The 51,997-nt window shown below is 35.9% G+C and overlaps 5 protein-coding genes and 1 long non-coding RNA gene across 7 annotated transcripts in view; 3 read left to right on the plus strand and 3 right to left on the minus strand.

Annotated features, from left to right (window-relative positions):
• Nucleotides 1–1,900, minus strand: part of LOC130466146 (uncharacterized) — an 18,339-nt gene extending 16,439 nt beyond the window's left edge. The window contains exon 1 of the long non-coding RNA XR_008926166.1: nucleotides 1,012–1,900. This is a non-coding gene — a long non-coding RNA (uncharacterized lncRNA). The remainder of the gene's footprint in view (nucleotides 1–1,011) is intronic.
• Nucleotides 1,901–5,772: 3,872 nt separating this feature from the next.
• Nucleotides 5,773–7,849, plus strand: LOC110801611 (protein ABA DEFICIENT 4, chloroplastic). 2 transcript variants are annotated; one of them, XM_022006976.2, is made up of 6 exons: nucleotides 5,773–6,192; nucleotides 6,618–6,846; nucleotides 6,949–7,049; nucleotides 7,161–7,289; nucleotides 7,383–7,471; nucleotides 7,575–7,849. In XM_022006976.2, the coding sequence occupies exons 1-6, from the start codon at nucleotides 6,145–6,147 to the stop codon at nucleotides 7,729–7,731; spliced, it is 753 nt and encodes a 250-aa protein (XP_021862668.1). In that variant the 5' UTR covers nucleotides 5,773–6,144; the 3' UTR covers nucleotides 7,732–7,849. The 2 variants fall into 2 exon arrangements, with proteins under 2 accessions (XP_021862668.1, XP_021862670.1); XM_022006978.2 differs by having other exon boundaries at nucleotides 5,863–6,192; nucleotides 7,383–7,448.
• Nucleotides 7,850–7,856: 7 nt separating this feature from the next.
• On the minus strand, nucleotides 7,857–14,491 carry LOC110801610 (uncharacterized). Its single transcript, XM_022006975.2, has 11 exons — nucleotides 14,231–14,491; nucleotides 12,330–12,522; nucleotides 12,165–12,250; nucleotides 11,862–11,946; nucleotides 11,458–11,536; nucleotides 11,203–11,333; nucleotides 11,016–11,102; nucleotides 10,756–10,868; nucleotides 9,807–9,937; nucleotides 9,005–9,118; nucleotides 7,857–8,305 (listed from the first exon to the last, which is right to left on the minus strand). The coding sequence occupies exons 1-10, from the start codon at nucleotides 14,278–14,280 to the stop codon at nucleotides 9,006–9,008; spliced, it is 1,068 nt and encodes a 355-aa protein (XP_021862667.1). The 5' UTR covers nucleotides 14,281–14,491; the 3' UTR covers nucleotides 7,857–8,305; nucleotide 9,005.
• Nucleotides 14,492–22,320: 7,829 nt separating this feature from the next.
• Nucleotides 22,321–26,195, plus strand: LOC110801642 (uncharacterized). Its single transcript, XM_022007015.2, has 8 exons — nucleotides 22,321–22,848; nucleotides 23,887–23,931; nucleotides 24,078–24,207; nucleotides 24,501–24,570; nucleotides 24,697–24,745; nucleotides 25,314–25,411; nucleotides 25,536–25,674; nucleotides 25,817–26,195. Exons 1-8 carry the CDS (start codon nucleotides 22,375–22,377, stop codon nucleotides 25,964–25,966), a joined length of 1,155 nt encoding a protein of 384 aa, XP_021862707.1. The 5' UTR covers nucleotides 22,321–22,374; the 3' UTR covers nucleotides 25,967–26,195.
• A 3,077-nt stretch (nucleotides 26,196–29,272) lies between these two features.
• Nucleotides 29,273–31,468, plus strand: LOC110801623 (40S ribosomal protein S7). The gene is made up of 6 exons (XM_022006992.2): nucleotides 29,273–29,415; nucleotides 30,061–30,145; nucleotides 30,226–30,299; nucleotides 30,386–30,509; nucleotides 30,864–31,046; nucleotides 31,135–31,468. Exons 2-6 carry the CDS (start codon nucleotides 30,071–30,073, stop codon nucleotides 31,252–31,254), a joined length of 576 nt encoding a protein of 191 aa, XP_021862684.1. The 5' UTR covers nucleotides 29,273–29,415; nucleotides 30,061–30,070; the 3' UTR covers nucleotides 31,255–31,468.
• A 1,249-nt stretch (nucleotides 31,469–32,717) lies between these two features.
• Nucleotides 32,718–37,041, minus strand: LOC110801609 (mannose-6-phosphate isomerase 2). The gene is made up of 5 exons (XM_022006974.2): nucleotides 36,033–37,041; nucleotides 35,612–35,779; nucleotides 34,901–35,113; nucleotides 33,542–33,799; nucleotides 32,718–33,234 (listed from the first exon to the last, which is right to left on the minus strand). Exons 1-5 carry the CDS (start codon nucleotides 36,486–36,488, stop codon nucleotides 32,917–32,919), a joined length of 1,413 nt encoding a protein of 470 aa, XP_021862666.2. The 5' UTR covers nucleotides 36,489–37,041; the 3' UTR covers nucleotides 32,718–32,916.
• Between the last annotated feature and the right edge of the window lie 14,956 nt (nucleotides 37,042–51,997).

Here is a 51,997-nt window from a genome sequence, read left to right on the forward strand (position 1 = left end):
CCCCCCCCCCCAAATTCAACAATTAAAACTAAATTAATCAAATTATCAGCAACATATACATAAATCTCTAAACCTTAATTTAAAACTGGAACGTTTTAGAAGAGAGAAATGAAGTAGTAACCAACAACAATGAACAGAAAAAAAATGAAACTTTTTTATGAACAGAAAAAATACATTATATAGAATCCGGTTCTGTTCAAAATAGTTGCATGGAGACTTCAGAACAACTAATTACCATAACATTTTGCAGAACTCATATAACCTAATCACATAATATCAATACACAAAGTTTATAAAAAAACCAGTATTTTATTTAGCAATACACAGAAAATAGCATAACATTTTGCAAAACATTCCTAACCAAATCACATAATATCAATACACAATTTATATAAAAAAAAAACCAGAATTTTATTTAGAAAAACATCGAAAAGTTGAATAAGATTGGCAGAAAATTAAGAAGTTGAGAAATTTAGAGGAAAACCTTACATCAGATAGGCTGAAACGAGATGAAGTAGTAACCAATTACAAGCACAACCCAAGATCCAAATACAAACTTAAAGCACTCAAAATTGTATTAAAAAGCCCCATTATTAATCTTAGTCTTTTTTTTTAATCAAATCAAGCAAAATCGGATGTAAAAAGGTGAAAATTCTAAACAATGAAGCAAAACCCCCCTCAAATTTTACATATTCAACACTCGAATTTCATGGTTTAAGCAAAATCCTCAAGAAATAAGGCCCACAAAATAGTTAGTTGTACCAACTCTAACAAGTATAATATCCATTCATATCAACCTATGAATTATTGTCCTCAAATAACCCAACCTACTATTAGCAAGATTAGTCGAACCTAAACTACACTATCCCATCGGAAAGCCAAAAGATAAAAGCACCATTCTCAGTAGGAAATTAAATTAAAACATTAAAACAAGCAATGTGGTAAGCTCAGAGAAGGCAAGTGAAAGAAGAAGCATTAAAACTGAAATACAGGAAAATTATGATCTCTTACCCTTCATACTGCGATATTGCCAATATTAGCAAATTTGCTATCCTCATAAATAAGGGATCCACCCATTGCTGTCTCAACCCACAAATCTTCTGCCAATTTCACACAATTGTACCAATCTGTCACGAAATTCAGTAAAAGAAAACAAAAACTAGATCAAATCGTCCTACAAAAATTAGATTAAATCAACAACTCTCAAACGAACTGGACAGAACAAATATTACACAGAACACATTTCCACAAATCACGATCGTGCATCTATGATTAAAACCCCAAAAAAATCATTTGGAAGTATCTTATACTTAACAAACCCAAAAAAAACCCAATCATTCGAACAGACCCTAAAAAAACTCAATAATTCGAACAAACCCTAAAAAAAACCAATCATTTCCCCCAAACAATTAACGAAATGGACCAAAAATAATAGGTATACACCAACATACAAAAAATTGCTAAATCAACTCCAGATCTGGCGATTTGAACCATACACAAACCCCAACACCACAGACATGTTAATTGACGAATAGATTAGAAATATACCTGTGCAATCGACGACGTTTCTTACGAATTGAGATAGCAAAGACAAACGAACTATAGGAGGAGATAGAGTCTGGATATAGCTTAGTTTTCTGAGCAGGGAATGACTTCGCCGGTTGTTTTTTCGAGTAGGGAACCACCGGTGAGAGGCGAGGAAATTAAATAGACTCTTGCTGGAGTACCACCGGCGACGGGCGAGACCCAGCGGCGACGACCACTGGTGAGAACCACCGGCGAGAAGCAGGGTAAGCCGAGAGAAGAAGAAGGGAGTACTGAGAGTGGGATATTCGCTGCGAAATTGGTATGAGGTTTGAGATAGAAATGTTTGGTCTGAGTTAAAGTTGCAGCGAAAAAAATTTACAAATATGTTATTGCAGGGGGCTTTTACCATGTACGCTGCAAAATAAAAGGCCTATTGCAGGGGGCTTTTATTATGTACGCTGCAAAAATCTCTTTTGCAGGGGGCAATTAATTTGTACGCTGCAACAACCCTTTAAAGGGTTTGACCCGCGTTGACCGACTGGTTGTTGAAGCGTATTAATACTTGTACGCTGCAACAAGGGGGTTGCAACAAGGGTTTTTTCTACTAGTGTCACCAAAAAACTCTTACGAACGATCTTTGCTACATGTTGTTGTGTGCTTTTTTGAAGATAATTTTGATTAGCATCGATAGCATACTGAACAACACATACAAGTTCAACAAATTTGAACGGCAATAGTTCCAAACTTCCAATCAGAAGAGATAATTTCTTCAAGTCCATCATTCGAAACGCACCCACCCCCAACCCAAACCGTGAAGCAAACTCATATCACGCAGACAAAAATCCCAACAAACAAAAAGTGGAGAGAAGTTTCAGGCATAAAAAAAAACCTTGCGAACAATCTTCAACGGCGTGTTGCCGTTTATTTTCTTGAACATAATATTGATTAGCATGGACAACAATAGAAGAAGTACTCGTACTAGCATTATTATCAAGATGGTTTTGTTCAATTCAATTTGTAGTACTAAGTCCATTTTTCTTTTTGACTTTCTCTTTGGCACGATAAAGATTCATACATTAACCACTTTGCACATGTGTTTAGCGGTTGCCCAAAAAATAAACTTTGCACCCTCTCCTTGAATTCGAATGGCGGGAATGCTTCATTCAATTGATTCTATGAAATTCAACGACTTTCGAAGCCCGGTAATCACATCATCCCCGTTATTATCGATCTTAACCTACTAACTTTCCCTGAGTATTTGATTCTTAGCAGCCAAGGTACCCTTGTTCTTCAATGTAGTAAAAAATTATCTCTCAATATCTTCTTCCTCGCGATATGAATTTTCGAAACTTTCGAAAATTTCATAAGGGTGTTTCTCGTATATGTTAGCATCATGACATGTGTTGACTATTTCCAAGTCCTTTGCATGGTTCCTATTAGCGTCGCAGTTCCGTCAGATAACTGGTATGCAAGTAAGAAAATAGTGTTTGAAATTATTTTTGTATGCTTAAGAAAGATTGAGATGTGTTGGCGAGAATGTAAGAATGAAGAATGAACGAGGATGCCTATTTATAGTCCCCTAAGTGTAGAACATTCTTCCTCTCGAATATTCTACACTACTTTATACAAGATCTAATTAACTAGTTTAATTTTGATTTCGGAAGATGATCTGGGTCATTACATGGATAAATATAACCCTTATGTAAAATAAAATATAAAATTGATTGGATTCCACGATTAATTTGATTGTCTTTATTGTTCCAATATTTTATTTGGAAAAGAATATATGATATAAGTGTATTATTTATTGTTAAAAAATTAAGCTCAAGAAGATTTCATAAACCGCTCAATCAATGGACTGCCCAAAACAAGAAAATGAGCGTAAAGTTAAAAGGGGAGAAACAGGGGTGCTGGGGCCATGCCACCGGGGCGACCACACAGGGCCCCTCAAAATAAAGGGCCCCCAAATTTTAGATATGAATTTAAGTTATCCTACTGAGATAAAGAGTACAGCACGATGGTTAAGTGATAAGCTATATGACCTAAAAGTCCCACATTCGAATCAAAAGTAGTAGTTTTTTTTGTTTTTTTAAGAAAAATATGTTGTTGTACAGTTGTACTCCATGATTATTACTCCTAGCTTCCTAGGTTATAACGCTTTTACTCGTTTATCTCTCCTCTTCGGCTCTTCCAAGCGAATATTAAAAAAAATGATAGTTCTCAATTTTTGTGTTGTTTTGATTATCAGGGGTTATGTAACTTTTCATAGATTTAAAGAATGTTTAAGGCTTTAATCCTTTTCAAGTTTTCGCTTTGCAGTAATTCGCCAATCCGGTGTTGTCTTATCTTCCTCGTCTTAATTTATTAACTAGATTATGTTTTAATACTTACTTTTTACGTTTGAATTGTTATTTGACACTTTAGATATATTCAAGTAGTCAATACAAAAAGCCCTAATTTTTTTTAAAATTGCACAGGACCCCCATTTACTTTGCCCCGCCCCTGGGGAGAAAATCTAAATTTTGAAACCATTTTCCAAAAATTTCAAATTGGCTTAATTACTCTTAAATTGATGCACTAAATAACTAAGAGTATTTATGAATGCCAAAATTTTAATCCTAAATACAATAAGGGTTACTGGTTAAGATTAAGGGCTTGTATGCAATAGGTCGTTACAGATTTGTACCCCTCCATCCTATTTTGTAATACTTCAGTTGTTTTCTACTCCCTCCGTTTCAAAATGTTTGTTACGTATTCCTTTAATAGTGTTTCAAAATGTTTGTTACATAAAGAATCTTTCTATTTATAAACTTGTTACTATTATTATTTTTTGAGCCAACTTTTATTTCTAATTGGTCCAAATTTTCAACTCAATAAATCTCATGCAACCAAAAGTCACATTATGACAAGTTAGCAATCCATGTGATTTTTAATTATTGGTTCATTTTGATAATAAAACAATCTAATTCAAGTGAGTAATTTTCGTAATTTTTTGTATGTTGAACCATTCGTAATTTTGAGTAATAAGCATGGGTCTTGCTGTTTTCTTGTAAAATGTAGGATTACCATGCTAAATATCAAATATGGCTTTGTTTTAGTAACATTAAGAAGTTTGTGCTTTTTGTAAGTTGGATTTGTACTAGATTTGGTCTTTGTAGGAAACTTCAATATGAAATTAGTAGTTCATGGTAGTTTACCGGTTAATTTTTATATATGTGAGCTAGTGGAATGTTGATTTTATTATGTTACTGATTTATTGCCAATTTAAATTGAAGTGCAGTACATTGTTGAAGGTGGAAGATCAAGTTGATGTGCTTTGTGACTGTGGATACTCAACCCTCACCCTGCTTCACCAGGAACTCCAACAAGTTTGATGCTTAGATAGGGCTAGCGTATTATAAACTAGCATTGAACAATTACATATATGAGTTTGTATTTGAATTTTAGTTTTATGTCAAGAATTTCGGATTTGGTAATGTAGTAAGCCTTAATTTCGGATTTGGTGACTTATTAAGACTTAATGACTTGTAACAATGCATTCACTAATTGCAAATATTGCCAATTCGATTCACATTTTTTATTTAACAGATTACAGTGCATGTTGTTTACAAAGAAAAATAAATAAATGGGTCAACGGGTTGAAATCAGGTTGACCCGTTTAATTTCAGGTTGGGTTGGGTTGAAATTTTCAACCCGTTTAACTAAACAGGTTGGGTTCAGGTCGAGGAATTTTCAACCCGTTTATAAATAGGTCGACCTGATTTCGACCCAACCCGACCCATTGCCAGCTCTAGTTTCAATGCTTAGTGGATTGAGGTATATTTTTTTTAATAAAAGATGAAAGCAGATTTGCACTATATTCAAAGAGAGTAATAAATGTCAGAATTTGGAAAGATGGAATCAGATTTTATGATGGAATCTAGAACATTTAAAATTATAAAAAAAATCTTAATTGTACGTTAATAAACGTGCCAAAATCCAAACGTAACAAACATTTTGAAACGGAGGGAGTAATTGTAACAACACTTTCCTAAAACTTCAATTTCCTTTTAGTTGTGAGTACTATTTTTGGTCACTTTTTAGTATTAAAATTACAATGTTACCCTTATTCCTTTACTTTTGCTCAATTCACTATCTGAGTGGGAACCAAAAAGTCCAAAGCCCACTATTTTCTTAATCCACAAGCCCACACTTACATTACAACTACTCTATAATCTATATTAGAGAACGAAAAAAAGTGTGTACACGAGTATTGCACTTTGTAGCTCATTCACTGGAGAAAAAAAAAAACGGAGATGACCAAACAAAAATGAACCCACATGGGGTTAGCTTAGAATAAGAGTTGCTAGTCACTCATGACTCATGAGTCATGAGTTAAGAATGGGGCATGAAAACGAAGTGATGACAAAAAGAGACAGTGGCGCACTGTCATCCCTCCCATCTTTTCTTCCTTCAATGGGGAACAAAGTTATCTTCCTTCTTTAGTAGTGATGATGATGTCAAATCAATTTACATCTAAACCTAATCATCAACATAAATTCAGTAATTAAGCATTGTTCATTCATTATACTTTCTGGGTCTTTTGGAATTTCTGGGTGTTTTTTGAGCTCTTCTGGTATGGCTTTATCTTCATGCTTTGCCTATCATCCCCAGATCTCTTCCAAGGTACCCACTCTTTTTTTCTCTTCAATTCTTTTTTCCAATAACAATTTGTCCAAATTTTGTGAGTATCAAATTGTTTCTGGTTTATATTGAGCTCAAAATTTTGATTTGATTGCCTTTATATTATAAACGTGTGCATAGTTCTGCTGGATTTCATCTGGGTATTGTTCAAATTAATTGATTTTAGTATATCTTTGTCGTTGTTTTCTTCATTCATGTGTATTTGTCTGCTGGTTAAAAAAAACAGAACAAACACCCATAAGTCTGTAATTTACCAGCTTATACGAATCTGGAAATGTTAAAAAATGCATGTTTTGATGTTCTGCAATCTGCAGTCAATCAAGTTCATCATGATGACACTGGTTAATGGATTCTGCGCGAATGATTTGATCTTGTCCATTTTTATGAATTAAGGTTGTTTGCTGTAGATTGATTGCAGCGTTCTAGTAGATAAAAACCATCATCAGGTGGGTTTAAGTCCGAGTTTAGTTCTATCTGTTCAAGGTGTGAGAAATGGAATATTTAGCCAGAAAGTGCCTAAGCTCAGAGCGGAGATAATGCACGGTTGTTGTTTCCTTGGAGGTCTTAGAATTGATATTAGACCGACAGTAAACGAATCCAATTTTTCGCGTAGGAATTCTGGAGTATGTTATTCTTGTAAGCCTTCTCGTCTTTAGCCTGAAAATCTTAGGTTTGAAGGTTCTTCCTTTTAAGTTATAACCCATTACATCATACTTTGTACTGCTTATGTTATTTCAGGGTTGTCGAATACTCAAGTTGCTAGCAGTGCATTTACATTAGGAACAGCTGCTGTCCTCCCATTTTACACTCTCATGATCGTTGCTCCGAAAGCTGAACTTGTAATCTTCTCAGAACTTACTCAGCAATAATAATGATACATCAAGTTTGTTGATGTAACAGTCGTCGTTATTTCTTGTATGTATGAATGAATGTAAACTGGATTACTGCAGACTAAAAAGACTATGAAAAGTAGCATACCATATGTTGTGCTAGGGCTTCTGTACGCATATCTTTTGTACCTTTCTTGGACGCCTGAAACCATACGCTTGATGTTTGCGAGTAAATACTGGTTACCTGAGGTTAGTTTGTTTAGCATCAACTGACATATTCAATTATGAAATATGAAACTAATTTCATATTCAGTAATCTGCATTTTTATGGATGATATGCAGCTTCAAGGTATAGCGAAAATGTTTTCCAGTGAGATGACTTTAGCATCTGCATGGATTCATCTGCTGGTAGTGGACCTCTTTGCTGCTAGGTCACTTCCTACTCAAGTCAAGAATTATGGTATTCTGTTAGAATGAGACACTGAATTCAGAAGAAAAAAAAAACTCACAAAATCCTATATATTTTCTGAACAGGAATGTTTATCAAGATGGTCTGGAGAAGGAAGTCGAGACCCGGCATTCAGTCTCAATGTGCTTGCTATTCTGTCCTGTAGGAATTCTAAGTCATCTCATCACCACGGCGCTGACCAGACCTTCTGACAAAACTCGACATAGCGATACTATTATCTAATTTTTCTGAACTAGAGTTTTAATCTGTTTTTTGTGAACTGATGTTTTGGTTGGATGTGCCAAGGAAGTTGCTGTCAAATTTAAATGAAACAATGCATATAGACAATAATTAGCCATAAGAGACACTTAGAGAAAAACATTAGCACTGAATAGTTTTCTTGTCATGAATTGATAGTATCACTAAGCTAAACACAGCTGCAAATTGGTAATACATAAAACAGGAAAAAGATACAAAAATAAAATCACTTTTCCTTTCCTTTTCGTCTTGTAAAAAAATTGAGCTACGATAACGTTTTTCAGTTGAGTATATGTTGATCTACAGTCCGGCTAGGCGGCTATCATTCTTCATATGCTGCAGATTCCTGAAATGCTAAAATGTCTTTTTCCGAACATTGACTGATCAGCATTAGAATTTACCTTGTTTGATTTACATGTCAATATTTGAGGCTTCCAAGCTTTACAAGGCTATTAGATGAACAAACGCTGACATTTCCATGAAATTCACCAGCAGAATTCCAACTTCAAGCTCCCAGCTACATTCTTCTGGTATATAAATAAGGTAACAACAAGCTCGGCTGCAAAAATAATAATAAAAATAAAATAAAAACGTACTCGTTAGCAAATGCAACCACCGTTTCACCAAAAAAAAGAAGGTAGCCACCTAAGATAAGCATAAATAACATAGCTCCAGCCAACTGACTTCAAGATATTTACATTAGACTACCTTTCATTTTATTCTTTACTAGGGATACTAGTTCAAATTTTGTCCAGTAGGTTGCTGTAATTTTATTCAAGTAGTACACCAATAGCTAGATACATTTTCCTTGATGGTTATAGAGTATTGAAACAGGCACTTCAAATATTAGTTGACTTCAGTACAGATACAATGCGCTTGTACAAGCCTTACATGATCCCATTTTCGGTTTCAATACCCAATAATCACGAACTATGCAAAAGAAATTTCAAACAGCTGGTGCACACCAATCACAAAAATAGAACTGTGAGCAGATTTTGAACTAGTGCACCAGAAAATAGAATGACCCATCATTCTCTCTTTTTTTGGGGAAGGATACTCCTTGGGCAATCCTCTCTCGGGGCCCATAAGGCTATCCCCAAGGCCGGTCAACAATTCACCCCCCAACCCCAACCTCAATTTACACTATCCAATTCTCCATCCTCCAATTTGATCAAGCCGAGAGTAATTCACCAAAACAAACAAATTTTAAAATATATAACACAGTTTAGCTGATTAGAGAATTCGAACATGAACATACTTCAAGTTGGCAGTGATGACATCTGAATCTCGTCCTCGAATAAATTCTCTGAAGGTTCTAAAGTATGATTAGAATCTCGCCTCGGACGTTCCAAAGAAGTTGCTTCGTATATACCTGTAAGAAGTGTAGAGTGTAGACATTAAATAACAGTTTAAAGATAAAGAGACAACAAAAGCATGACACCCTTTTCTTTCAAAATCAAGAAAAATGATCGATCACTATTTCGCAGATAAGCATCTATTCATATTTGTATATTCCCCCAAAAACTGCGATGGCAGTTACAAAGGTCCTCACCTTGACTCGAAGGCTTCTTTCCATTAGAAAAATAACAACACCCACACACATAGAAGGGGAGAAAAGGGGAAATTTGACATCAATAGTCCCAAATGTCCCCTTCTTTCTAAAACAGCCCCAACTATTGATTAACTCAGGATAGTCCCAAAATTCAGGAGTGTTAGAAGAAGAAGATCTTGAATACAAGCTAAGCTAAGATTCGCCCGGTAATTTCATCCTCCAAACAAGTAAGACATCAACTCAGTTAATATTTGATTTTAGTAAAGTATTGGAGAGAGAGTCAAAACAGCTTACTACTAAAAGTATAAGCTTATTAGTATTGGAGCAATAGCAAGACAATCGAATTGAGAAATGCTTGTTACTGAGTCCCAGAGGAACTGAGAAAGTATAAACATCCTATGCTCAACAAAATTCAAAGTTGACTTTAAGATATCATTAGTGGAGTTCCTGCATTATCATGTAATACCATAAGTTGGCCGTTTAAAAATATAAGAGTTGTAACACATACCAAAACCCAAAACTGCACAGCAAATAATGAATCCTGCTAGAGAGAAGTCCATTTTGTACAAAATCTCCAATAAAATTATACATCCTCCAGCTGCCATAAGGTGTTTAGGAGATGAGAACACCATGTGCAACCTAAACAAACACAAGGATTCATTGGTCATTCTTCTAGCTCCATCGGCACATCAAAGATATACAAGCAAGGATTTTAAAAAAAGACACAAGTTAGGAAGAAAAAACTTCTAAGAAACATACCAAATAATTCATGAGATGAAATATCATTTCTTTGGAAGTTAGATATATTATAGGAGAAGCAAAAGAAAACAAAGAGGAGAGCTTCAAAGTGCAACGTGTTTCACTTTTCAGCAATCAAGTTGTGGTATTCAGGAGAATTTTAATATTCGTTAAAGGTCTGGCATCCTACCTTGCTTCTATATCAGGTCAAATTCAATTCCATTGGTGAAATGTCGGCTAAAAGGAAGGGCAACCAAAAATGTCATGAACACAACACGCCCAGTTGTCATGTCAAGATCATGGCATGATACAAAAAACTACTCGAACTCCTTTCACTCTTCTATAAGAGTGGATCTACTTTCAACCATCACCTCATAGGAAGCTCCTAAAATCTTGGGCATTTTATCGGTATGCAAAGAAGTACATTAATTAGGAGCTTTAACACGACATTATAGCCAATACAACAATAAGAAAAGAATGAAAATTATTTATTTTAGTTCCGCTCTCTGAATCGTTGCGACTAGAGAACAGTTTAAATATGGAGACGATGAGAGACCAAACCCTAAATATTTTCAAGGGAGTAACCACTACACCCTCAAAAATGTGATAGGTTCAATTACAAACTACCCTAAAAACGTGATAGATTTAATTACAAATTATGCAAGATAAACACCGGCGCCAAACACTCATGGATAATAACAATTTAACTGGTAAGGTACCTCTCTTCTGCAATATTCTCAATATAGGATATCAATATAACTCCAAAAAGGATGGTGCTCATGTAAGGCCACGCGGAAAAAGGAAAATCCTTGTTGCTATCAGGAGTTGTCCCCTGAAGTTCAAAAAAACATGATTCAAAACGCCAATTGAGCATATAAATTGGTTATACCCGAAAGAAGATTTGCATACAGTCCCATCTTCCCACTTCCAAGTAAGCTAAGAAAAAAGAAGATGACGAAAATCAACGAGTTCAGATTACCAATATTGCATCCCACATGGCTACTGGAAACATGAAGCATGTAGCAGAAGCAATTGTAATGGCATGAAGACGCCTCTTAAGCTGATTCTGAGATTCATAAAAAGAAGTTTAAGACATGTTTTTTTATTGAAGACAATAACCTGTTGTACAAATAAATACTTCATATAAGTATTGAGTTGATAGATACCTTTATTGAAATACGCCGTGAAATCACTCTTCTGAAAGCAGATAATATTCCTGCCAGCATAGGAACTGCCATTTCTCTCATTCCTAATACCTTTTCCTTTTGAGCATCAGAATCCGTGATCTCTCTGAATGGTAATCTATGGTTAAGTTCAAACTCAAAATTTCCAATTATCAGAGAAGAAGCAAGTAGCAATATGGTAATACTTTCTCCCCACCCCATGGGAGAAATAGGAGCCTATTAGGAACCAAAGGATATAAAAAGGAGAATAAGTAGCCATGGCCCATCCCTGAGATAAGAAGTAGAGGGAAGCTAGCATTGCTACTAGTCCACCAACCTGAAAAAAGTATACAGGAGTTATTTTACCCATGGCAGTCACTCAGATTATAGTAAATTTCATCACTGAAATGCAAACTCAAACAAAATTACACAATATCCTTAAAAATCAGCACCCTGCATCTAGTTCGTTTTTTATGCAATAGCTTTGGAAAGAAACAATGTGCAACAAAAAATGCATTTTTTACGATCAAGCTCCAAAGTGAGAAACTTTTAACAATGTCAACAGATGGGTCAAAGAAGAGGATGTTATCAATTGAGACTTACTTAAAGCAAAAACATATGTTCATAAAGATGACAAAGTGCGGTTAGAAGCTTGGAACTACCTTTTTCCAGATATGACCCCTACGCCCATACAGAACTGCAGATAACACTCCAAGTACAGCGCCTGAATACTCTGCAAGAATTGCTCTGAATTGAACAACTGTAGAAGTTAATTAACTTCTCTCACATTAACATCATATGCAGAACAAGGATGCAAGCAGCATGAGTAGAGACAATATTGAAGAAGAAACGGGACAATGCTAAGCACATGAGACTGAGAATATTAAGTTCGTAAAGAATGCTATCAAGTATCAACCAAAATTTCAATCACTAGGAAATACAAAGCAGACAATAAGGGAACATACCGAAGAGGGCCACATGCTTTGACCCCTTTCACCCAAAGGATGAAATACAAAGCTGTTATAGCTCCATTTATCAACGAAGGAACAATCTGGAAGAAATAGGAGAATCCTGGCGTTAAATTAGATGACAATAGGAAGCAAAGGTTATAATTCGTATATTTTCCAAACCTGAGCATTGGAAAGTGCCCTTCCTCTCCAAGGTTTTTGCAAAGCTAAAAAGATGATGGATGACGGAACCAGACAACTGAATATATACAGCACTACTGAAGATTCTGATTGAGATAAGTAATGGTACATGGAATAGATTGACCATATTCGCATAAAGTTGCCAGTGAAATGTATGATTCTAAGAGGTGTTTGCCTGTGAAGAAGTGATACGTCAGTATTGGTTTATGCAAATGAAAGTGACAGCAAAAGGAACCATGTATTGGTCAAAATAGTTAATAAAATAATTAAAAATTACACAAAAACTTGTTTGTGCTAAATTATGCTGAATAAATTATGGAAGTACAACAGTCATCTAATCTTGGGTGTAATGTTATGGTCCATTGCAAGGTATGGGACTTAAGTCCCACCTCGGTCGTATGGGAGGCTGGAGTGTATAAAAAGGCGCACCTGAGGCGCAAAGAGTTTGGAGCCAGCGCCTTTTGTGGTCTGGGCGAGGCGATTTCAATTAGGCGTAACTAAGGCGCACCCCGTGAGGCACAAACCATTTTTCACAATTATTTTGAACTGTTAATTAGGTGCGCTAAGGCGCATGGAACTCCAAATCGCCTAGGTGCACCTTGAGCCTTTTTATACATTGAGGTTGATCACTGATGTGGGGTTTATATAGGATCATAGGATCTCCTCCCCTTGAGCTAGCTTTTGGGGATGGTTCTCCTATGGTCCTGTATCAATCAATCCTGTTTCTTTAACTTAAGCAACAATACCAGCCGACTTCACAACACATATCGCATAACTACAATTGACAATAACATCCTCGTGGACAACAAGAATTATTGATGCAGATTGCAGAGCTCCGTGTCTATAAATAAAGAGGATCCCCATGCTTCCCAGATCCCATATTCCCACTGGAGTCAACTACATAGAGTCTTGATCAATAAACCGAAGACTAATCTCATGGGAAACTCAAGCAAAATTTCATTCCATCCTTCCTATCCCTAAGCTACGTTTAACACACGGCTAATTAGTGATCACCCATCCAGCTTCATGTTCCCTCGGTTCTCATATGCTACCACTGAGAGATTAGACAACACCAGCTAGTAGTATATGTCACCACACCCCCTACCCAATGTGATAAAGAGTATACATCACCGTCAATTCAAGTTTAAAGACTAACCAACCCTATTACATCAGAGCCTAAAATTTTAACCAGACATCTTCATGATCTGTACTCTTTTCTTTAACTTGTGGTATCAAATTGTAGATTAGCCTTGTTTCGGTTCTGTGGTACACCCCAAGGAACTTCTCTAAATACACTTTATCGACCCAAGCAACCCAACTGCTAAAGAAATACAAAATTGTCAGAAAACTACCAGGGATGTTCATCTAGCATTCTAGCCAACAAAACCCAATTAAGCAATCCGCACCTCAGTAATTGTACATGGAAACAATCATAATTTACGTGGTGCAGCTCAAGCGGAGAGCACCAGTTCCACCACTAAACTCAAATTCATCCCATCTTAACACAAGTTCCAATCAATTCATATTCTAACCTAAACCAAACTCAATGCTCAAAAACAAGAGATTCCCACATAAATACAAGCTCGTGGCATCATTTCCCCTAGAGAAACCTTCATCCCCCTGAAATTTTCTGTGCCACAAAATACTACACTCTTCGTTTATTCAATTTTAAATTTTTGGATCACTAAAATACAGTTTATCAATTCTGATCTAGGTATTGAAGTTCAAACATACCCTAGTAATGTAATCAGTCCAATAACATAAATTGCACAATAATTCAGTAAAATCACAAGAACCCATATGCTAAAATCAATTAACGCGTCGGAAATTAGGGTTCTTGAGTCAATTCAAAACGAAACAAAGGGACTGGAATTTGTTAATACCTTGAATAAACTGGGTGACGATCCTCAGAAGTTGGTTTAGGAGACATCATCTTGTTGAACCCCAGCAAATTCAGAATTTGAGTTGTAAAACAGAATGTTAATTGATAAATGTTATTTTACCAATTTTTGTGTGAAATAAAATCAACAATTTCCATCGCCATGGTTACTTGGCTCAGGCAACCGGGAAATAGTTATCGCAGTAATTGAGCATGGGGTACGAATGTACGATACGATGGGGAGTTGGGTATTGTCGGACCATTCCATATTATGCCATTTTGACTTGGTTTCGTGGTTAGGTTGGCGTTGGGCTTTTGGCCTCAATTTTAAATGCACTCTTCGGTCAAATTGATAAAATACAGATTGTAACTAGTGTGTGTCCCGAACGAATGAAATTAAGAACTTTTTTATCTTTGATTGTTCGGTTGGGTGTGTTGGATTAGATTGACTTGTTATTCGGTATGTTTTGTAATCAAATGAACATGTGAGTGCATTGAGGGGATTTGAAAATTAACGGAATGAAACTAGGTCTGGACTGTAAACTTTTAATTTGATCTAGTACCAACCAAACTAATTCATGGTTTGGGGTCGAAATATGCACCCTTGCATGAAAGCATGTGGGTGGGATGAAATGTGTATAATATTTGTTACTTCGTATTTTGTTATATTCTTCTTATGGAGTACGGAGTACTCCGTACTACTTCCTGCATTTTCCTGTATTGAATTTTGGTAAGTTGTCTTACACTACGACATTGGGCAAATTACATATCCGATGAGATATTAGCATGTCTATGCTAATAAATTAAAAGGCGTCTCCAATAATGTATGCATGTCACGTAAAACTCTATAATCACTGAAACATGTCACGTCATCTACTTAACAAGGAATATATACAACATTTAACAATAACACAAATCAAAATTTTCATCTGTCACATAAAAAGTTGATGTCTTGCCATCTTAGTCAACCATTAGATATGATCTTTATTGCACATAAATACATATAACTTGGAACATCCAAGTATATGATATACACGAACTTTTACATAATGCATACTACATATATGATGTTCAAAGTAGTATCATGGGGCATCTCCCGTGCCAAACACTAGTTTCATGTCAAAACTAGCTAGTTATTGGCATGTGTGATGTCCTGGTTCATTCATCATTGCGGGCAATATGATATTACCCATTCATTTTTTAACCAGACGTTATTGTTGAAATATTAGATGAATTGGAGATATAATAGTTTTTCTTTTTATTAATTGGTGTGTATATATTTTACCCATTATTTAGATTTACTTTAGTCTTTGTTTTGTAGCATTGAAATGCAATACATTAAAGGTTTGTTTGATATAACTAACATAAAAGTTATGTAATTCTTTCGCATTAATGGAGGTCTTGTGTTTAAATCTTCTTAGAGACACTTTTATTAAACGTTGAATGAATAATTGAAATTTAGCTAAAAACACAATGTCACATATTCGTTTATATGGTGCTATGTCATGATGAAAAAAGGGCGGCATATGGCGGTGTGGCATGTCTTGCCTCCTTTCACCCCCACGCTTGCGCACCACATAACAAATACTAAAGATAGATATATTTCCTACAATGGACAAAGTTAAATGCGGGAATGAAGGTTATTTAGTTCACTTCGGTCGATTAAATTAAACGATTCATTCATTTTTGGTTGTTGTGGTGTTGGTTTTGTTTTGTTATTTTCTGCTTTCGTTTAGGAATTTTTCATATTTAACACCTTTTAAGTTTCACGTTTGATATTTACCACATCATAAAATGTACTCCCTCCGTCCCTTAATACTCGACATGTTTTGACTTTTTGCACTATTCACATAATTCACTTTGACCCTATTTTATTTCTAATATATGAAAACAAATGTTAGTATATAATATATTGTTGACTTCATCTTAATATATATTTTCAAAATATTAATATTTTTATAAGTTTTTATAATATGTAGTTAAACAAATTGATAGTCAAAGTTGTGCATTGGCAAGCGTATCCGGTCAAAACAGGTCGAGTATTAAGGGACAGAGGGAGTAATTTCATATTTACCATCTTAATTTTATGAATTTTTTTGTATTTATCCATATGAACCTCACTTAACCAATTTCTTTAATTCCCCTCCTCTTTCATTAGCTTTCCAATTAAAGAAATTAGTTAAATAGGGTTCACATGAACCAAAGTTGAATGAAAACCGTTAAAAAGTGGTGAATTAAAAAAAATTCGTAAAATTAAAGTGGTAAATATGAGATTAAATTTTATAAACTGATATATACCAAAAAGCTTAAAACTTTTTTTTGACGGGAAAAAAATTTGTATTCATTCAAGTTAAATCTTTGTCCTCAAGGACAAGATGAGCAAAGTCAGGGGGGCATTCATCCAACCACACCAAGACATCCTCAAACAGAAGGGATGACTTAGCCATGGCGTGTGCCACCTTATTACATTGTCTCTTTGCAAAATTAAACGAGCAAGCTTCAAATAAATTAGCTAACTCAAGAATATCCTTAACCACCATTTGAGTTACTGATCTTTCCTTCTTTCTGCCATTGAGGAGTTCCACCAAGTTGCTGCAATCTGTTTCAACTTCCACTTTCCTATACCCTGCATCGAAGGCGTACTGCAAACCAAATAATGCAGCCCGTGCCTCTGCTTGTATTGCTGTTTGCGATCCCTCCCTAGCCCTCCCTCCTATCATCACCACATCCCCCACTTGGTCCCTCACAACCATACCCATCCCAATCCTTCCTTCGCCTACCGCCGCATCCGTGTTTAACTTCCATCGCCCCACTGCTGGTGGTTTCCACCTTATGCATTCCTCATTACCACCTACTATACTCGGTACATCTCTTGTCATAGCTGCCTCATACTCCCCCATGAGTCTCACAGCTCTGTCACATTGTATACGGGGGTCAATTTTCTTTCTTTCGAACACCCAACTGTTTCGGCTATTCCATAGTTGCCACATGACCATCATTGCCATCTCCCAAGCGCCTTCCCTGCTACTCTTCTTTGCATATTGTTCGCACCACATCCGGAGGTCCGTCACCTGCTCCTCGGGTTCGAGGCGAAGAGGGGACAATCGCCAGACCACCCTTGCTTCTACACATCGCAGGAACATATGTGTGGTCGATTCTTGTCCTTCCCCGCATCGAGGACAAGTGCTGTCCACTTCCATGCCACGACTTGCTAGCCTGTGCATCGTTGGGAGACCTTCTCTAATTGCTCTCCATACTACATTTTTCACTTTGGGTGGTACCTTAGCCTTCCATATCTTCCTCCATAGCCATTGTTGCTCACTCGATGATGAGGAGCCAATTCCACTACCTCTCTTTTGAAGCTCTCTATGGTATGCACTTCGAACCGAAAATTCTCCGCTCTTTGTGTGGTTCCAAGAAAGGATATCGCATTGTGGGTTGTCTGTAATTGAGATATCCTTGATGGCTGCTATTTCCATCTCTGTCAGGTGTGCTTTCAGCGGGTCAGTGTTCCATTCCCCACTTTCGTTTATCCACTCTGAAACCATACCTTTAGCTAGCTCCCCTTCCGGTGGGGTTGACATTAGGCGCCCTCCAGGCAGTCCCATGACCCACGAATCTTTCCATGCCTTGGTGCATCTACCATCTCCTACAATCCATGATGAGCCCTCGGTTACAATGTCTCTTGCCCACATGATCGATCTCCACGTGTAGCTAGAGTTTGGTGCTACTTTTGCCTCCCACACCGAGGTTCGCGGGTAGTACTTCCCTTTTAGGAACTTCCCCATGAAAGAGTCGGGATTTGTAGCTAACCTCCATACCTGTTTTGCTAGTAATGCCTTATTGAAGGCTCCAAAGTCCCTCATACCTACCCCACCTTCGTCCTTCGACTTGCAGAGCTTCTCCCAGCTTATGAGAGCAAGTTTTCGTTCTTCACCTCGTTGGCCCCACCAAAAGTTCCGGCACAAAGAGTTCATATTTTTAATTACACACTCCGGTAATTTGAAGCACTGCATTGCGTATGTAGGGATGGCTTGTGCAACCGATTTCAAAAGAACTTCCCTTCCGGCTCTTGATAAGCTTCTCTCCTTCCACCCTTTTATCTTTTTCCACACCCGGTCCTGGATTACTTGGAAAATTACTTTCTTGGATCTTCCAATATAAGTTGGAAGCCCTAGATATTTTTCGTGGTCGTTCACCGCCGTGAAATTCAACTTCGACTGAAGGGTATTCTGCATATCAGTGCTAACATTCCGGCTAAACGACACCTCCGATTTTTCCAAATTAATCTTCTGTCCCGAGGCAATTTCATAAGAAGTAAGGATTTCCAGTATTACCTCCGCCTCCCTTTCACTCGCCCTTGTAAACAATAAGCTATCATCGGCAAAGAAAAGGTGTGATATGGGTGGCACATTCCTGCCAATCTTGACCCCATGGATCGTGTGTCTCTCTTCCGCGTTCCTTAATAGGGCTGACATGCCTTCTGCACATATGAGGAATAAAAAGGGTGAAATCGGATCCCCTTGCCGAAGTCCCCTAGTAGGAGTGAACTTCAGTGAGGGAAATCCATTAAAAAGTAAAGAATACGAGACTGAGGTCAGACACCTCATAATCAATTCCACAAAATTCTGGTCGTACCCCATCCTCAACATCATTCCTTTTATAAAGGCCCATTCTACTCGATCATAGGCTTTACTCATGTCGAGTTTAAGAGCCATATACCCTTTCACCCCCTTCTTCTTTTTCCGCAAAAAGTGGAACATCTCGTGAGCCACAAGCACATTGTCTGTTATCAGTCGTCCGGGAACAAAAGCGCTTTGCGAATCACTGATCACATAAGGTAAGGTGGCTTTTAATCTGTTCGAGATTACCTTTGAGACCAGTTTATATAAAACGTTACACAAACTAATCGGACGATAATCCTTGGTAGATTGGCAAACCTTCTTCTTTGGGATCAAAACAATATGTGTGTGATTAATGCTTTCTATAGGTGCATTATTATTTAGGATATCAAGGACATATTTCACCACCTCCTCGCCCACAACTCCCCAATATTTCTTGTAAAATAGCGCCGGCATACCGTCCGGGTCCGGAGCTTTTGTAGGGTGCATTTGTTTGAGGGCTATTTTCACTTCTTCCCCTGTGTATCTCGCCCGTAGACCTTCATTCATCTCCTCGGTTACATTACAACGGACCATGTCCAAAACTTGCTGCATTTCTTCATTTCCTCCTGTGGTGAATAGCTCTTTGAAATATGACACAAATACTGCCTCAACTTCCGTCTCGTTCTCCCTCCATGTTCCACCCGCATCTAACACCCCTTTAATCGTGTTTCTCCTCCGACGTTGCTCCGCCTTTTTATGGAAAAAATTTGTATTTTTTTCCCCATCTCGGAGCCAACACTGCCTGCTCCGTTGGGCCCAATGGGCTTCTTCTCTAAGCTCTAGCTCATCCATATCAGGTTCCATCTTTTTTATTTCACTAAGTATTGCTTCTGTTGGTAGCTCACACATCAGTCCCCTTATTCTCTCCCTTTTCCTCGCTATTTCTTTAGCAAAGTCAACCCTGCGCGTTCCACTCCAGCTCATAAGGTTACTTGCACACGCTGCCACCCTTTCTCGTGCGTCACTGCCTCCGTTCGAGGTCCATGAGTCTGAAATTATTTGCCCACACTCCTCCACCCGTAGCCATTCTTTTTCGAACTTGAATCCACGTCTCCTCTTCCTTCTTTTACCTACCCGCAGCTGACCCTGGATGCAAATTTTAATCGGGAGATGGTCCGATTTTATTCGCGGGAGATGGACTACATTCGTGCATGGGTATGAACTCAGCCATGTTTCCGACCCAAAAGCTCTATCCAACCTCTCCTGTATGTTCTCCTGCCCCTCCCTGTTGTTTGTCCATGTAAATGGATATCCCTCAAAATGAATGTCTTGTAGCATGCAAGCTGCTATTGTGCTTCTGAAGGCATTAATTTCAGCTTGGTTTTTCGGGTTCCCCCCCTGCTTTTCATTATGGTTCAGAATTCCATTGAAATCTCCAAAGCAGAGCCATGGCAAAGAGCATTCCCTTCCCAACTCCTCAATCATACTCCATGTATCCACTTTCCTTTCCTCCTCGGGATGGCCATATATCCCTGTAAGCCTCCAGTTCGTACCCTCTCCGACTGTTACTGAGAAATCCATATGGTTTTGAGATGACGACCTGAGAGTTAAGTCCATGGTCTCGTCCCAAAACATCGCCAACCCGCCACTTCTTCGTTTTCCATCCCCATCACAATCCACGCTTACAAAATTACAGAAATTCAGTTTCCTCTTCACACTCTCCCACTCCTTACCTTTTAATTTTGTCTCCGAGAGGAAGACAAAATTGGGGTGTTCTATACGTACAATGCCCTTAAGAGCATTCTCCGCCCGAGGACTCCCCAATCCCCGGCTATTCCACGCTAGGCCTATCATTGTTGTTCACGGGGTTGCACCGCAACCTCCGCTACTGATTTTACTACACTCATAACATTCTCCCCAAAGTGCAGTTTTATTCGCCTACCAGCCTCTTCTCCATCCTCCATCACTATGTCAGCTCCATCAAACACGCTCTTCCGTTTCTCCCCTACCCAATCCTCTCTTCCCTCCCTTTCATCTCCAACACCTTCACGCCCCTTTGCACGCGGGATCGTTTTTACCTTCATGAGTTTTATTCTTTCTTTTGAGACTAGTCCCACCGAGAAAGAAAGGGGTTGCTGTTTGGATGTGTTGCTCTCCTTAGTTGCCTGTACTTGATCGTTGCTCATTTCATTGACTTTCGCCCCCTCCTCAATCCCTCTACAGACCTCCTCGATTGCATCCAACTCTGTTGCCCCTTCCACTCGACCCGTGGTGGTGTGTTTAGTTTCATCCCTCAACATTTTGTTGCTTGTCACTTCCTTCTTCCCATTCACTCCCCAACTCTCCTCCTTCTCTTGTGGCTCGGCCTGGCCAGTATTCACACGTCTTTCCATCAGGTGCAGTGTTTGGGGTTCACTTGGTTTTGATGTTGCTCTCCGGGGGACAAACATCAGCTTCCTTGCAGCAGAGAGTTCTCTTATTTCATCCCTATTGTTCATACGCCCCTTCCTAGGGGATGCTTTCAAATCCATACCCCATAATGGCCCTTTTCTCTGTTGTTCCTCTGACACCGATGTACAATCTTTTTCACTGTGACCCATGATCCCACACATAAAGCAAAAGAACGGAAGCCGTTCATATTTTAGCTTCACCTCCACGATTTTCCCTTCCCTATTTGCTATTTTCTGGGTTTTTTTGAGTGGTTTCCTCACATCCAGCACCACTCTCATTCTCCTATCCTTTTCAAGGCCAAGGACGTCCTCCTCTATTTCCACCAATTCTCCTAGCTTCGCTGCAATGGCTTTGACATGAGCGTTTGTGCGACAATTGAAGGGTAAGTTTTCCACCCGTACCCAGAAGGGGGAAAAATTCAGTTCCACCTCGTCCGGTTGTTCATCCCCAGTGATGTCGTTTAGGATAAGCAAATTTTGCTCGAAACACCAAGGTCTGCCCGCCATGACCTTCTCCTTGTCCCGCCAGTGAAAGAATTGGAATACAAACAGGTTTGATCCCATAGGCCGGATGACCACCTTCTCCGTCAGCGACCATGCTTGGCACATGGTTCGTTTAAAGGCGTCCACATTGAAAGCCCTAATCGTCATTAGCCTTCCCACCACCATAAGCGAGACTCTATCCTCCGCTTCCGATATGTCTACACCCCCTAGGTCCACCACATCGTCATCCTCATTCCCTAGATTCAGGTTTAGGTATTCGTCTGCCAGTAGATCAGCCATGATAGCCGGAGATTCAACCACGAGAAGTAGTAGGGTTACCTTTTTTCGAGGTAGTCGTCGCCCTTTTTTTTTCGAGGGAGAGTTTTTACAAGCACTAAGTTTGATATCAAAAAAAAATACTTTCGTTCATTTAACTTGTAATCTAGGGCTTGCCATTACAAAAAAAAAAAGTTTAAAAAAACATAAAAAATAAATAAACACATTCCTCTACTTTACGATGTTCCCTTAAAAATTGTGTTTTTTATTTATTAATGGGAAACCATTTTCGTTAACATTTTCCAATTTCCATTGAAATAAACTGAGACTTCTTGATGAACCAGACGCCCAGACTTCTTGATAATTCCAAGTTTCCAACTCCAGTTTCTCACACTCCAGAAGGCTTCGCCTTCGCTTACGCCTTTTTCAACTCCTCTTACTTTCGCATAAAAATGGCGGCTATAGTCTACCTCCCTTCACTTTCTCTCTCCAAAACCATTCCACCCTCCACTAGAATAACAGTAAAACCACTAGCAATTCTCAACTCAACTAGGAACAAAATGGGAGTGCAATACGAGCTAAAGGAAGGTCAGAATCGTCAGTTTCACGAGCTCTCGTCTGGGTTAAAAATGGAGGTAATTTCCCAGAAAAGGAAGAAAAGAAAAGGGGGTGAAGAGGAGGAGAGAGAAAGTCCGCCACTAGTTTTTATCCATGGCAGCTTCCATGGTGCTTGGTGTTGGGCTGAACATTGGTTGCCTTTCTTTTCTCATCAGGGGTTTGACTGTTTTTCCCTCAGCTTGTTAGCTCAGGTGAATTTCCCACCCAATTTTATTGGCAAATTAAATTTGAGATGATTTTGGCTTTAATATTGGTTTCCTATCATAAGGATTGATTAGGGTGTTGGACTGTTGGTTGTATAATTTATATAATTTTTATTGATAATTTGTCACACATTATATTATTGATGTTGCTCATGATATGACATGATTGAATTGTTTGGGTGTTGCTATTTTCTCCAGATTTCACATAAACATAGTTGATTATGTAATTAATTCCAGCAATATATAGCTGGTTTGTCGGTTCACCCATTGAATATAACTAGGGTGTATCTGTTTGGGTTTGAGATTGTTGCATTTGGTGCATTTGCACTTATTCAAGTCAGTGATTTATCAAATTTCATGAATTTCTTTATGATCCAGTAAATCCATGATATGAACGTAAAGTAATGAAGTTGATCATTGGGAAAATGTTAAAAGCTAAACCTGTTGGATGCTGCTGCTTCAGTTCCATTAATGACCAGTGATAGATCAAAAGGGATAGTATAAAATTGGATATTATATATGTTGTGTTAGGTGATAACAGTCAAGTCGAGCTGAATATGTTGTGTTAGGTGATAACAGTCAAGTCAAACTGAACTCGGGTAGCTCGGCTTGGGACACTTACATGAGTTACATCTGCCTAGATGAAGCTTTTTTGATGCCATTCTATTCGTTTTGATGCTCAAGTTCTAGAATTGCAACCAAAAAAATCTATTATGGCTATAATATTTATGTTTTCAAGTTTTTGCTGATATTTTAAGATCCTCATAACTACTCTGTATCGCGTAAAGGCAAGTCAAAATGTATAATATCTAAAAGAAAAAACAATAATAAAATTGAGCCTGTTGAAGATCCTTGCAAGTCAAGCTGAGCTGGCTCATACATTTTTGGACCCAAGCTCGATTAACTTGCGATTCCCAGTAAGCTCATTATTGTCCCTTGGCGTAGGATAAGAAATATAGGAGATCTTCTCTCCCATCACTAAGTTTGATCTGTTACGTTGCTGATATGATATCTGCATTTGGCCAGGGTGAAAGTGATGCTCCTGCTGATAAGGTTGCTGGTACGCTCCAGGTAATGCATCTCCGATTCTCAAGTCTCTTCTCAACAACTTCAGTTTCCCAAATGCAGCTGTCTAATATAGGAAACCTTGTTTTGTATGTCTTTATGGAGGTCATCTTATTATTCTGGAATCTGTATTGCTTTTACTGGTGCAGTAGACACATGCAGCTGATATTGCACATTTTATCAAGAAAGAACTTACATCTCCTGCTGTTTTGGTCGGACATTCTTTTGGAGGTCTTATCGTTCAATATTACATATCAAGCATAGGAAACAAGGAAATGTTAGGTTATTTCACATCCTTTCCTTTTAGTACCATGCTCTGTTTCCCATAGTATCCCACTTCTTGAATAATGTTCTACTAGTGTGTTATGTTTATTCAAATTCGAAAGATGAAATCTAGCTGTCTCGTGTCCGAGATGAATTTGCCTTGATAATTAAGTTAATAAAATTTGAAAGCATACTGGTAACTGCTTGAATGAAGAGTTGCATCTTTACTTCCTTCCGGAGCTACAACTGTATCTTCTTTTGAGAAGAATATGATCATTTACCATTCTAATACCAACATTCTTTGTTACTAGATATGAGAAATCCGCACCCAGATCTTGCAGGAGCCGTACTTGTTTGCTCTGTGCCACCATCGGGTAACAGGTGATGATATTATTATTTTTAACCTCTTCCCCTTCTCTCAGTACTAGTGTACTACTAAGTCATTTTTTGAATGTTACCTTTTCTAGTTATTCTCATAGTGTGCATCTTGTTACTTCTATTGTGTAGTGGCTTAGTGTGGAGATATCTCTTCTCCAAACCAATTGCTGCTTTCAAGGTATTGCCTCTTCTGTTATACTGGTTTTTGCCTCTTTGGAGTTTATCTGTTGGCTTTAATAATTTTACGATGTTAAATGAGATTTACGCAAACCAGGGACAAAAAGCAATTGAACCGCAGAAATCAAGCTCATGCATGCTTGAGTAGGATGTTTTTGATGCTATACATTGTGTTAAATTGTCCAAAACTCCCTCCCTAATTTGATTTCAGCACATTTGCATAATGGTGTTTCATTATCTATTTAGTTGAATATTTCTAATATCTGATGCACCTGTATAAAGTCCACACTACTCTTATCAGGTGCATCTGTATCACCGAAACTTACTGATACATTTTCCTGAATGGTGGGAACATTTTTAAATTGGATGTCTTGGAAATTTCAGTTCAACAATTTGAAACCCTTGCAAGAGTTGCTACGAGTTCTTTTATCACAAAAATACAAAGCATTGGTCAAGTCAACTGTTTTCAGTGCAATATTGAGTTAGGACTTACCCAATTGTATTCACATCAAGCTAAAAGCTTAAGCTTGCACAGTGAAAATTTATTATTCACATTCAACATTTGACAGGTAACTCGCAGCTTAGCAGCAAAAGCTTTTCAGACTGATTTGCCGCTTTGCAGGGAAACATTCTTCTCCGAGCAGATGGATGACAGCCTAGTCCTAAGGTTTGCCGGATTTCCATACTGTACATAATTGATATGCACAATCTAATTCTCTAACAAACACGTACCCAAACTTAGCTTCTTGCATTGTGTGTGTTTCTAAGATGAACTTTGACTGTTACTCCAGGTATCAAAAGCTGATGAAAGAGAGTTCAAGACTGCCATTGTTTGACCTGAAGAAGCTAAATGCTTCCCTTCCTGTACCTTCAGTGCCTGAGTCTTCTGTTAGAGTTCTCGTTGTGGGTGCTAAAGATGACTTCATAGTGGTATACTTTTTTCGCCCATTAATTATTACAACTTGCTTTCTGTTAAGCTCCTAACTTAATCTACATTCTACACTAAATGATATGCACATTAGGTCCTTCAGTAATGGTAGTTGTGTTTCTTGTTTTATGATTTTGTTTGTAGGATGCAAAAGGACTTGATGAAACGGGCAAGTTCTATGGTGTCTCTCCAGTTTGTGTTGAGGGAGTTGCCCATGACATGATGCTGGACTGTTCGTGGGACAAAGGTGCCGATGTTATTCTTTCCTGGTTAAGGAGTCTCAGCCCTTTGTGATTGTTTTAATCAGTCAAACATTAGTCAACTTTTAATTGTATAACACACCATAGTAGACCATAGTGAATTAGTTACTATTATACTTTGATATATATAGTGAATTAGTGTTCAAAACTCAAAACCAAGCAACCATTTTGGTGACTTGTATTATCTGTTGAGTAGTTCCAACTTCCCTTGCAAACTTTCCTGTATAGTTTAACATGATTATACGCATGAATTGGCCTATGAATCTATGATTGAGTAGATTACTACTTGTAGAGTTGTAGTAATTGTAATGGATGTATGAGATAAGTAATTGGCTGTGTGTTTCAGTTGGCAAATGACGACAGTGAAGCATAGTACGGGGGTATCCAATAATAGAATAATACACTTGGGCTCTGTTTGGTAGAGTGTAAAACGTTTTCATTGTAAAATGATTTTTCATGGAAAATATTTTTCAAGGAAAAACAATTTCAAACTAGTTTTCCTTTGTTTGGTAGCTTAAACGAAAATGAGAGAAGATGGTGAAGATTGAGGGGAAGAAAGGAGAAGGAGCTAAGGAGAAAAGAAGTAAAAGTGGCTTCCCTCATTTTCAAATGGAAAAGAGTTTTCCACCTTTGAGTGAGTCATGGAAAATGATTTTCCATCCCTTATCCAACCAAACAACGTAAAATGATTGAAAAGGGAAAAATCGTTTTCCATGAAAACATTTTACGCCCTATCAAACGGAGCCTTGGTGTACCTTAAGTTTTTGCTGCATGGATCTTTATTTGAAGTTCACAACCCTCCTAAGTAACGAACAAATGAGCGAAAAGGCAGCCTTGTGTCACAAATTTACGGGAGAGGATTTCCTAGTAGAAATGGATGGTCCATTATTAAATCAACGGTTGTGAATGCATGAACGGAAAAAAAAAATATGGGAATCATTTTTTATAGTGTTCAACTGCCAACATCTTGATAGGAAAGAAATGGAAAGAATCTTAAATGGAAAGAAATGGAAAGAATCTTAACATCTTGATAGGAAATAAATGGAAAGAAATGTATGCACTCATGCTCAATTTTTATTGTTTTTTATATAGAAACTCTCTAGAGTTGGGCCAATTTGATAAGCTCTGAATGACTATTAAGACAAACATTTCATATTTGTGAAATTACAAGGAAAAAGTTTCCGAAAAAGGAAATGGTGCAATATTTGTGAAATTTCCTAAAGAGGTATATGGTACGATAAATCCGGAACGGAGGAAGTATTATATTCCGAGAAGCATTACACTGATTACTACTAATCAAAAGAACGAGCAAAATTGATGGAGTCTAACCTATACCCATATGATCAAATTTTAAACTGGGTTGGAATTGGATTAAAAAAATGACCCTACTCAAAAATAATTACTCTGTTGATCATAATCTCTATTCTATAAGCCAACTCTGGAGAATGTTAAAGTCCACCTATATTCTCTATTTTGTCCCTTATCGATCAATATTTAAATTGTTGAAAAAAACATAAAAATTTAATACTCTGTATAAAACTTGTTATTTATTGTTCTATCAACTATTCTTTAATATGTTGCCTTAATTTTATGTACTTCCTTTGATAAATAATCCGAATTATTTATTTTCAAAACCAACTAATTTTATTAGGATTGTAACTATTCATATAAATCTCAAACATGCATCAAATGTATAAATATTAGTAATGAGAAAGCTATTGACCTGAAGGCTACCCAACCAATGACCTCACCGAACAGAAAGACCCGCTTGCCACCTCATTAAGTATGGTCCGCAATAGGGCAGTCAAAAAGTGACCAAACTTGAAAAACCGGCTGAAATTAACGGACTTCCGAACCGAATATATCCGAGAAATAATCAGACCAAAATCGACCCGAATAGATTCGTTGTTGACCCGAAATTCGATTTAACCCGTGACTTGAAAACCCGGGCCCGAACCACTAGCAATCTAAGGAGACTCGTGACCCGATTTTCATCCGATAACTTTTAACCGACCGAACCTACATTCTGATCCGATAGCAATCCGAAAATTTATTTTACCCGATAACAACCACAGTCAACTCGACCCAATAAAATCCGTACCCGATTTAACCCGAACCGCGTCTAGCCGAATCCGAATTCAACGGAATTGTTGGTCAATCCGACCCGATTAGATCCGACAAACGAAAGTCTCCCTAAAAGAAAAAATTGATTTTACCCGATTCCTATTCAATTACTCGTCATTAATCTAACTCAAGTTAACCGAATTGAACTATTTAACTATGTAAATCTAACTCCGTACATGAAGATTTATTCTATGTTTTATTTATATTAAATACTACCTCCGTTCCTAAAAGTTCTTTACGCTTTCCGTTTTAGTCCGTTCCTGAAAGTTCTTTACACTTCTACTTTATTCCATTTTTACTCTTATTTGGCCCACCATAACTTACCCACTCACAATACTTTAATATTAGTTTCCACTCACTCACATTGGTGGACAATTTATAGCCACTCATTTTCCATTTGTTACCCCACCATCACATGTTCACCAAAATTCCTTAATTACCGTGCAAATAGTAACCGTAAAGATCATTTAGGAACGGAGGTAGTAATTAGGAGACAAAGTAATAGAATTATAGAAAATCTTTATTTGGCATGAAATTATAGAATAATAAAGTGATTTGACTTTATCGCGAACTCGAGAGTCACTCGATGAATATAACATAAGATTAAAAAATTAACTCGATATAAAACCGCAAACCCAATCCATAATTGACTAGAATGCGAGGTATGTCTTATCCGAACTTGACCAGAACTCGAGACTCGCCGACCCACACTTGACCTGAACACGAAACTTAGCCGACCCGGACATGACCCGCACCCGAAGTAAACAAATCAAATTGTACTCGAATTCGACATACACCGAAACCGAACTCAAAACCAAATCAAACCAATAAAATACCGTTTTAAACCCGAACAAGTTCCAACTGAACACAAGATTGATATGAACCGAAGTTATCCGATCTGCAATCGAGTTCAATCTAAAACAATTATGACCCGACCTTACCCGAACCAAAGTTATCTGGACTGATCTGAATCGACCCAAATAGAAATATTGACCCAACATTAACTGATTTTGATATAACCCGAACTGTTTATCCGAAACCAATTTGATGATCTGGATTGAGCGGCCCTTGCCACCGTATAGAGTACTATTTACTTTGGGCCTCCTGAACCAATTAACATGGGTTCAAGTTTCAATTTATGTGGAAGTAAAGATTACAGTATGGGCTAAGCCCAGGAAAGAAAACTAATAAATCTGAGCCGTTCATCTCTAGGGTAAATGTCTCCCCATCTCATTCTCGGCCTCCTCTTTTAAACCCTACAATTTCAGCTTCAACCCTTCTCTGTTCTTTTCTCAGTTGCAGCAGCTCTCTCTTCCTCGCGCTAGGGTTTTTATCTCTCCTCCCGTCGATCAAACTCTGGTACGCACGCCCTGTTACTTTGTAGATTTTGGGATTTATGGTATAGGTTTCAATTTTATGATTCTGATTCATACGATATTGTTGAAATTTCGCATGTTTGAGTGATGGATACTTTTGGTTTTTGGTATTTTTTTTTATTGTTTCTGAAATAATTTATTTTGGTACCAGTTTTATATTGTTAGATTCATCAAGATTGTTGTTCGTATGTTCGTATGTTATCTTCATATCCAATGAAAGGATGGGTTGCCTTCGTATTTGTTAATTTGCTGTAATTAACTTTTATTTGATTAAGATTTGGTGTAGAAAACTATTCTACAATCACTAGTGAACCCCAATATCCTTTGCTAGAATAAATATTTAGTAATAGAAAGACAAAATTTTTGGGCCAATACATCTGATTAGTTGTGATAGAGTGGTGAGTAGCAGTCGGGTTCGATTCTGGCGGGGCACATGTTCCGGGATTGGGGGGTTGGTTTGAGAAAAGGTGGGATTTTTAGGTTTAGTTCAGTATATAATTGTGCCATTCCGTTTTGAATTGTGCCATTTGGATCAAGTGTTATAAATAACTGAATACTAGCTAATATGATTGCATTGCCGTTCAAATTTAAAATTGCAGTATCTGATTAATGTTTCTGTGTACAACAGCACTGTCAAGATGTTTACTGCTTCGAGGAAGATTCAAAAAGAAAGGGGTGTTGACCCAACTGACCTTGAGGAGAATCTTGCTCAGGTAAATTCTGGAAATTGTAATGTGATCATCGAGAATTAATCTGCGGCAAAGCTATAAAATGTGCATTTTTTCTTTTGTAGGCAATATTTGAACTTGAGACCAACAACAAGGATATGGGAAATGAGTTGAAGGATCTGTTTATCAACTCTGCTGCGTAAGTGCTATATACTTTTTAGTTTGATGCCATGAGAATTCTGTTTGCCTTGAGGTTTGATAAGGCTGTCTTTTACCTTTATGCAGCCAGGTTGACATTTCAAACAACAAGAAGGCTATTGTTGTCCATGTCCCATACAGATTGAGAAAAGCTTTCCGCAAAATTCACAACCGTTTGGTCAGGGAGCTAGAGAAGAAGTTCAGTGGCAAGGTAAACCCAACTTGCCTTGGCTTTGTCATTGCTTTCTCTTGAAGTTTTAATAGTATAACTTCATTTATTCTGTAAAATAACAGTCCTTCCCCCTTATTCCTAGTTATTATTATGGTGTATTAACCGCTGTGAACATCATAACCAGCCTGGGTTAGGGAATTGTTTTTACATTTATGTTTTATGGTGGCAAATGTGTTGATTCTAAGCTGATTTACTTTGGTGGTGTGTGGAATTTCTTGGGGGTGTACCATTCTGTGAATTGCCATTGGCTCTTTGATTCTTTTGTAGGGCTCTGCTAAATTGGGTTTCTTTATCGTACACCTAGTTTGACAGAATCCGTTATTGTGTTTCCAGGATGTTGTCTTCATTGCCACCAGGAGGATCGTGAGACCCCCAAAGAAGGGTTCCGCAGCCAAGCGTCCCAGATCCCGTACTCTCACCTCAGTCCATGAGAACATTCTTGAGGATCTTGTGCAGCCTGCTGAGATTGTTGGCAAACGTTGCAGATACCGTCTCGATGGCTCCAAGATCTTGAAGGTAGTGTAGTGTAATCCTTTCAAATTGATTTGTTTTTGGTTGCATGTGTTGTGACTCACATTCTTTCTTTATTCTTTATGATGAACAGGTATACTTGGATCCCAAAGCCAAGAACGACACAGAGTACAAGCTAGAGACCTTTTCTGGTGTCTACAGGAAGCTTTGCGGGAAGGATGTAGTTTTTGAATACCCTGCTACAGAGGCTTAAGCTTGCAATCTTGATGTCATCAGAATTTTGTGTTTATCATTTTCAAACCTTGTCTATTTGTTTCTTAAGATAGTTCTCCATTAAGTTTTGAGCTGCCATGGAATTAGGGATAACATTACAACTATGAGATTTATCTTTTATGCCAAAGATTATAAGTTTTTGGAAGTTGCTTGTAGAACCTTTTTGAAGTTAAATTGCTGCAATGTTCACTGAAGATGATGTCTTTGTCAAAATATCTTGTTGATTTATTTTGACACAACATCAACGGTAGGGGTTGTTGGAATCAGGTTTTTGGTTTTTACCCGGTCAAATGGCGGATAACATCAACGGTAGGGGTTGTTAGTCGGTGTTCTCTGATGTGAGATGTATGTCCATCTTCATGAATCACTTGCCAGACATGTCTCAAACTATATTTAAATGATTGGTTGCTGATTTGTTTATGTTTTGTTCCTTTTTATTATTTCATATTTATACCCCCGACTGCGTTGAAAGCGTCCTTAAATGTAAGTGCCTGTGTGTAAATAAGTTGAATTAGTAGCTTTTGCCCTTCAGCAAATCTGCAGGAACTTAATAATGGCCTTAATCGGCAGGAACTTCGATTTCTCTCATTTAAGTTTTTTGGTGAAAATGGATTTGATTCAATGACATCGAATAACAACAACGTATCATCTGGATCAAAACTTGAGCCTAGTACAAAAACATTTGGAGCTAAAATGTGAAAGATGGGATTTTGTTAATGAAATGATATTACTTGGTATAGTTTAGACCATCTGGCCAATGTTTCAATAATATGTTCACACAAACTTTTCAGAAAGGCCGATCTACGATAATATATCGTGTGGCGGCCCAAAAGAGGAAGGTTATCCGCATCTATTATGTTCTTTTAGTTACCCTTATTGATGTTATTAGTTTTCTTTATTGTAGTTATAAGTTACCTTATTTTCAAGGCTATTAACTCAAATGGTAGAGCAAAGTACAATGTTGCACATAGTGTGGGTTCAAGCCCCACATAGCCTACTATTTGTATCACACTTGTGTATTGGTATATTCTCGTTGTTGGTGTTGTATTGATCATACTTGTAACAAACATATCACTCTTGATAAGAGTCACTTCATTGATTATTGTTAGGATCGCATTTTTCATTGGTTAGGGTCACATTTATCATTGCGTAAGGTAATTTTAGGCCTCGAATAAGGTCACTTATATCTTTAGTCGGGTATACTTTTATCTTTGATCTAGGTCACTTTTTACCTTGAGTGAATTTTATTTTTCACTTTTTATGCGCAAGGTTAGATGTACAGTAAAATACCGTAGATCGGGGGCACACAAAAGTTTTTGATATTTTCAGCCATTCAACATCCTCCAACGTTTTCCACCTAAAATTTGCAATGACTTAATCAGTCTGAACAAACATAACTGTGTTGTATGTATGGTAGAGCAGTTGAAACGTAAGAAAACAGAGTTTATGAACGTAAGAAATTTCTCTTACTACTTTTTACTATATTCTTTTTGTGGTAGCATGTGTACAACAGAAGCCCTATTTGCTAAAATCAACAAATATATAATACATACATTAATCTCAAAATAGTGAAATTATGATGCGCGAGAGGGGCTGCCAAAAGAATTTCTGAATAATATGCTAAGCAGCTTTTGGGTTGTGATCACAAAAATTTGCTGTTAACTCCAGCTCGGTAGAGTTGAAACCTTCTACCTGAAGATTCTATGCTTATCTTCGTGTTTGCTGGTGCAAATAACACATCGCCTACTCTGACCATCTCCACTGAAAAGGTTGTTCTTATTATTCCAGTCCCTTCGGTGACCAAAAATAAGGATGGACCGCCCATTGCAGGAAACTTGGTCGATGTCCCTTCAGGAAGATCACAGTGATCAACCTCAAACTCTTCAAATGGAGGACGGTATCTTTTTGTGCGTCCATCAGTACCCTCTACGCTGAATCCCCTAAGTATATCAGGTCGGCCCTGAAAATCCATATGGATTTAATCAGATAGAGTACCATATAAATAAGATACAATACTGACATGCACCAAAAAATGCTACAGAAATGTCAGAGAGAGAAAACATTCTGAAGGAATTGATCAGATGAAGATGGCAAAAAAGCATCAGACGTGTTTGATGCAATAGTGACAAATATCAGCACTTACAAGTTGTACCAACACAATTTCACAGGGATAGCAACTTTAAGGCAACAGAAACTGAATGGTTTAAGCAGAATTCGAAAGTTGTAGTGCGAGAATATAAAATGTGTGATATATAACATGCGCTTACCACTTTGTATGTGAGCATATCACATAAAGTCTTAACATCCCTCTTCTTAGGAGTCAAACCGGCCCGAACAACATTATCTGAAGTTGCCATACACTCGATGCAATCACCAGATACATATGCGTGTAGTTCATTTGCCCCCAAGCACAAGGCTTCACCAGGGTTTAACGTTACATAGTTCATGAGGAAAGCTGCTAGCACCCCCACATCACCTGGATACTCCTTTTCAAGCCGTAGGACCAGCTTCTCCTCTGATGTTAACTGATACAAGATACAATTTCAGAGGTTTAATAACATCACTAATGGTATCTGGATGGATGGATCAATATGAAAGCACTCAAAATTTGTTGTCGCCATGTCCTAGAAAACTTCTAAGGCATTCCATCAGATAAAAACAAATTTTAAAAGGACAATGTTTTTCCAAAAGGGAGTCGTTTCTACATCAGATTTGCTGAAAGGAGCAGAGGACTAATGTATCACTTAAAAACACAAAAAGTAAGATAAATATAGGATGGTGGATGAAAGAAGCATCAATCAATCTGATTCAAATGCCTCTGGTAAGTTTAGACTGCCTATATAAGATTTGCTAACAGAAAACAGATTTTTTTTTGGTAGCATATGATGGAGGTAGAATCTTTTATATAGATCAGTGCTTCACCTTCAACCTTTCTAGGACTGGAGGAAAAGACTCATTCAGTCACAACTAGTTAGCCACAAGTTTTGACAAGTGTCTGTACTATTTAGAAATTAGAACGGTGACAAATCTGACAATCAAGTTACACAGTCATTGGACTTCTCTGAATTCTGACCATGCTTTGGGTTAGAGAAATCATACAAGTGCCAATTGTCGAATTATGCAAGACTAAAGGGTATATAAAACATGCAACATGCTCAAAAACCAATAACAATGCAAATTGTCGAACAAATTCAGCACCTTGACTTTAGGAAAGAAATAGACAGCAGGTATACACAACAAAAGCACTTTTGACACCGACTGAGCCTCGATTAACAAAATATACAGGATGAAGGTCAGACTATTAGTATAACTACCAATACACAACATGATAGACTCATCTGCAAACTAAAAAACAGAAAATTAACCAACACTGCACCAATATACACTATTTCTCAAGCACTACAAATTGAAAATCAGTTGTTACATGAAATAAATCAATATAGAATCAGACATCAAGATCTCAACAATGTTAACACATCTAACAACTGTTTCTGTATTGTTAATGGCAGAAAAACTTAGTCAAGTACATGATGTACTGCAAACATAAGCAGAGAGATATATCTGCCATTTATCATCTACAAACTAAGTGCTCCACAGAATGAAGTAAAAACCCAAAAATAACATACCGCATCCTTCTTCCTCAAACGAGGAACCAATTGAGACAGAACCTCAGCAATCACGTGCTCACTTGCTGACATGATTTGAGTGAACAGTTGTTTCAAGGCAGCTTTAACAGCACCCTCCTCATCTTCAGGGGTGATGTTCAGCAGTTGATCCACAACTGCAGCACCAACTAACTGTGATATTTCTGGAACACCTTTCAGAATTTTTTGGAGTTCCTATAGCACAATAGGAAACAAATCCATTAGCCAAAACATCTTTGTTTTACGAGATTTACCAAAACAAATCCATTCGAAATTGTGAGTGGTAGTGATTACACTTCGGAAGAAATCACTTCCAAAAAGAAAATAAATTACACCACCTCCTCAAAAAAACATTATCACCAGATAAACAACATATCTATATGTAACCATAATGGTCAGAAAAAAAAAACACATGAATAAGACAGGAAGACAGAAGTCTCCAAAGTCCCAGGATGCAAGAAAGTATTTATATTATACTATATCAAACAAACAGCAACAATGAGCTCCTAATTATGACTTCTTGTTTACAGCGAAAAGCGGAACTTGCCGACATCAGATTCACTATTGTAGCTATTGAATAAACTCCTAGGAATTCAAATTAATAAATTAAACTAGCTAAAGAAGTACAAGTAGTCAACAATTGAGATGATAACATTGATAAGAAGAAAAAATAAACATGGGTTGGCTTCTTACCTCAATACCAACAAATCCACAAAGGATCTCAAACTTTGTTACTGCAAGAGCCATTTCTGGCTTATGATTGCCATCCTTATAAACACTGGGGTCCTTAATGTGCAATTTCTTTGCCAACTCCTTACAAGGGTGAGCTTGTATTGACAATGTCTTTGCGACCGACAACGCCTGCAATGTTCAAAATAACAGCATTACAGTCAGATTATTCCTGTAAACAACAAATCAACCCAGACAAATTGCCACAAGATCAGACAATGAGAAATTTGATTTAGTCCATAAAAACACATAGTTCACCTTTCAAATTTCTCCAAAACTCGCAAGTGTAACAAACAATGAATTTCAATAAGCAACCAATAAACATGAAATCTAGCAAGATCAACAATTTACAACAAAATTAAACCCAAAATCAACAGAATTTTACCTTAAACAAAAAGGGTAGATCATAACCCCACTTCTCAACAACCTTACGACCAAGCACATTAGGGTTCTTCTCAATCCAAGACTTGAGAGTGTCACCACCATTATTCACATTTCCTGAAACTTTCCCTTTTTTGGCCATATGAGATGGACCAGATTCATGGGTTCCCATCCAAAATTCAGCATAGGGTTTGTTTGGATCCAATTTATTACCTTCGTAATTGGCGCTAAACAATCTATAAACCTCAGAATCGCTCCCAATTTTACCCCAATCATAATTTTTCACAGAGCATTTGAGCCTTTGAAGCTTCTGCTCATTCCGAAAAAACCCATTATCAACAACCGCCATTACCGCTTTACTCTTCTTCTTCAACAACGAAACCAAACAAATTACAACGAAAATTAAAGAAATGGGCAGAAAAGTCAAGTATGATACATCATCTGCAAACTCGCTAGTCATTGGGGAAAAACCCAACAACAATTCAACCAAAACCCGGAAAATAAAATGGAAAAGACCGGATTCTGATCAAAATTACTTAAAATTGAATGATACCCACAAATGCAGATGATGTAGTGAAGTGATATTAGGGAGGGAATCAATTGAAAAAGAGAAGAAATCGATTAAATTGACAAATTGTTAAAGAGGGGAGAGAAATGAGAAGAGGGTATATTCGAAACAATGGAATATGTGTGTCATTGTTAAACTTAATGTTTGGGTTTTATATAGAAGAAAAAAGTGAGAAATTGATGTGTAGAAAGAGAGAGAAGAGTTGAAGATGAGATCCAGAGGATGGGTTTTTTGTGTGGTATCGTAGGAGAGAGAAAGAGATGAGTAAATTGGAAGGTATAATTTGGGAGAAAAGTATCAATTAAGGGGGTTTTGTGTTGAGGAATTGTGTAATTGGGGTTTGAATTTGAGATTATGGAGAGAGAAAGAGGAAGAAGACGACGATGAAGTTGAATGAAAGGGTCGGTGGGGTGAAAAATGGGGGGGAAATGGGCAGTTGGGTTGTTAAAAAGGGAGGGACGAAGGATAGTATTTATGTGCGCATAACACAGGATTATAACTCACAAGTGAAAACTTTTGTGGTAAGAATTTTCTGATTTTCAGTCCTCGATTTTGGGAAGTGGATTTTCTGCCGTATAGCGGTATAGTACTAATTTTTTACAGTATTTTTTTTGTTTGGATAAGAATGAAAATACGAGTAAATTGTTTGTGGATAAGAATGGGAAGTAATTTTGACATTTTTTTTCTTTTGAAGAAAAAAAGTCATGATAATTAGCTTTAGGTCTTTACAAATTTGCCATATAAATTTTGTATTTTTTTAAGTGAATGAGTCACAAGGAGAATCGGTATAAATGAAGTCGGAAATTTAAACATGGATATATTATCAATCTTAATCATTAGGTCAAGACTTTATTGATATTTTAGATTTTTAGCGGGACGCGAGGAGTATACCATATTATGAGTAACTAAAAATAAATTGGCGAACTTATTTCATTAGGCGAAATTACAAGTGCACGTACTAAATTGTACTTCCTCCGTCTTTTAATACTCGCAACGTTTGGACTTTTGTCACTATTCATGTAATCTACTTTGACTATTCGTATTGTTTTTTGTATAAGATAAAACATAGTCATGGGATCTTGTTAGATTCGTCTCAATGTGTATTTTCAAAATATCAACTTTTTATAATTTTTGCATAAAGTGAATTTAATATATAAATGATCAAAGTTGTGCATTGGCATGCGTGAAACCAACAAACGTTGCGAGTATTAAAAGACGGAGGAAGTAATTTTTATGCTTTTTGATGGGTTGCCTCATATTTCTCCCTCGCATGTTCTGCATATATAATTGCTAAATTTTCAAAGTTGAATAGCAAATATTGATTGGGCTATAATACATCATACATGGGTTATAATGCTTTTAATTTTTGATTTCCTTTTAATCAATGTAGTAAACTTGTAGGTTTCATTTGTTCAATATTAGCAATGGAAGGGAACTAGGGAAGGGATGGGATGAGAAAGGAAGGGAAGAGAAAGAAAATTAAGTAAAAATATATTTTCCCATGTTTGGTATGATAAAAGAAAGTGATATAAATCTCATGTTTGGTACAACAATAGGAAAGGAAGGGAAGAGAAAAGAAGGGAAAACGTGGGTATAAGATTTAATATTTTGTTTGACAGATTTTAATTTTTTCTTTCCTCTAAATTCCTCCAATTTTGGGAGGAAATGAAAGTGAAACTTTTCTAAAGAAAACTTTCCTTCCAATTCCTTTCATTTCCTTCCACTTCCCATATAATTTTTGGAACCAAACACAAGAAAGATTATTTTTCTTTTCTATTCTTTTCTTTTCCTTCCGCTTCTCCCAACCAAATAAGGCCGTATTTCGTATTTTGCAAGCCGATTATCATTTATCAATCTACATCAGATTGCGCCTAATCCCTATATTCACTAAAAAATCCACTTGCTAGTAATCAGGATTCGGAAAAATTGTGTGTTTATTGTTTGCCAAACATCTTATATGATTCTGAACATCTCATAGATGACCGAAAAAACTCATTGCGTCCACTCGGGCTCTCAGGGCTTCGATTCAAAAAATAACAATTATGAGTTCATCAACGTTGCCTCTTAACAATTAAAAGGAACCAAATTACTAAATGAATAGTTATATGTTTACATGAACTTTATAACTATCATCTTTATTTATAATTAGTTATTACATTCAATCTCACTTTAAGGTGCATAAGTTCATCTTTATTTTCACTAATTACAGAAGAAGAAAAAAAAAGTTCAGAGTAAGATTAGTTCAGAAAAATAAGGATTGATCAAACACAAATTATAACTAAAAGTAGTTCTAAAAACAATCTAATAAGTCTAGATGAATTCAAATAAGATAAGTTCACGAAAAAATGTGAAAATCAGACGAATAGAACGCATTATTATTGTATGAGTTACCATTTCTAATTCATGTATAACTAATTATAAGGAAAAAAAAGTAGTTATGATGTATTTTATTTACCTGATTTTCACTTAACCTACATGAGCTTATCAAAACTTGTTTTAGATATAGTTATACTTGTGTAACCCTTATTTCACAAACTTATCGTAGTTATTTTTCCTGACATTAGGCTCTATTATGTTCGACTTATTTTGACTTATTTCAAATAAAATAAGTTCAGTTAAGCCAGATAAATTCAGATAAGTTATGTTAAGTTAAGTTTAGATAAGTTCAGTTAATATAAGTTCAGAAAAATAAGTTTTTTCAGACATTTTCACACACAAATAAGTTTATAATAGACAAAATAAGTTTTTTTTTTCCAGATAAATTAAGTTCAGATAGGTTAAGATAAGTTCAAATAACTTGAGTTAAGTTTAGATAATATAAGTTCGGAAAAAAGTTTTTTTCAGATATTTTCACACACAAATAAGTTTATAACAGACAAATATAAGTTTTTCCAGTTAAAATAAGTTAAGGCCTTGTTCTGTTCACCTTATTTCCACTTATTTCAGGAAAGATAAGTTCAGTTAAGTTCAGTTAAGTTCAGATAAGTTCAGATAAGATAAGGGTTGACCAAGTACAATTTATAACTAAAATAAGTTTTGATAAGTTCAGATAAGTTCAGTTAAGTTCAGATAAGTTCAGATAAGATAAGTTCAGGAAAAATAAGTGGAAATCAGGTGAATAGAACGCAACCTAAGATAGGTTAAGATAAGTTCAAATAACTTAAGTTAAGTTCAGATAAGATAAGTTCAGAAAAAATAAGTGGAAATCAGGTGAATAGAACGCAACCTAAGATAGGTTAAGATAAGTTCAAATAACTTAAGTTAAGTTCAGATAATATAAGTTCGGAAAAAGATTTTTTCAGACATTTTCACACACAAATAAGTTTATAATAGACAAATATAAATTTTTTCCAGATAAAATAAGTTAAGATAAGTTCAAATAAGTTTGAATAAGTTCATATAATATAAGTTCAAATAAGTTTGAATAAGTTCATATAATATAGGTTCAGTCAAAATAATTAAAATAGAACCGGGCCTAATTAAGTAAAATAAGGTGAAAAAAGCAACTTATGAAGTCCTGAACCATATATGGACTAGCAAATTGTAATCGTCATTTTTCTAAATCATGCTAAACTACAAAAATTGTGGAAATTTGGACCGTCAATGGTCGAATTTGGTTATGTACGTATATAGCTTAGCTCGTGGACTGTATTTATCGTACGTAGATAGATTTGTCTCTGTGTAGAAATGTAACCATCATTTTTGCACTTTGAGGACGTGGTTACTTCTTGTATCGCATAACAGTTTGCGACTACGATGAATCTACATGTTTTGTAAATTACTATAATTTATTATTTTTTATAAGATGTTGAGAGCTAGAATATTATTATTTTACGTTAAAATTTATGCTTCAAATCAAATCTTAATTGGTCCTGCCTTCTTACATGTACACTAACAACAACGTAACGTTGCCCACGAAATATTACGATCAAATATTTATGGTTAAAATTCAAATGTGTGATGATAGTTATATGGCTAGCTTTCTACGGTTCTACCACCCCATATATATTGTCTATTTGCTTGAGTGCTAGCCACATCTTTGTGTGATTAACTTACAATTACGTTATTATACCAGGATGTAAGGATTACTTCTTCCGTTTTATTAAACATAAAATTACAAAGTAGTTGGTTAATTAAATTAAATAAACGGAAGATCTTATTTATAGAACAACGTAACAGGCAAGAAGTTGAGGGCCTTGAGGCCCCATTCGGTATCGATTTTTGTTTCCAGTTTTCTGATTTTTACAAAATTAAAAACCGAAATATGAAAACTATAAAAAGTAGTTTCCAGTTTTTATTGTCAGTTTTCAAAATCAATATGATTGCAATAAATATGACTATTTTGTAGTTCCCGATTCAATCTAAATCACATAACTTTTAAAACGAAAAACTGAAAACTGGCCATGATATCAAACGAGCCCTCGGCTATTAACAACAAGAAACGTCTATTTGGAAGAACAAGCCTAATTTGTATGACAAATTATTTGCCTTTTTTTTATTTTTTATTTATAATGGGTTGGTCAAAGTTTTCTTCTCCATACTTTTGAACAATGTCCTCGATCGTTTGACTTGGTATACATTTTTGCTATAAGTCCTAATTGCAAATGCAACTATAACTAATTAGTAACTACTATTTAAACCAGACTAACTTTTCAAAAACGTAACAATATAATAACTTATTGACTATCTTGTGCATTAGAAGTATTGTACAACATTTTTACATATGTATAAGTTGACAAGTTGTCAGCTATAGTCAAATGGAATATACGACGTGTATAAATATTGTCAAAAGTCAATATGATTCACCTAAAAAAAGCGAAAGAAACATGATAAATTAGAACTTGAAGTATAAGCTAGTGCGATTTTGTGGGCGGTTGTGGACTTGCTGGCATGTAAGCACCAAAGGAAGGTTACGGTTGACGCTACTCTTTGGCAATTGACATCGTAATAAACTTGATCAAGTAATAGAGTTGACCCTTACAAATTTGGCAATTTATCAATCACCATACCGAGTTTATATTATGTGCTTATCAAGAAAGCATTGGAATTGCACATTTTCAATTCCATGGGACAAATTAAATTTCAATCCGTCATGTTCATATGCTAAATAAAAACTACATTAATTTGTCTCATTTTAGGACTTATCTTGTTTGATAAAATAGGTGAGGAATTTTGAGTATTATTGATTCAAAAGGTCTTGCGCGCACAAGGTGTATAATAAATTTATTGTACACTAAGATAACTTTTACCCATTTTTTGTAACTTTAACTTAGTTTTGATTAACTTTATATTAGTAAAAAAAAAAGTTGATAGATAAACATTTTAAAGAGTTCAATGATTAATTTTATACATTATTAGTGATTTTGAAGAAATAAGTTTTATTAAAATGAAAAAATTTATCACTAAAAAATAGATAACTTTTACATATATAAGCTTAACTTTTAAGCATTTTGAGTTAACTTTTACTCCGATGTACAATATTTATTGTACAATCCTTGTAAATGAGAATTTTAGAGAGCAACTGATATGTAATAATGTACTCCGTACTAGTTTATTTATTTGTGGATATCCTTTGAAAATATATAGGAATTCATGTGGACATGTAGTTATATCTTGAGATCATACCAAAATTGCAATGACTTCGAAATCTTATGTGCCGTTAGTTATGGGCTTGTATGAGAAGTTTATGAAGAGTTAAAGACGGTCAAGACAAAATACTTACGGAGACGATGTTGACAGTTGACTAATCAAAACGCTAAAATCTCCATGATTAAGCATTACTTTTGCGAAAACTAACTTTGAATTAAATGATTAAAAAACAAACATAATCATGTGTACCGTGTGAATTAAATGATTAATAATATGGAATATGTCTAGGTTATTTATTTATCGGATTTTTCATGAAATACCCTTGAGGTTTACTTTAATGCACCAAATACCCCTAAACTTTCCAGAATGCACCAAATACCCATGGGGTTTTAATAAATAACACAAAATGCCCTTAATGAGCATTTCCCGTCCATTTTGTTAAGTCTCCGTTAGCATTAATTTTTTTTCTTTTCCTTTTTTTTTCCTTTCTCTTTCCTGTTCTTTAGTCTGTCTCCTTTTTCTTCCAGGAGTCTGCAAACCAATCCTCCAAATTCCACATCATCTCTGCTCCTTTCTATCTCCCTCTGCCAATCCTCCAAATCCCATCATCTTTGCTCCTTTCTCTCTCCCGCTGATGCTTCTTCCAAATATGTATCCATCGCCACCCACAACCACCGAGGAACCCTTCCTCTTCTCTTCTCCTTTTCTTTCTTAAACCCAGAAAATCAACTTTTACAACCCAGAAAAATCAGCAAAAATCAACGATTATATCCCAAAATATTCGTAACAAGATCCAAAACCAAGAAAAATCCAAAACCAACAAGATCCCAGAAAATTTCCAACAAAAAATACTCCAAGTTAATCGATGGAAATACTCCAAAACCATACTGTGCAGATTTATTCCAAAAATAAAATAAAAAATATGTTCTTCCCCAAATTGATTTTCCCCAAATCAATTTAAACCTAAATCGCAAAATCGTTTTCCATTGGTTCCCCCTGGTTAAAATGGATGGAGGATCTACGAATCCTCTATACCTCCATCAGATAGATGGATCTCATATCATCTCCATCTCTAAACTCACAGGAGCTTCAGATTATCGAACATGGCGTCGGTTGATGGAAATGACACTTCCATGCATGGTGGTTTGAGATGAGAAAGATGATGATGATGATAAATGAGAAAGATGATGGTGGTTTGAGATGAGAAAGATGATGATGATGGTGTCGATCGATGGAAATAACGCTTTCATGGTGGTTTGAGATGAGATGATGATGATGAGAAAGATGATGATGGTGGCGTGGTGATGAACAAGCAATTTCACATTTTTGGGTCAATTTGTTTTTTTTAATAGTTAATTAGATTTTTAGGGTCTTAATATTTTAGATAATAGTTAATTAATTTTTTAAGGGGTTTAATTAATTTAATTAAGTGGTAATATTATGATTAGTAGAGAAAATTATTGAGTAAGGGTAAAAAAGTAAATTCATGTTAACGGAGACTTAACGGAATAGACGGAAAATGCTCATTAAGGGCATTTTGTGTTATTTATTAAAACCTTGAGGGTATTTGGTGCATTCTGGAAAGTTTAGGGGTATTTGGTGCATTAAAGCAAACCTCAGGGGCATTTCATGAAAAATCCGTTTATTTATCCATTTATTTGTTCCCTGTGAATTCATGGGTTAATTATAAGAGCATCAACAACCTTGACTTATTACTGTTGTTAACTTTAAGTGGATCATTTAAAAGTTCCTTAATGTTGACAGAGTGATGCAGTAAAGTTGATGGTTTACTTGACTTGGATCACATATGTGACTCATTGTCAAGCCTTGGGGTAATGTTGATATAGGGACCTTTGAAGATCCCGAACGTTGATCAACAATTTATATATTTTTCATGTATTTGCAACTTTACGAGTGAACACTTGTGTTGCTACTGCAAGTCTACATACATTGTTAAGCATTTTGCCCCCTTTTTAGGTAAACATTCTTAATATTAGTTATATAATAGTAATATCTAATTAGTATAATCAATATAAATTAATAATTTATATTATGATAAAAAGTTCAAAAGGGGTTAAAAGTAGTACTCTTTACTTCATAATTGCATAGGATAGATAATTTGAGGTAAGGTAGATAAAAATAAAGTTGTAACCTTGAGTCAAGATTGTGGAAGAAAATACTTCAGGTGTGTTGGGGCAAAAAAAAAATGTCAATTTAGTGGAAAATGAGGTGGAAAAAGGAAAAGATCGATGAGAGAGAAAGAAATGTTAAGAATGTATACGGTCTTAAAAACAACCTTGATGGTTTGTAATTAACGCAGGCCGGCTACATGGTGAAGATCTTATAAAGAAAAACATGCGTTTAAAATTACTACATATAGATATTCCTTATTATAGTTAATCCCCCCCGTAAGAGAAACAATAATATAGATGGTAGGGGTGAGCAAAAAGTCAGGGTACCCTAATTGGAATCGAAACCGGAACCTGTTGTTCGGGTTATGATTTCGGGTAACAAAATTGGGAACCTGTTACAACAGGTTACAATTTTTAATTTTTTGGAACGGGTATCATGTTGAACACCGATTCTAATATCGAGTACCCGTAATATGTTACCAAAACCTAAATATATGTGTACAATTTAAGACAAAACTATAAAACAATCAACGCCCAAACCACAAATTAGATTTGTTAATAAATTGATAATAATTTATTTAAATCTTTACAAATGACAAGGTACCCTGAATCGGAACCTGTTGCAACAGGTTTCGGTTCACATTTTCAATAACTTGTTACAACATGTTCCGATTTCGATTTTCAGGAACCTGTTGCAAAAGTTTCAGGTTTCGATTCCTGAAATTTTAACAGGGTATCTTGTTGTACTCACCTCTAATAGATGGAACTCAATTTATATTTCAATCAGTTTGGGGAGCTCGGATGATGCCCCATATCGATCATTAATAAGGTAACGGTAACTTTGCCTTTTGCAACTTAAAAGAAACTATTTTTTTTTGTGTTAGCACCTGGTTCACTCTTATGGCTAATCCGGATTCGGGGCGAGTTCTGGGTGGATAGGTTTCATTCCCCTCCCAATTGTTGTTGCAGGGGATCGAACACGGATTCCCCCTACCAAATCCAACCCCAATCACCACTGAATCAACAAACAATTATTTAAAAGAAACTATATGGAGTAACTGAATCTGACTTTTATAAAATACTTGCTCTTCATTTTATTATCCTTTCTATTTTTTGTATGTAAACGACACCATACAATTTGCTATAGGTAGATAGTAATTAGTGTTCTAAGCACGAGATCATGGGTCAAATCTTGTAAAACTATATTTCAAATTCTTAAAATATACGTAGAATGACATGGAACAATATATATTGAAATGAACAAGGGGAGCTGTGTGAGTCCACGTTTAAGTTGTACAATTTTAAGGGTCTATAATTATTCAGTTTTAGCACTTTGACTTCAATGATTTGGACATTAATTTTTTATTCGTGGGTGAGGTTTTTCAGGCTTTCTCCTTTGCAAGTATTTGGAGAGGAAGTCAAGGAACTTAACCCCAATTTCCAATCACTTTCCAAAACAATTCTCTTTTTTTAGTGTTCACGATCCTTCTTATAGATTAGTGTACAAATTAAGTAGTTATAAAAACTTATATTGCTTGTGTAAAACTTATTATTTATTGTTATTATTTATTATTAGGAGTATTATTATAAATATTAACATTATAATTATTACAACTAATCTTTTAATTATTATTGATATTGCTAAAATTATCACTACTACAATATTGGCATATGCGTGAATAAAATTGCAAAATAACGAATTAACGATGTAAATATTTCTATATAAACATCATAAGTACAACACAAATTTATTATTTATTATTTATTATTTGTTATTTGTTATTTGTTATTTGTTATTTGTTATTTGTTATTTGTTATTTGTTATTTGTTATTTATTATTTATTATTTGTTATTTATTATTTATTATTTATTATTTATTAAGTTCAGTTCAGTTCAGCTCCATTTAGCTCAATTCAGTTTAGTTCAGTTTAACCAAATAAAGTTCAGAAGAACAAAATACAAAGTAGAATTATTTGAATTATTTTTGTTGAAAACGAAAGGAAAAAGAAAAGGGGAAAAGAAGAGAGTGGTCACATATTGCTCATATGGCAAGGAACAAAAAGATGCCAGCTCAAACTACTATCAGTACAAAGCACGTGAGACCCTTCACAAATCACACATAACATTACAACCTCTTGCCTTTAACAGACAATGTTGCACGAGAATTCCTGTCTTCGCATAAATGACGTACTCTTCAAAATGAAGCTACTCCGTATCTCTCTTTTGTTTTGAATGTATAATAAATGTAGACTACTCCGTATATTTGTTTCAATACATAATGTATAGCTAGTATACGACATGCTCCTCAAATTATACACAAATCACCCTACACTAAATTATGTTTATTTTTTATTTTTTTTTTTGTAAGGTAAGATGAATAGCCCTATCGGGTCGGAACCCCGCACGGGTCAACCCGCCCGGGTTAGCAGACTAGACACTTTGAGAGTGGGGGAATGATAAGGGGAACCCTCCCTCAAAGTGCCCCTAGTGGGAATAGAACCCCCAACCTTTTAGTTGGAAGGTGGAATCATTTCCACTAGGTCAAGACACACTTGGTTAATTACGTTAATTAATGTGATGTTCAATAGTGCATGAAGTTTTCGCGATATGGCTCGTTGGATGAGTACGTTTGGCTAAATTAAGGGTTAATTTCATCATTTCATAGCTACTCCTTTTGTATGTTGACAAAGCAAACAAGCATCATCTAGCTAAATTAGTACCTAGTTAATGACCTAGGTACTCATTTGAAGAGGCCTCCAACCAAAACTTACTAATCAACTAGTATAACATCAATGTATTAATTTTATATTTTTTTATATCTTATAAAGTATCCATGAGTTGAGATCAATAAAGATTAAAAAATGATGTGAATACGAGAGTAGGAGAAAGAGGGACAGGAAAATTATCAATTTATGAGTTTAATTCCTCATAAAATGTATCTCCATGTTCATTTCAATACATCCCTAGCTAGAGAATTACAAGTACCTAGCCAACGAACGTATGTTGTTTATTATTTATGTAAATAACAAACAAAGGTAATTTATAGACATTCCATTAAATATCTATATATATATATATATATATATATATATATATATATATCCTACATAAATACATGATATGGAATAGACATTACTCCACTATTTAGTACAGAGTACTCCGTAAAATAGACAGAGTAATTTGATTAAACATATTACGAGTACTCCGCCTTAGGAGTTCCCCTCGTGCGAAGGGTCTCCTAAGATAATTTTTCTTACCTTATTAAGAAAAATAAAAATAACGAGTACTCCGCCTTAGGAGTTCCCCTCGTGCGAAGGGTCTCCTAAGATAATTTTTCTTACCTTATTAAGAAAAATAAAAATTACGAGTACTCCGTATAAAAGTACTCCATATTATACGACCAATAGATGTCACATCGCATCTACCCTTTCAAATACGTACATAGAATTTAGTAGAAGTAAAATTCTACTAATCCCTCACTAATCCCTTGTTTAACACACAGTTACTAATCAAAATGAAAGGAAATAGAGTAACCGACAGTCATGAGAAAATCTTCCTAAGAATCTAAGATACAAGGTGAGAAATGGGGTCCTAAAATTATTGATTGATTATACCTTTACAACTAACTCATTTTGAGGTCACAAGCATTACTATAGTTTACTCTAGATCTTGCTTTTATTTATTTTATAAACACCAAAGTATCACATCACATAATTATTAGATTATTAATTATTATTAATTATTATTAATTATTTGTACAATCACATATAAGATGGATACGTGATAATCAAACAAGCTCGGTGAAAATGGTGAAAAAATTACTTTGAGGTGATAATTCTGAGCCTCCCCGTCTACTTATACATGAGGGTAAGTATCCAGTTATCTTTGTATATATCTTGGTAAAATAGCATGCATTGAGAGATGTCGGTTTAGTAGCGTCTTCTCCTTGCCTTTTATAACTTCGTAAGCATTACTATTTTTACTCTAGATCTTGCCTTTTAGTTTATATAAGTAATTAAAGTATCATATCATATAATTATTAATCATTAATTACTTGTATTATTATTTGCACAACACTAACATACAAGATACAACTCCACCAACAACATCTTCATGATACTTTTGAGTTGACCTTTCTTTTTTTGTGTAGTTGCATTAATTTAATTGTGTAAATCCACGTGAAACTATAGTGGTTTAGTGTGCACTTTAATTTCTTTTTTTCTCCATAAGTGTACATGTTAATCAAAGATGCAATTTCATTTTCTCCTTTGTTTCTCCTACAATTCCGCCTCACTATTGCAAATCATGACATCACTGGATTGTCCCATGTTTGATGGAAATCACATGTTGGAAATAGAACCAATTGTCAGCTAGAGACTGAGGTTGAACTTGATAGGAAGGACCGCATGTTCGATCAACCACAACTATAATTAGGAGGGGACTGATTCACCTAGAACTCGTCCCGAATCCGAATTATCCCTACGGATGAATCGGGTGGTAACACAAAAAAAACATGTTGAAAATAGAATTATTTGGTAATTGCTCAATTCCGCAATAGTTGCACCATACACCAAAGGAGGACCATACTCCGAGTCTCCGACGGTCCGATCTTTTTCTATTCTCCAAAATTTGGATGTATTATATTTTGCTCTAATTTTAGTTAAACTAAATTTTTATTATTAAGGATCTACTTTATTTGACAGAAAATATTAATGGAAAATGGTCTAACTAAACACCATCCCCTGTTACTTTAAACCGTCTTATTGGTTTACTTGTATATCCTGTTGAGGATAACGTAGTTATCCTAGAGGATAGAATATCACGTGAGATAAAGTTAGTTATACGATATGAGATAGAAGTCTATAGGACTTAAGAATCCTACGAAGGATAGGACATCTAGTTTGTAATATAAATAAAGGCGTATCACGAATAATATGAGACAAATCAAATATAATTTCCGCCATATTTTAGCTTGGTATCAAGAGTTTAGGAAGATCTTATGAACCATCTGCAAATATTATCCCCTGGCAGTGGGTTAGAATATACAACCCACCTGTGGGATTCATTGATGAACTTCTGTTGTGCATCATATCAATGTTCTTTTTCCAGCGCGTCTTCTGTGTGACCAACCACACCATCAACTTGAGGTTAATTTTGTTTCAGAGTGAGTAATTTTCACAAAGCGTTAGATGGTGATAAAAATAATTGATGAGTTTTTTGTTTTACATGCTGATGGTGTGACCAAGCTAGACAATCGGAGCTATTGCAGTTCAATAGTTTATGGGTTTCACGCATAAAGACGATCAATTCCTCTAAGCGATGAGTTTGTATTGGATAAATTCCGAGAAAAGACTCGTACTTGGTATCACGTCTAATTCGAGTATACATCTGAGATTAGTTTTGCTTCGAAAAATCAATGAAGAATCTGAGCTAGGTTTTGCTCCGAAAAACCAATGACGGTTTGAGCATTATTTGCTCAACAGAAACCGAAGGAGTGCCCGTCATGTTGAGATTATTGGTGAGTTCGAAAGAAAGACGTTCTCATCAAAAGAGAAAAAACCTATCAACTTCAACAAAGACGAAGAGGTTATAGTTCATCCGATTTGGTACTAACGCGTAAAACTAAAAACTAGTGGTATTGATTTTCATTGTTTAAGTTTGTATCGTGTTATAGCTTTTACTGTTTAAGCTCATAACATGGCAGTAGCTAAAAATCCATAAGTCTAAGATGAGACGAGATGAAAGTAAAGATAAAATAAGGGTAGAAAAGTAAAAAAAATATGATAATTTTAAGTAATATAGAACGGCGTTTAGCGCTTCACGTGCAAAAACAAACATTTTTGCTTATTTATTATGTTTCTTTACCAAATAAATTATAGAGAAAATGTGATGAATCGATGATATGATAGATGGAAAGAAAGAAAAAGTTTACAATATTTAGAGAAGAAAACATTTTCATCCCAAAGGAAAAGGTGGAAGGAGTTTTACTCCCACACAAAAATATTTTCCACTGTTTAGAAAATTGTGTGTTTTCAGCATTGAAAATTTATTTTTCATCCCTTTATAAAACAAAAATACCGAAAAATAATCTAATATGAGAAATTATTTACCCGTTAAACATTTTATTCCTGCCAAACATTCCATTCTACTTTTTATTCAAAAAAAAAAAACACTCCATGATTTTTTATGGTAATTTTTTTAAGTAGGGGGAACTTTTGTGTTTTATTTTAATGTTGTAGAAGAGAAAGACCCAAATATAAGGAAAAACAAACTACCAAACAAACTACAAAGCAAAAACCAAAACAACAAAAAGGACCAAGGAGGAATAAAACGTGGTAGTGACACGCCTCGAATGTCCTCATCTAACAATCTTTTAAGAGCTAAAGGAATGTCCTCCACTATGACAATCTCGTGACATTGAGCCACCCCGTGGTTGACAATCTAATCGGCAATGCGATTTCACTCTCGATAGACATTGATGACCTTGATTTCCCACTCATCGTTGTTAACCATCCCACGAAAATAGGAACACGTGGTTGGCAATCTAATCGGCAATGCGATTTCACTCTCGATAGACCTTGATGACCTTGATTTTCCACTCATCCTTGTTAATCATCCCACGAAAGTAGTCGATAAGATGGACACATTCACCTGTTCCAATAGCGTTGCTTCGAAGGGATTGCACACAGGCCAACGAAGTTATCGATCAATTTGAATAATCAATTTGCTTATGCATGTGTAGGCTCCTTTCTAGCTCCAAGCCTCAAATGAGTGTGTTTATTCAGCTCTAAATGCATTGCAATGCCCAAACTTTTCCACCAAGCTAGGTAGATACCAAAGTGCCCCTAGAGTCTCGAATGATAGCTCCCCCACGGCAGGTTCAAGCGCGCCTTTTACTGCTCCATCCTAGTTAAACGAGTACCAACCTGTTGGGGGTGCATTCCATGCTACAAATACCTCTTCCGTTCTTGTAGCGCTACCATTAATGTTGGCGTTGCTCGTAACCAAGTGTTCCTAGTCTCATCGAATCCGACTTGGGGAAAAGCACCCAGGTCGAGGGAGAACTCCTCACTTCGGCCAAACACATAGGCATACGGTATCTACAGAAAATATTTGAATCTAACAAATACATAATATGAATCAAATAAAAAATTCCTTTAACCACATATACGATCGTTACATTTCAAAAAGTTTGTATACCTTCTTTTATATCGTTGTAATTTACAACCTTCTTCAACGAGGGGATCTATAGATTTTTTGTAGCCGTGATGATATGATTTCCGTATGATTCGTTTAATTGTAGTCGAAAGATTGACCTCATTTTCGATCCCGCATAAATCTTTACCAGAGAAACAACTTGTACTAAACTAACCACACCAAACTTAACTGGAATCAAACCCACCATAGGGTACTTACTACACTTAAAATATGTAGTTTTATTGAAATCAAACGCACAAAAAAGCAGAATTAAAAGAGAAAACCCAAATTTGCTGCTTAAGAAACGCTAATTTTGTAAACCCTATACAGAGAACAAGAGAAGGGAAGGAGGGAGAGAAAACGACTAATTACAATGTATTAGTTTACTCATCCCGCATTTATTCTTTGTTAAAAGTAACAATGTGTATGCTTGATTATGAAATATTTGGAGAAAAAATAGATTTTTGATATGAATTAGACGTT

The sequence above is a fragment of the Spinacia oleracea genome, chromosome 1 (assembly GCF_020520425.1).
Source record: "Spinacia oleracea cultivar Varoflay chromosome 1, BTI_SOV_V1, whole genome shotgun sequence".
In the NCBI taxonomy this organism is placed as follows: Eukaryota; Viridiplantae; Streptophyta; class Magnoliopsida; order Caryophyllales; family Amaranthaceae; genus Spinacia; species Spinacia oleracea.

What these genes read in the sequence shown, in the direction of transcription:
- LOC110801623 (XM_022006992.2), top strand. Translation starts at nt 30,071, where the DNA reads ATGTTTACTGCTTCGAGGAAGATTCAAAAAGAAAGGGGTGTTGACCCA. An exon ending in TTGAGGAGAATCTTGCTCAG is followed by an intron (nt 30,146 to 30,225) that starts GTAAATTCTGGA and finishes TTTCTTTTGTAG; the next exon opens with GCAATATTTGAACTTGAGAC. An exon ending in CTGTTTATCAACTCTGCTGC is followed by an intron (nt 30,300 to 30,385) that starts GTAAGTGCTATA and finishes ACCTTTATGCAG; the next exon opens with CCAGGTTGACATTTCAAACA.
- LOC110801642 (XM_022007015.2), top strand. Translation starts at nt 22,375, where the DNA reads ATGAACCAGACGCCCAGACTTCTTGATAATTCCAAGTTTCCAACTCCA. An exon ending in GTGCCACCATCGGGTAACAG is followed by an intron (nt 24,571 to 24,696) that starts GTGATGATATTA and finishes TCTATTGTGTAG; the next exon opens with TGGCTTAGTGTGGAGATATC. An exon ending in GATGACAGCCTAGTCCTAAG is followed by an intron (nt 25,412 to 25,535) that starts GTTTGCCGGATT and finishes CTGTTACTCCAG; the next exon opens with GTATCAAAAGCTGATGAAAG.
- LOC110801610 (XM_022006975.2), bottom strand. Translation starts at nt 14,280, where the DNA reads ATGATGTCTCCTAAACCAACTTCTGAGGATCGTCACCCAGTTTATTCA. An exon ending in GGCTACTTATTCTCCTTTTT is followed by an intron (nt 11,334 to 11,457) that starts ATATCCTTTGGT and finishes ACCATAGATTAC; the next exon opens with CATTCAGAGAGATCACGGAT. An exon ending in GAGAATATTGCAGAAGAGAG is followed by an intron (nt 9,938 to 10,755) that starts GTACCTTACCAG and finishes GTGTTTGTTTAG; the next exon opens with GTTGCACATGGTGTTCTCAT.
- LOC110801611 (XM_022006976.2), top strand. Translation starts at nt 6,145, where the DNA reads ATGGCTTTATCTTCATGCTTTGCCTATCATCCCCAGATCTCTTCCAAG. An exon ending in TTCTGGAGTATGTTATTCTT is followed by an intron (nt 6,847 to 6,948) that starts GTAAGCCTTCTC and finishes ATGTTATTTCAG; the next exon opens with GGTTGTCGAATACTCAAGTT. An exon ending in GTGGACCTCTTTGCTGCTAG is followed by an intron (nt 7,472 to 7,574) that starts GTCACTTCCTAC and finishes TTTTCTGAACAG; the next exon opens with GAATGTTTATCAAGATGGTC.
- LOC110801609 (XM_022006974.2), bottom strand. Translation starts at nt 36,488, where the DNA reads ATGACTAGCGAGTTTGCAGATGATGTATCATACTTGACTTTTCTGCCC. An exon ending in GTTTGAGGAAGAAGGATGCG is followed by an intron (nt 33,800 to 34,900) that starts GTATGTTATTTT and finishes ATCTTGTATCAG; the next exon opens with TTAACATCAGAGGAGAAGCT. An exon ending in ATATGCTCACATACAAAGTG is followed by an intron (nt 33,235 to 33,541) that starts GTAAGCGCATGT and finishes ATGGATTTTCAG; the next exon opens with GGCCGACCTGATATACTTAG.